At 51.1% G+C, this 58651-nt stretch overlaps 1 protein-coding gene across 1 annotated transcript; it reads left to right on the forward strand.

The window, feature by feature from the left end:
* The first annotated feature begins 23118 nt into the window (after window positions 1–23118).
* PLEKHG2 (pleckstrin homology and RhoGEF domain containing G2) lies at window positions 23119–52544 on the forward strand. The gene is given in 20 exon segments (XM_087728125.1): window positions 23119–23288; window positions 23829–24268; window positions 25145–25245; window positions 29122–29188; window positions 30709–30755; window positions 31149–31299; window positions 33781–33912; window positions 35341–35523; window positions 36525–36617; window positions 37527–37613; window positions 39922–39955; window positions 40098–40199; window positions 41337–41438; window positions 43183–43221; window positions 44562–44578; window positions 46436–46720; window positions 47521–48883; window positions 50247–51541; window positions 51543–52040; window positions 52043–52544. Coding segments are annotated over 20 exon segments (5199 nt in total). The 5' UTR covers window positions 23119–23239; the 3' UTR covers window positions 52157–52544.
* The last annotated feature ends 6107 nt before the right edge of the window (window positions 52545–58651 follow it).

Here is a 58651-nt window from a genome sequence, read left to right on the forward strand (position 1 = left end):
CCGGAAGGCTTGACCACTGGACCAGGCGGCCGGTGGAGGCGCCTGCAGAGCTTAGGAAGGGGAGACCCTGGCTCATTTTTCAAGAGGGCAGCTGGTCCTTCCCTTACGACCACCAGGGAGCCCCAAATTCCTCTTGCTCAGAGAAACGTTTATTAAGTGTCCCATTTTAGAACCTTTCCTGCCACCGTTGTTAAGTGAATCACTATACTTCAGTGTTTCTCAACCTTGGCGGCTTTAAGTCCTGTGGACTTCAACTCCCAGAATCCCCCAGCCAGCGAGAGCTGGCTGGGGGATTCTGGGAGTTGAAGTCCACAGGACTTAAAGTCGCCAAGGTTGAGAAACACTGCTATAGTTGTTAGGAACCCGGTCGTTAAGCGAATCTAGCCTCCCCATTGACTTCGCTGGTCAGAAGGTCGCAAAAGGGGGCCACGTGACATCATGTCGCGACCGCCATAAGTACGAGTCGGTTGCCAAGTGTCCAAATTTTAATTATTTTGACCACAGCATTGCTGCCACCGTCACAAGCGTGGGGAAAACGTTCGTGCCCCCTTTCTCAAGTACTGTTTTAACTTTGAACCGCCACTAAATGAATCATCGTAAGTCAGTAGGACAGGAGTTGAAAGAGAAGCAAACTCATAGGGTTTCCCTTCTCCCCCACTTCCTCCCCCCCCAAAAAAGAGGCAAAGGGATTGGGGGGTGGGCTTCAGGGGTTTTCACAGGGAGGTTGTGAAAGGGATGAAGGCTACTCCGCTCAATGTTTGTTCACCCCTCTTTTAAGTGGGGTTGGTGGGCTTCGTCTGTATGGAATGGGTGGGGAAGGGAGGGGAGGGGAAAAGGAAGGAGAGGGAGGGAGGAGGAAGGAAGGAAGGAAGGAAGGAAAGGAAGAAGTTAGGAGGAAGGGCTTGTGATTTTTTAAGAAAAGAAAAAGAAAAACATTTTCCTCTTGCAAAAATGAACCATGGGGTTGGGGGGGGAGTTAAGGTGATAAATGAAAGTCAGACTTTCCTGAACTTTGTACCCTCCAGGTAAGTTGGGTGTCAGCTCCCATCGTTCCCGACCGACACACCTGCCGGTTGCTCCCTTCCCTTTAAAACTCTCCCGGAGTTTCCACCTTCAAAAGTCCCTGCTTCCCTGGGTTTTCGTTCAAACCAAAGCCAAGAATTTAACTTCAACAATGCAGGGGGTTTTCTTGGGGTGGGGGGGTTAGATTTGCAGCCCCCTGCAGCACCTGGTGCTTTTTGTGACAGCTGTGGTGTCCCCGGGGGTCGCGTGATCCACTTTTGCGACCATCAGACGGGGCTAGTCAAAGCGGGAGACAGATTCACTGAACAAGCATATTCCTAACTTCAGTATTTCACAAAGAAAAGTTGCCAAACGGGGCAAAACGCACTTAACGGATGTCTCGCTTAACGGCAGGAATTGTGGTCGTAACTCAAGGGCTCCCTGTGTGAAAGAATAGAAAGCAATAACCCCCTCTCCCCCCTTCAAAGGGACTGCATGGGACCATGTACTCATGGGACTGTTTGGGATCATTTGCAGGGGAAGGGGGGTCGTGTCTGACCCCAGGAGACCCACATTCTCCCCCCCCCTCCCCGCAGCCTGTCTGCCCTTCCCTCCAGCGGCTGCTATTCCCCCCCTCCCCTCTTTTTTGGCTCCTGAGGATTTGGCCAACACGTGTTTTCTCTCCAAAGCGTCATTGCTTCAGGAAACCAGGCCCAGTGCATTCCTGGGGCGTGACTTCACAATGACGCACCAGGGAGAGTGCGAGAGAAGCGGCTGGCTCTGGCTTTGGAGGGTGCCGAGAGCGAACACTGGCTTTGCCTCCTGAACCCCGAAACCCGGCTGAACTTCCTTGGAAAGGGGGCTGCTCCCTCTTGGCCCCAGAATGACAGAGCCGGAAGGGACCTTGGAGGTCTTCTAGATCGGTGGTTTCCAAAGTTGGCAACTTTAAGACTGGTGGACTTCAACTCCCAGAATTCTCCAGCCAGCAGAGCTGGCTGGAGAATTCTGGGAGTTGAAGTCCACCAGTCTTAAAGTTGCCAACTTTGGAAACCACTGTTCTAGACCAGCCCCCCTGCTCAAGCAGGAGACCCCCCCCTGGGCCTTTTTCAGACGGATGGTTGGTCCAATTTCCTCTTAAAAACCTCCAGTGATGGAGCACCCTCAGCTTCTGGTGGCAAGCAGTTCCCCTGGTTAATTGTCCTCGTTGTCGGGAAATTCCTCCTTAGTTCCAGCTCGCTTCTCTCTCGGATGAGTTTCCACCCATTGTGTCTTCTGCTGCCTTCGCGGGGGCTTAGGAGAATAGGTTGAACCCCCCCCTCTTCTTGGGGGCAGCCCCTCAAATGTTGGAAGTGCATGGCTGGCTGAGTCGAAGTCCACAAGTCTTAAAGATGCCAAAGTTTGGGGAGCCCTGCCCTAGATGGACGGAAACTGGCTCCATTTCCCAGAGAGACCCCCCCTAAAAGGACAGGAGGATGGAGGGGAAATCATGCCTTTCATCCTCCTCTCCTTGCCCCCTCCCCATCACTTCTCCCCCCCCACCCCAAGAGACTTCCGTTCCCCCTTGGGTTGCTGGCTGTGGGTTCCAATCCAACCTTCCTGCCCATCCTTCTCCTCCTAGCTGTTGGAACCGCCTGCTCTAACCACTGCACCCTCGGCCAGCACCGCGCACACACCCCGCCCTCCTCCTCGGGCAAGGGACGGTGGAATTGGCCCTTTGTGCTGGGCGGGGAGAGGCTGTGCCAGCCAAGATGCCCTGGTAACGCTCGGCTGGCTGGCAAATCGCGGCTTTTCCCAGCTTGCCACAAAGAGCCTCTTCTCTGCCCAATTCGGCATCTGGGGAGGGAGGGGAGCTGCCTGCTCTCCCACCCACCCACCCCAAATCTGGCCCCCTGTTGCACTTTGCAGCTGATTGCTAGAGAGGGCACTATGGGAGGGGCTAAGCCCCCCCATCCCGCCTTTCCTTTCCCAGAATGCCCCTGGGGAGGGGAAAAAAGCCTGCCTCCCCTCCACGGCTCTGGTTTCTGCGCTTCGCTCTCAGGAATGCTCCGTTTTGCACGCGTGTCTGTCTGTGCGTTGCACAAGCGAAGGATGGGGGGGCTGCCCCTCCCCACTCCTCATCTGGATCCTATTTATTTTTCTTCCCTCTGAGCCGGCTGGGAACTCCTGAGCTGGCAAAATATGACTTTGAATGGCAAAGGGGAGGGGGGGGGGCTGTCAGCTTCCCCAGCCAGGTGCCCAGCCCCTCCCTCCGCCCCCCCCAAGACATTCAGGGGGTTGCAGGCCAAATGCCAAGAGCTCTTTCCTCCGTGCAATTTACCTGCGGGGGGGGGTCCTCGGACCCTTTGAGCGGATCCATCCATTTATGTTTCCTCAAGAGGCTTTTGTGGGGGGGGGAGAAGGGGGTTCTTCCCTGCTCCGTGGGCATCTTCACTCCTGCAACCCGAAGAGACGCCCCCCCTCCCCATTGGAGGGAGTTGGGGGCTCAGGGAAGCGTCCTGTTAACCCTGGAAGCAAACTGGAAGACCCCCTTTGGGGGGGTCATAAATACGAACCAGTTGCCAAGCGTTTGAATTTTGTGACCAAAATTGGGGGAGGCTCAAACGGTTGTAAGTGTGAAAAACGGTCGTCAGTCACTCTCTTCAGTGCTGTTGTAACGGCGAATGGTCATTAAATGAACTAAGTCGAGAACTCCCAGCCAAGGTGGTTCAGTGGTTAAATGCAGCACTGCAGGCTACTTCAGCTGACTGCAGTTCAGCGGTTCAAATCTCACAGGCTCAGGGTTGACTCAGCCTTCCATCCTTCCGAGGTGGGTTAAAATGAGGACCCGGATTGTTGTTGGGGGCGATATGCTGACTCTGTAAACCGCTTAGAGAGGCTGAAAGGCCTATGAAGCGGTATATAAGTCTAACTGCTATTGCTATTGCTATTCTGCAACTATCCCCCTCCCTCTTTACCCCTCCCCTCCCCCCAAGCCCAAATTGCAGCCCCAGCCCAGAGAGAGGGGGGAAGGGGGTCAAGAGGCAGAAAAAAGAGAGGTGGGGGGGTCGGCTGCAGACGGTTGGGGGGGGGGCTCAGGAAAGATGCCCTCTGCCCCTCTCAAATGCCCCTCCCCATTCCTGCTTCTCCCAGGCTCTCGTGGGGGGGGGGAGCCAACACACCCACCGTCACCCGGGATGAACCCATTTTTCAAACAGCGGGACTCCCAAGCGACCCAACAGGCTGAGTTGGTTCAACAGGTGAAGCTTCTCCCGAGGCCTGGGCCACTTACACGCGTGTAGAGGCAGATTCCCTGGCATGCCTCAACAATCCTGCAGAGAAGCCTGCCGTTGGCAGGAGGGGGTGTGAAGACTCTGGTCCCCATCCAAGCCAGGTGACTTGTGAGAGACCGTGTCTGTGTGTGCGTGCGCGTGTGTGTGTAAGGCTTGTAGGAAGGGACTCGATCCTTTGCTGCCCCCCCCCCTAAGCCAGAGAACCACCTGAGGTCTGGGGGGGGGGGTTGCCTTCCTACCCACCCCTCTCTTCTGGCGTTGTTTTTTAGAGACCGCCTAGAGCAGTGTTTCTCAACCTTGGCCACTTGAAGATGTCCGGACTTCAACTCCCAGAATTCCCCAGCCAGCGAATGCTTAATCATTCCCCTGGCTCAGCTGATAAGGGAGGACAGCTTGTGGCTTAGAGGTTAATACAACTGCATAATCCAGTGTTTCTCAACCTTGGCCACTTGAAGATGTCCGGACTTCAACTCCCAGAATTCCCCAGCCAGCGAATGCTTAATCATTCCCTTGGCTCAGCTGATAAGGGAGGAGAGCTTGTGGCTTAGAGGTTAATACAACTGCATAATCCAGTGTTTCTCAACCTTGGCCACTTGAAGATGTCCGGACTTCAACTCCCAGAATTCCCCAGCCAGCGAATGCTTAATCATTCCCCTGGCTCAGCTGATAAGGGAGGAGAGCTTGTGGCTTAGAGGTTAATACAACTGCATAATCCAGTGTTTCTCAACCTTGGCCACTTGAAGATGTCCGGACTTCAACTCCCAGAATTCCCCAGCCAGCGAATGCTGGCTGGGGAATTCTGGGAGTTGAAATCCGGACATCTTCAAGTGGCCAAGGTTGAGAAACACTGGCCTAGAGAGAAAAGGAGGCCCAGGGGAGACATGACAGCATCTCCCAATATTTGAGGGGCTGCCACAAAGAGGAGGGGGGTCAAATTGTTCTCCAAAGCACCGGAAGGCAAGAAAAAAGAAGCAATGGGTGGAAATTAAACTAGGACAGAAGCGACCTGGAGAAACTAAGGAGAAATTTCCAGACACTTAGAACAATGAGCCATTGGAACCGCTTGCCACCAGAAGTTGCGGTTGCCTCCATCACTGGAGGTTTTCAAAAAGAGACTGGACAGCCATTTGTCTGAAACGGGCCCGGGGCCCGGCCTCCAGCTTGAGCAGGGGGTTGGACTAGAAGACCTCCAAGGTCCCTTTTGACTGATTCTATTATCCTATAACCCTAGAACATTTTAATCAGTGGAAAGGCTTCCCTTTCAGAAGTTGTGGTGGGGGCTTCCTCCCCCCCCCTGGGTGTTTTCAAGAAGAGACTGGGCCTTGTCTGAAATGATCCAGGCTAGGGTCTCCTGCTTGAGCAGGGGGTTGGACTAGATGGCCTCCAAGGCCCCTTCCACCTCTATTCTGATGGATTGATTGAAATGATCCAGGGTCTCCTGCTTGAGCAGGGGGTTGGACTAGATGGCCTCCAAGGCCCCTTCCACCTCTATTCCGATGGATTGATTGAAAGGATCCAGGGTCTCCTGCTTGAGCAGGGGTTGGACTAGATGGTCCTCCAAGGCCCCTTCCACCTCTATTCCGATGGATTGATTGAAATGATCCAGGGTCTCCTGCTTGAGCAGGGGGTTGGACTAGATGGCCTCCAAGGCCCCTTCCACCTCTATTCCGATGGATTGATTGGAAAGGATCCAGGGTCTCCTGTTTGAGCATGGGTTGGACTAGATGGCCTCCAAGGCCCCTTCCACCTCTATTCCGATGGATTGATTGAAATGATCCAGGGTCTCCTGCTTGAGCAGGGGTTGGACTAGATGGCCTCCAAGGACCCTCCCACCTCTATTCCGATGGATTGATTGAAATGATCCAGCGTCTCCTGCTTGAGCAGGGGGTTGGACTAGATGGCCTCCAAGGCCCCTTCCACCTCTATTCCGATGGATTGATTGAAAGGATCCAGGGTCTCCTGCTTGAGCAGGGGGTTGGACTAGATGGCCTCCAAGGCCCCTTCCACCTTTATTCTGATGGATTGATTGAAAGGATGCAGGGTCTCCTGCTTGAGCAGGGGGTTGGACTAGATGGCCTCCAAGGCCCCTTCCACCTCTTATTCTGATGGATTGATTGAAATGATCCAGGCTAGGGTCTCCTGCTTGAGCAGGGGTTGGACTAGATGGCCTCCAAGGACCCTCCCACCTCTATTCGATGGATTGATTGAAAGGATCCAGGGTCTCCTGCTTGAGCAGGGGGTTGGACTAGATGGCCTCCGAGGCCCCTTCCACCTCTATTCCGATGGACTGATTGAAATGATCCAGGGTCTCCTGCTTGAGCAGGGGGTTGGACTAGATGGCCTCCAAGGTCCCGCTCTAGTCTTCTAATCGGAGAGCGTCTTAGCCGAAAGTCGCACGGGGGAGAGGGGGGGGCTGCATCCCTGCACTCCGCTGCTTGGAAGCCCATCCGCCGCCGCCGCCGCCCTCCCCGTCGCCTTTTCTACCTGCGAACAAAGGAGAGTTTCCCACCTGGTCCTCGGGCGATGCCCCTGGGGGACCCGAAGCCCCGCGCTGGGGAGGAAGGGGTTAAAGACCCCCCCCATTCACCCAACAGGAAACTGCCTGGCAGGAGGGAGTGTGAGAGAATCCTCTGCCCTCCCCCCTCGCAACGCTTCCCTTCCCACCCCTTGGCCTGCCCCTCCCTCCCTCCCCCCGCCCCCTCCCTCCCTCCCCCGCCCCCTCCCTCCCCCTGCATCTTCCAGCTGGAATCTGTTGCTCGCCTCGTCTGGGCTGCAGCCGCCGCCGAGCTCCTCTAGCCCCCCCCCCCGACCCCACCCCAAAATCTCCCCCGGTTCCCCGTTCTCCCCTCTCCCAGCCCCCCCCCCACACCGGACCTTGGGAAGAAAGGGGCCGGGAGCTCCGCAAGATGTGAGCCCGGGAGAGGCGGAGGGAGGCGGCTGGGGGGGGCTGCCTTGGCCCCTTCCCCACCCAGGCTGGGAACGGCGGCGCGGCGAGGAGGGCGGCGGCAGCATCGGAGGTCGCCGGGGCCATCGCTAGGGGAGCCCCGGCCGTGGGAGCGGGCGCCTCCGAGGATGGGTCGGAGCGAGAAGCCGGGGGGCGAATTCTTCTGAGTCCCGCCCGCCCCCCTCCCCACCCTCGCTGGCAAGGCTTGCCCCGAGGCACCGACCGAGCCCTTCCCGAGCCCGCTCCGGACGGTGAGTAATTGGCCTGCGAAGCGGGGGGGGGGGGGTTCCACCGGCTCCCCATTTCCCCCTCTCCCACCCACCCACCCACGCGTGGGCTCGGCTCCTCCGGGGGATTAGTTGACCGGACTTCTGTGGAAGGTGTGTGTGGGGGTCCCGTGTGGTTCCTGGGGGGGAGGAGAGGGGAAGCTGGGGGACGTTTCAAACCCCTCCCCACTCTCCCCCCTCCCCACAATGTCTTCCCGGCGGGGGGGGGGGTATTGGGACCTCCCCAGGGGCTGCTTCCCTCCCTCTGCCTCCTGGACTTTGGGGGGCCCCCAGCCATCCCCATCAGATGGGGGGCATTTGATTGGCAGGCTAGCTGAGGGGGTAGACTTTGTGCCCCTCCCCCAAGGAACTGCCTGGGCCCCTGGGGGAAGGGAAAGATATTTATGGGTGCTCCAAGAAGCACCCCACATTCTGCCCCCTTCCTTGGTTGTTTCTGCTCCTGGGGGGGGCAAGAGGGAGAAGGTTAGGAAGGAAATCCCTCAAAGGAGCAGGCCTGGGATGGACAACTTTCTCTGGGGGGGGGCTTTGATCTGGGGGGGGACTCCTTGCAGGGAGGGCCCCTCCCGAATTGGGATCCTCAGGAGTCTAGTCCTCTCCACCCACTTTGCCTCCTCATCTGGCGTCCTGCTAGATGAGCTTGCTAGAGCTTGCTAGTTTTTGGAATCCCACCTGAAGATTTACACCTGGTCAGGAGTTTGGGGCCGCTGGAAATGCCCTTCCTGGGGCTGAAAACACAGGCAGTCAGTCCTCGACTTAACGACCACAGTTGTTAAGTGAGACATTTGTCAGGCAAGTTTTGCTCCAGTTTTACGACCTTCCCCATCACTGTTGTTAAGTGAATCACTGCAGTGGTTGAGTTAACAAACCCCGCTGTTAAGCGAATCGCGATCCCCCGTTGACTTTGCTTGTCAGAAGGTGGCAAATGGGGATCGCGTGACCCCAGGACCGTCATAAATAAAACCCAATTTGCCCAACATCTGATTCTGTGACTACGAGGATGCTACAATGGTCGTAAGTGTGGGGAAAAAAACGGTTGTAAGGCCCTTTTTTCAGTGCCGTTACTTCTAATGGTCGCTAAGTGAGTGGTTGTAATTCGGAGACCCTGGAGGGAGCTGAGGTTCACTCCTGCTGGCTCCATTCCTCCACCCACAAACCTGGTGTGGGGGGGGGGGGTTGCAAAAAAAGGCTGCCTGCCCCCCCCCTCCTTCCTCCTGCACAGCTTCTTGGCTGTCGGCCCCATCTGGGATTTTCTGTAAACCAGCTTTTTGTAACTCACTTGGGGCTTACTTTAGGGGGAAAGTGGGGGGGCTCTCTTGCCTTGGGGAGGGGGGAGGGAGGCCTTGCCCCTCGGCGCTCCCGGCTTGGGACGGTCCCCGCTGTGGCATCCAGAGTGAGAAAGTTGGTGGCAATTTGGCAAGACTTGGGAAGCCAGGATCCTGGTTTTAAGGCTCTTCCTCCCAGCCATTGTTCCCAGAAACAGCAGGGAGAGAGAGAGAGAGGGATTCGGGATACAGAAATTGAAGGGAAAAGGAGGCACTCTTGTCGGAGGGCCCATCCTTGGGGAGCTAACGGGCGGGGGGGGGTCGTGCCCTGGTCCCACTCCTCCGGCGTAGATCAGGGAGCGTTGCCGATTCTTTGTTCCTGGGACCCCCTGAGCATCCGGAGGGGAGGTGAATGGTTCCTGCCTTCTTCGCTTTGGAATCTCAGGAATCGCATTTTTTCTCGCAAAAGTCCTGGGAAAAGTTGTTGCTTTGTGGCGTTGCTAAGTTGCGTTGTTTGGTTGATTTAAGAGGAGGAGGGGGCTGTGAGTGACACCCCCCCCACAAGACTGTGAGGAGGAGGGGGTGGGGAATCCCTCTCGGTCTCAGGTCCACAGGTTGCAAGGCTGCCTCCACTTTGTGGCCAGTGAGGGGGCTGGATGGGGAGGGGTTTTCGGTGGGGAGGGAAAGGAGGGTGCCTGGGAGAAGCCTTCTCCTTTCGGGACTTTTTGGGGTGCCATGGGGAGGGGAGGGGGACGGGGAAACAAAGGGACCCGGCCGACTTGCAGGAAGAGGCGTGGAGAGTCGCCCCGAAGTGGGCACGAAGGGGTGTGGTGAAACCTGGAATTTGGGAGGGGGTGTGTGTGGCAGCGGCTGCCAGGTGGGCTCCAGAGAAGCCGAAAGGGGGCGGGGCCAAGCTCTCCTTCCTTTCCTCCTTCTCTGCCCCCCCCTCCTTTGGCAGGTTTGATGCTGGGGGGCTGGGGGGGGCTTTCTTGCAACTCAATGGGCGTCGGACTGAAGCCTTCCTGGTCAAATTGTCTCTGAGGTCCCTGCATTCTGCAGAAGCTCAGAGGCACAGGGAGTCCTCGACTTATGACCACAACCGAGCCCCAAATCCCCGTGAGACGTTAGGCGAGCATTGCGCCATTTTTCGACCTTTCCTGCCACCGTTGTTAAGTGAATCGCCGCAGTTGACGAGTTAGTTAAGCGGATCGGGCTTCCTCCTTGACTTTGGCTTTGTCGGGAGGTCGCTAAAAGGGGATCGCGTGACCAAGGGACGTTGCAGCCGTCATAAATGTGAGCCAGTTGCCCACGTGAATCTGCGACGGTTGTTAAGTGTGAAAAGCGGCTGTAACTCTCTTCTTTCCGTGTTGCTGTAACTTTGACAAAGTTGGAACTTCTCCGTAATAAATCCAAGGAGCATCGAAAGACAGAGTTGGAGGGGACCTTGGAGGTCTTCTAATCCAACCCCCTGCTCAGGCAAGAAACCCCAGACCGGGGGTCTCCAAACTGGGCAACTTGTGGACTTCAGCTCCCAGAATTCCTCAGGCAACCAGTTGCCCTGATTGGAGACCCCTGCCCGAGATTATTCCAGACAAGTCCAGACTTTGGCAGCGGAGCAAATGGCTGTAGGTCGAGAACTGCCTGAACTGAAGCCGAAGACTTCGTGCTCTGCTGGGGATCTTCTGGGGATCTTGTGTTCGAATCCAGCAAGACAGACGAGCAGGAGAAGCCACTTTTCTTTGGATACCAACCGCAGGTGCAGGAAGAGGGAGGCAGGGAGGAAAACTCACCTCCACGCAGTCTTGGGTCTGTGTGTTTTTTTAATGCCAGGTGGAGACACGTCCTTTGATGCGTTGCGGATCTCAGGCCAGTTTCTGGGGACTAGCTCAGATTCGTGGTTTATGAGGGGACACACAAAAAAAGGGGTGGGTGGGAAATCAGTCCGGCACCAATTCAGCCACCAGTTCTGCCAGCAGTTCTTTGGACCTCCCCCCCCCCAAATGCTTGGGTCCTGATGACCCTCAGCAGGGTTAGGAGAAATCTTTGGTACTTATTGTTGGAGACATTTATTTCGATGGGGAAAACAGAATTGCAATAAGAAAAAGGAAGGAAGGAAGGAAGGAAGGAAGGAAGGAAGGAAGGAAGGAAGGAAGGAAGGAAGGAAGGAAGGAAGGAAGGAATAACAGAGTAACAGAATAAGAGAGTTGGAAGGGAGCTTGGAGGTCTTTCAGCCTGGTGCTCAAATATGAGACCCTCTGCCATTTCAGACAAGAGGCTGTTCCTTCTTAAAGGCCTTCAAAGGGAGGGAGGGAGGGAGATCACCACCAAGCTCAGAGAGCACCAAGGTGGAGGGAGGAAGGGAGGGAGGGAGGGAGGGAAGGAAGGAAGGAAGGAAGGAAGGAAGGAAGGAAGGAAGGAAGGAAGGAAGGAAGGACAGAGTATCAGAATAATAGAGTTGGAAAGGGACCTTGGAGGTCTTCTAGTCCAACCCCTTGCTCAAGCCAGAAGACCTGGCTGGGGAATTCTGGGAGTTGAAGTCCACAAGTCTTAAAAGTTCCCAAGGTTGGACACCTCTTCTTACTCCATACCATTCCAGACCAATGGTTGTCCAATCTCTTCTTGAAAACCTCCAATGATAGAACACCCACAATTTCTGGTGTCAAGCTGTTCCACTGGTTAATTGTTTTCACGGTCAGGAAACTTCTCCCTAGTTCTAGGTTGCTTCTGTCCTCGGTTAGTTTCCATCCGTTGCTTCTTATTCTGCCTTCAGGTGCTTTGGAGAATAGTTTGACTCCCTCTTCTTTGGGGCAGCCCTTCAAATACTGCAGGGGTTCCCAAAGTTGGCAACTTTAAGACTTGTGGACTTCAACTCCCAGAATTCTCCAGCCAGCAACTTTAAGACTTGTGGACTTCAACTCCCAGAATTCTCCAGCCAGCTCTGCAGAGCTGGCTGGAGAATTCTGGGAGTTGAAGTCCACAAGTCTTAAAGTTGCCAACTTTGGGAACCCCTGAAACACTGGAACAATGCTGTTTCCCAAATCAGGCTGGGGAATTGGAGATTGCTCCCAGTTAGAGACTGGATCTGCTCATAACTTTTCCTTTGTATTTCAAACGAAGGTCCATTCATCCCAGGCCTGTGGAACAGCCCGCCACTGGGAGAAGGAGGGAGCAGGGTCTTCCTAAACCTGATTTCAAAATGGTTCCGTTCCCTTGTGTTGTGCAAGCGATCCTCACAATAAAGGAGGAGATTTGTAGCTCAGGGGTTGAACTGTGGGCTCCTTGGGAGACGTCTCATGACCCAACTAGCTAATATCATCAGTGCTAGAAGAAGTGGTGTTTGCAGAGAAGAGGAGGAGGAAGAGGAGGACTGTGGGTTCCTGCGGTTTCGTGACCCAGCTAGGTAACATCATCAGTGCTAAGGAGCCGAGGTGGCGCAGTGGTTAAATGCAGCACTGCAGGCTACTTCAGCTGACTGCAGTTCTGCAGTTCGGCGGTTCAAATCTCACCGGCTCAGGGTTGACTCAGCCTTCCATCCTTCCGAGGTGGGTAAAATGAGGACCCGGATTGATATGCTGACTCTCTGTAAACCGCTTAGAGAGGGCTGAAAGCCTATGAAGCGGTATATAAGTCTAACTGCTATTGCTATCTATCTATCTATCTATCTATCTATCTATCTATCTATATCTATCTATCTATCTATCTATCTATCTATCTATTCTATCTATATCTATCTCTCCCTCCCTCCCTCTATATCTATCTCTCCCTCTCTCTATATCTATCTATCTATCTATCTATTGCTAGCAGTAGAAAGGGTGGTAGGGAAAATGTTGGAGGTGTCCCTTTTATTGTCCCACTTAGGAGAAAAAAAATTAGGAATGCAGCAGCCGCTCTTGGATCCTGAGACTTGGCAGCTCCTGGATTCCAAAGGCAGGAATCCCTGTGAGATTCCTGCCTTTCCACAAAGATGTATTGTTTTTTGTTTCTCGATTCGTCTTTCTCCTTCTTCTTCCATAGCCTCTTTCTTTCTTCCTTTGTTTCTGGCCCTCTCCCTCCCTCCCTCTTCCCTCTCAAACAGCATCAGCTGGAAAGTCCCGGGTTCAGATTTCACCGTGAATGCTCCCCGCCTGGGAATTCTGGAAGAGGAACACCTCTTGAGTAGGGGGGGGGGGAGAAAGCGGGGGAGGCGGGCACCGAATTGGGGAAAGGACTTCGGTGGAAATAAAGGCCCCTTTGAGGGACTCCTGGAGAGCCTCAACATCTGCTCCCGTGCAGGAATCCAGATGGGGAAAGTTCTGTTGGAAGGCGGTCAGCGAAAGGAGCCCTTTCGCCTCTCGAGGTCACCGCTCCATCTCCCTGTCCGGCTGCTTTTCCCTAGTAGGATGAGGAACAGAATCTGCCTTTTGTCTCCACTAATTCCGTTCTTCCCGTTCTCCGGAATTAGAGAGAAAAACAACTCTCCCCCACTGTTGTCCCGAAGGTGATTTATTTTATTTTTTTTCTCCCAAAAGGCAACTGGATTTCCTTGGTTTCTTTTTCCTTCCAAAGCATTTCACTTCTCATCCAAAAAAGCTTATTCAGTCGTGGATAGGAAGAAATAGGAATCGAAGAAGCTTCTCGGGTGGGAAGCGAAATGTTTTCCAAGAAAAATAAAACAAGGAAATCCGCTTGTCTCTTGGGGCAAAAAAAAAGGACAGATAATCCTCAGTTTATGATCCCCAAAAAAGTATGTCGCTAAGTGAGGAACGTGTTAAGTGAGTTTTGCCCCATCTTAAAATCTTTTTTTTAAATTAATAATATGTATTTATAACAATTTTTCCCTACAGTTGACAATATACTTGAAAATTGCTTTCTTAACATCCCATAGATCCATCTTGTCTTACAACGGTCCTACTTCTTCCCTCCCTCCCTCTTTCCTTCCCTCGTTTCTTCTCTCCTACTCCCCTTCCTGCCTTCCTTCCTTCCCTCCTTTCTTTTCTCCTTCTCTTTCTCTCCTTCCTTCCCCCCTTCCTTCTCTCCTACATTCCCTCCTTCCTTCCCCCCTTCCTTCTCTCCTACATTCCCTCCTTCCTTCCCTCCTTTCTTCTCTCCTTCTCTCCTTCCTTCCCTCCTTCCTTCCCTCCTTTCTTCTCTCATTCTCTCCTTCCTTCCCTCCTTCCTTCCCTCCTTTCTTCTCTCCTTCCCTCCTTCCTTCCTTCCTTCCCTCCTTCCTTCCTTCCTTCCCTCCTTTCTTTTCTCCTTCTCTCCTTCCTTTCCCCCTTCCTTTCCTCCTTCCTTCCCCCCTTCTTCCTTGCCACGGTCGTTAAGTGAACCCAGCTTCCCATTGACTTGGCTTGCCAGAAGGTCGCAAAAAGGGGATCGCGTGACCCCCGGGACGCTGCGAACCGTCATAAATGCGAAGTAGTTGTCAAAAATCCGAATGTGAATCAGGTGGGCGTAGAGGATGCTGCAACGGTCGTTAAGTGTGGAAAAAATGTAACAAGTTGCTTTTTCAGTTCAGTTGTGGCTTCCGTCACTAAGTGGACTGTTGTAAGTCAAGGACTGCCTCTCCCTTTGCGACAAGCATGATTTGGAGGATTGAGGCATTCCATAGACCAGTGTTTCTCAACCTTGGCGACTTTAAGTCCTGTGGATTTCAACTCCCAGAATCCCCCAGCCAGCTCTCGCTGGCTGGGGGATTCTGGGAGTTGAAGTCCACAGGACTTAAAGTCGCCAAGGTTGAGAAACACTGCCGTAGACATTTCTTCACCCTTCTGGGTAACTTTTGCAGAGATTTGAAGGGGCTCTTCAGATTAACAGAGTTGGAAGGGACCTTGGAGATCATCTAGTCCAACCCCCCCCCGCCCAAACAGGGGACCCTGCACCATTTCTGACAGATGGCAGCCCAGTCTCTTCTTGAAAGCCTCCAGGGATGAAGCTCCCACAACTTCCAAAGGCAACTTCTCTTCCATGGGTTGATGGTTCTCCCTGTCAGGAAATTCCTCCTTATTTCCAGGTTGAATCTCTCCTTGTCCAGTTTCCATCCATTTTTCCTTGTCTGGCCTTTGGAGAATCGCTTGATACCCCCCCCCCCAACTCCTCTCTGTGGCAGCCCCTCAAGTATTGGAAGATGCTCTCCTGTCTCCCCTGGTCCTTCTCTTCCCTAGACTAGCCAGGCCCAGTTCCTGCAACCGTTCTTCATTTTCTGTTTTATTCAGGGGTGGAATCCAGCAGGTTCTGACAGATTCTGGAGAACCGGTCGCGGAAATTTTGAGTAGTTCGGAGAACCGGCAAATGCCACCTCTGGCCAACTCCAGAGTGGGGAGGGAATGGAGATTTTGCAGCATCCTTCCCGTGGAGTGGGGAGGGAATGGAGATTTTGCAGCATCCTTCCCCTGGAGTGGGGAGGGAATGGGGATTTTGCAGTATCCTTCCCATGGAGTGGGGAGGGAATGGGGATTTTGCAGCATCCTTCCCGTGGAGTGGGGAGGGAATGGGGATTTTGCAGCATCCTTCCCCTGGAGTGGGGAGAGAATGGAGATTTTGCAGCATCCTTCCCGTGGAGTGGGGAGGGAATGGGGATTTTGCAGCATCCTTCCCCTGCCACGCCCACAGAACCGGTAGTAAAAAGAAAAATTGAATTTCACCCCTGGTTTTCTTCTTCTTGGGTCTGTCCTCCTCCGAGCTCCAGTTGCTTCTTTCCATCGCCTTTCTTCTTCCCCCCATTCCTAATTCTCCCCACTGTCCTCTCCTGACCCCCCCTCCCAGTTCCTGGGATTCCTCCTTAAAGCGTGGCACCCCAAACCGGACTTCAGATGGGGTCTGGCCCACGCAGAGGAAAAAGGATTAAAGAATTCCCAGGGCTCAAATTCTACTTCTGTCGATGCAGCTGAAAGAAAAAAGAGCTGCCTTCGCCGTTTTCCAGCCCCTTCGTGCCAGGCCCCTGACTCACGGTCTGTTTGCAGGCTCCCCTTCTCCCCCCCCCCCCCGCACGATTCCCTTAGCTGGGAGGACTGGGAAGAGGGAGGATGGCATCTTCCCAGCTCCCTAATTCCCGGGATAAATGCCCCATTCCAAGGTGCCACACCTGGAATTGAAGGAGAAGTCTGTTCCTCCTGCAGAGGGATTTTTTTTTTTAATTTTAGATTTTTAAAAGGAGGGAAGGAAGGAGAGAAGAAAGGAGGGAAGGAAGGAGAGAAGAAAGGAGGGAAGGAAGGAGAGAAGGAAGGGGGGAAGGAAGGAGGAAAGGAAGGAGAGAAAGAGAAGGAGAAAAGAAAGGAGGGAAGGAAGGAAGGAAGGAGGGAAGGGGAAGGAAGGAGGGAAGGAAGGGGAGTAGGAGAGAAGAAACGAGGGAAGGAAAGAGGGAGGGAGGGAAGAAGAAGTAGGACCGTTGTAAGATAAGATGGATCTATGGGATGTTAAGAAAGCAATCTCCAAGTATATTGTCAACTGTAGGGAAAATTGGTTATAAATACATATTATTAATAACAGTTATGAGATCATATAATTGTGAATGTATATATGAAATTGATAAAATAAAATAAAATAATTTAGATTTTTATCCCGCCTTTATTACTAACGCAAATAATAAAGTAATTCAAAGTGGCGAACATGCCTACTATTCCTCCCCCCTGCTATTTTCCCCCATAACAACAACCTTATGAGGTGGGTTGGGGCTCAGAGAGCGTGACTGGCCCAAAGCTGTTTTTCATGGCTTGATCTGGGACTAGAACTCCCAGTCTCCTGGCGGTTGGCCCAAAGTCACCCGTCTGGCTTCCATACCTAAGGCAGAACTAGAACTCAGCGTCTCCTGGTTTCTAATCCAGACCGAGGCGGGTCCAATCTGCAGCCTGTGGTTGCAAACATTCCTGGACATCTTGTAACGCAGCCCCGCGAGATATAGTAAAAAAAAAATAAACCTAAAAATAATAAACTAACATTGTTGTTTATTTACATTAACTACCGTGTATATTTTATAGAAGGCCCAAGCATTGCACGGGACTCAGGCAGGGCAAAAGTTTGGGACATCCGTGCATGGCGTGAACCTGGATGTTTTGCACAGACATGACCTCATCCTAGCTGACAGAGGCCCACCTCTCCGCTTTCTGCTGCTGTATGGAGAAGCCACAGGAGGCATCTGTCACGCAGAAGACCCCTGGAGCAGTGTTTCTCAACCTTGGCAACTTGAAGATGTCTGGACTTCAACTCCCAGAATTCCCCAGTTAGCAAAACTGGGAATTGAAGTCCAGAGGTCTTAAAAGTTGGGGAATTCTGGGAATTGAAGTCCACAAGTCTTAAATGTGGCCAAGGTTGGGACACTTTAGAACAGTGTTTCTCAACCTTGGCCACTTGAAGATGTCCGGACTTCAACTCCCAGAATTCCCCAGTTAGCAAAACTGGGAATTGAAGTCCAGAGGTCTTAAAAGTTGGGGAATTCTGGGAATTGAAGTCCACAAGTCTTAAATGTGGCCAAGGTTGGGACACTTTAGAACAGTGTTTCTCAACCTTGGCCACTTGAAGATGTCCGGACTTCAACTCCCAGAATTCCCCAGCCAGCGAATGCTGGCTGGGGGATTCTGGGAGTTGAAGTCCGGACATCTTCAAGTGGCCAAGGTTGAGAAACACTGTCCTAACCACTGCTGGGGAATTCTGGGAGTTGAAGTCCGGACATCTTCAAGTTGCCAAGGTTGAGAAACACTGCCCTGGAGGGTTCTCCTGCTTGGAGGCTTCAGGAGTCCCAACAGATGTGGGACAGGCGCATCATCTGGAAGGAATGTGGATGAAGCTTTACCGAAGGAAGCTGCTTTCCACCTTCAGCTGGAGAATTCTGGGAGTTGAAGTCCACTCTTCTTCAAGCCACCAAGGCTGAAGATCACTGCTCTTGGCCAAGGTTCTTCAAACTTGGCAACTTTTAAGACTTCCGGACTTCCACTCCTAGAATTCCCGAAACAAGAATGCATCCCTTTGGATGTGAATCCCACCCACCCACCCACCCACCCACCCCAATTTGGGATTCCTGCTTATTCTCTTGCAGTCCCTTCCTCTACGACCTTCTCTTTCCTTCTTCTCGTTCCTTCCTCTCTTTCCTTCATTTTCTTCTTTCCTTCTTCTCTTTCCTTTCCTTCTTTCCTTCTTCTCTTTCCTTCTTCTCTTTCCTTCATTTTCTTCTTTCCTTCTTCTCTTTCCTTTCTTTCTTCTCTTTCCTTTCCTTCTTTCCTTCTTCTCTTTCCTTCTTCTCATTCCTTCTTCTCTTCCTTCATTTTTTTCTTTCCTTCTTCTCTTTCTTCTCTTTCCTTCATTTTCCTCCTCTTTCACCTCCTGTTTTCTCTCTCTTGATTTGATGAGACAGGAGGGAAGAAAAAGGAATGGCTGGCTGGAGAATTCTGGGAATTGAGGTCCACAAGTTGCCCGGTTTTGGAGGCCCCTTCTCTAGAGCAAGGACCAGACACACACACACACACACCCCTCCCTGCTCTGGAGAGAGCAACCCTTGTACAGGATTCCCTCCCTGGCTGAGACCACCAAGGCTGGGAAAGCCAAGAAGACATTATCCAGGAAGAAAAGAATCCTCTTTCTTTCCCAGCAGAACTTCTGCCTTCCGGAGCATCCAAAGGGCTTTGAGTTAGGAGAGGACATTGCCCAGACCAGTCACCAAGAAGACACAGGACAGTCCAGGTGGGAGGGGTGGGGGGCCGGCCCCTTCCTCTGCAAAGGCTCTGCCTTTCATCTTCATTTCCACTCCACCCTGAACCGGCCCTCCTCCTTCTCTCCGTCTTCCCAAGGGAGCCCTTTCGTCTCTCCCTCCTTTCTTTTTCCCCGGAGTTCGCCAAGGCTCCCCCTACCAGCTGCTGGCCGGAGGAATGTCGGAATGTCGCCTTTGTCCATCTCAACTGCCAAACTGGATTTGGAAAAAGCAAACTAACAGCTTTTTTCACAAGCACTTCACACGTCGTTCTTCCTCCTCCTCCTCCTCTCCTCCTCCTCTTTCAGGAGTTCTTTCCTGCCCTCAGTTCTTCTCACCCCGGGTAGCCTCTTGCAAGCAAGGCCCAGGTTGAAGGGGGCTCCCCTGCCCCCCTCCTCAAATGGTGATGTTTGCCTGGAGGAGCCTGGAGCCAGACTGCAAAACTCGGACGGGTTTTTTAAAAATAATTTCCTTTGAACCTCTCTTTTTTCTTTCTTGGGGTCCCGCCACAGACCCCCTACTCCTTTTAAAGCATCCAGCACTTCCTTCCTTTATTTCTTTATTTCTTTCTCTTTCCCCACTGAGCATTTTGGTAAACCCACCCTCCCTCCCTGACATGGATGATGTTCCCTAGGTGGGTCAAGAAATGTCTGCTATGTATTTATGTATTTATGTATTTATGTATGTATGTATGTATGTATATATATATATATATATATATATATATATATATATATATAATATATATATATATATAATATATATATATATATATATATATATATATATATGTATATATATATATATATATATATATATATATATATATATTATATATATGTATATATATATATATGTATGTATGTATGTATGTATGTATGTATGTATGTATGTATGTATATATATATATATATATATATATATATATATATATATATATATATATATATATATATATATATATATATATATATATATATATATATATTTTCCGACTGTTTGATAAAAAGCTATACTGTGTACGGGCTCTGGGAAGTCCGGGGGGGGGGGAAGGGAGGTGGGAAATATAGTATGTGCTGGATTTTAAACTGATTAATATGATTGCACCTTGTATACTGTTGCGTTGTTAATTCTAGTGTAAAAATAGGAAGCTGAATATATTGATAGATAGTAGAAAGAGGGGTAGAGAGGGTGGGAGAGAGGATCGGAGGGAGAGTGAGATGGAAGGGAGGGAGTGTATTGGGAGAGAGGAGTGATAGAGGGGGAGGGGAAGTAGGGTAGAGGGGAAGGTTGGAGGGAAGAAAGGAAAGTTGGAGGGGGGTGAAAGAAAGGGTGTATGGAGGGTTGAAGTGGTATATTGGGTTTGTATCTTGGGGAGTATTTTTGACAAGGATGGCTGTGTTTATTGCTCAATGTTATATGGCCCCAGTTATGCACAGTATATATGTGACCGTATGAAATGAAAATGAAATAAAACATATTTACACAAGAAATGTCTGCAAGAAAACCCACCAAGGACCCCAAAACCCAACTCTGGGCCACAAAGACTCACTTCTACTGGAGCCCCAGCACGGGGGAAAGTCGACTCATGGCAAGCGAAGGGCCAGGGAGGTTCAACTTGCCTGGAAAGGAAAGTTTCAGGGGTTGAGATGTGAGATGTCCTGTCCCAGGTCTGGAAGACGGGGAGGCAGAGGGAGGAGAAGGGTTGATGATATCCAGCCCCACTGGACTGGTTGCATGGTGCGTCAATTTTTAACATTGTGTTTCTTATCTATAATTTTTTTCTTTTGCATAATATTTTTATTTCCGTTTCATTCTATACAATCACATGTTTACTGTGCATAACCGAGGCATATAACATTGAGTAATAAACACAACCCTCACTTATATAGAAAATGCCCCCTACAATACAAACCCAATATACCTCCTTGGCCCACCATACACCCTCTTTCAACCCCCTCCAACTTTCATTCTTCCTTCTCTCATACCCCTCTACACCTACTTCCCCTCCCCCTCTATCTAACCCTAACCCTATCACTCCCTCTCTTAATCCATTCCCTCCCTTCCTTCTCCTCCTCCTCTCTCTCACCCTCTCCACCCTCCTTCTTCTTTCACTCAGCTCCTCCCTTCGGTATACTTCTATTACCTTCCAATATATTCGGTTTGTTCTGTTTTAACACTAACATTAAAAAGCCACAGTATACAAGTGCAATCATGTACCTTAAAGTTTAATTTATCTATAATTTTTAAATAAGCTTTTTTATCTTGCTTGTGAGCCGCCCAGAGGAGTCCCAATGGGAGTGGGCGGCATACAAATTTTTATTAAACTCGAAACTATTAAACTCGAAGAGCTCAGGATGAGTCTCTGCATAGCAAGGAAACCAGAGTCTTTTTGTGTTTATTTTTTAATGTTGAGAAATGAGGGGAAAAAAAAAACCTCTTGTGCGGGGGGGGGGGTTGTTTCAATTTAATTTATGTAAATCAGCAGCAACTGCTCCTTTTCCCACACTCAGGCCAGCCGAGAGAGCCAGAGGAGACCGCGTGAAAAAGCAAACAGGACTCAGACATCCGTTGAAGCCGAACAGGGCCAGGCCCAGGAGGGTATTCTTGGCCCCGGCTGAGGAATCAGGAAGTGGGTGTCTGGGGCAGCCCCCTTTGGAGAGAGTCACCGAGTGGGACCCCCCCTCACGCCAGAGCTTTTGAGGAAAGGAAAGGAATGGGAACCGTGGAGAAGGGCAGAGGGCAGGAAGGAAGAAGGGAATTGAGCCCCCGGGTTTCTGTTGCTAACTGAGTTTGGCTCCGTTGTTCAGGGAATCAACATCGTCGTTAAGCTAGCGACATGGTTGTTAAGCGAACCTGGCTGCTGCCCCGTTGATTTTGCTCGTCGGGAGGTTGCCACGGGGGGATCGCGTGACTCCGGGACACCGCAAGCGTCATAAACACGAGTCAGTGGCCAGGCATCCGAATTCTGATCGCGTGACCATGGGGAGGTTGCAACTGTTAAGTGTGAAAAAGGGTCGTAAGTCACTACTTTCCGTGCCGGTGTAACTTCGGACGGACACTTAACGGGGGTTCTGGCAGTCTCGACTGACGGTTGAGTTGTAGGCGCACCGCACGGACGTGCGCTGCGCAATAAGAATTGTTCTGTGCAGAATAGCAATAGCAGTTAGACTTATATACCGCTTCATAGGGCTTTCAGCCCTCTCTAAGCGGTTTACAGAGTCAGCATATCGCCCCCAACAATTAGATAGATAGATAGATAGATAGATAGATAGATAGATAGATAGATAGATAGATAGATAGATAGATAGATAGATAGATAGATAGATAGATGATAGATATAGATAGGTAGATAGGTAGGTAGATAGATAGATAGATAGATAGATAGATAGATAGATAGATAGATAGATAGATAATAGATGGGTAGATAGGTAGATAGGTAGGTAGATAGATAGATAGATAGATAGATAGATAGATAGATAGATAGATAGATAGATAGATAGCAATAGCAATAGCAATAGCAATAGCAATAGCAATAGCAGTTAGACTTATATACCGCTTCATAGGGCTTTCAGCCCTCTCTAAGCGGTTTACAGAGAGTCAGCATATCGCCCCCAACAATCCGGGTCCTCATTTTACCCACCTCGGAAGGATGGAAGGCTGAGTCAACCTTGAGCCGGTGAGATTAGAACAGCCGAACTGCAGATAGCAGTCAGCTGAAGTGGCCTGCAGTGCTGCACTCCTAACCACTGCGCCACCTCGGCAAAAAACAATATGGCGCCACCCAGAGAACCGGTTTGGGGGCGTGGCAGGCCTGGGTCACTGGCGGTTCCAGCCACCGTGGACACCAAACCACTACCAGCCCGTCTGACCCGGTCCGAACTGCTAGGAACCCACCACTGCCCTCAACGAATGGGTGTCCGTTGGGTTTCCCTCCCCACAGCCCTCCCGGGGCCATAGGAGTGTTGCAGCCCCAGCACCTCCGGAGACGGGCTTATCCCCCAGTCCTGACAAGGACTCAGAAGCTGTGGCCGTGCGTCTTCTCACCCAAGTGGCCCACTGCACAGCTGGCACCAAGATGGTTTGGCTGCACAGCTGGCAGCAGTGGGTCCTGGCTGAAAAGATGCACAGGGTTGTGACCCAGATGTTAAAGTGCTGATAGCCCCCCCCCGGTCGCTGTCCTTTCTGTGGCCCTTTGGCCCATCTGGGGAGGGCAGGGGGGGGGGTCTTCTCAACCTCTGGAGTTGGCAGAAGGCTGCCCCCGACTCCTCGTGTGGCGGCTCTCCTGCCCCTTTGGGCCTGAACTGGGCCTGGGTTGCTCAGCCAGGGGTGCCAGGAGACCCAGCCCAGGAGATCCGATGCCCGCCGGTCCTTTCCTCCTGCAGGAATCCTGCGCTGGCTCCTTTCAGATCCTGCCTTCAATGGATTCTTTTGTTGTCTGCTCCTAGAGAACTCTGCTTGCAACGGGAATGCCTCGGTGTGTGTGTGTGTGTGTGTGTGTACACAATTGAAGCGACACAACATCCACTCATTTGTCATACGGCACTTTCACATCCTATTTCAGTAAAAAGAAGGAGCACAGGGTGTGTGTGTGTGTGTGAAATGCCAAGCCGAGAATATAAAGTCTGAAATCTTAACAGGAAGAGGACAAAAACACACGTCGAAATTGCAAATGTAACTTGGTTTGTCCCAGGTGGGGAATCTGTTTTGACACGCCGGACGCTTTGCGCTTTGCAACACAGCAACCTGTTTGTGTGTGTGTGTGTCTCTCTCTCTCCCTCCCAGGAAAAGGGCCCGGGGACACCACGAGCCTTACCATGCCCGAAGGCGCCCGCCGGGGCAGCACCAAGGAAAGAGGCAGCCCAGGTCAGTCCGTGCGCCCACGCGGCATCCACCCACACGCCTGGGAAGGGGGGGAGGTTCCATGGGGGGTGGAGGGGGGGGAACAGGACCCCCTTCCCCAGATCTTTGCTCCAATTCTGGTTTTTGCATTCCAGGATTTTGTGCATGGCTGTTGTGGCCCTTGCAAACCTTGCTTTCTTTCCCCCCTTTGGAGAGATTTGAGGGGAGGGAGGTGGAGAGCAGAGAAGGGGCCGAGTGCGGGTGGGTGGGGGGTTCCCTTTCTTTGCACGCTGCCCCTCCCAGCATGCCTTGCGAGGGAAACCACAGCTTTGAAAGGTGAGAAAAAAAACCCACAAAGGATGTGAAGAGGCAGGAAGCCGCTTTCTTCTTCTTCTTCTAAGGGTGAAAAGAGCCGGAGGGCGTGGGGGGAGAACCAGCTGCCCTCCCTACCTCCAAGTGGGCTCCTTACCTGTGTCTCCCCCCCACACACACAACATTCGTGGCTGGGAGGCCGGGGGGGTCTTTTGGGGAAGTGACTGCAGAGCCTGTTGCTCCCTCCCCCAGCAGCCCCCAGGCCCTCCTCGACCTCCTCGCTGGCTGGAATCGGGACCAAGATGGCGTCGGGCCCCATCCTGGGCAGCTGCACCTCGGTGAACACCGTCTGCTCGGACAGCGACCGCCCCGTCAGCCTCAGCTCCTCGGCCTCCTCCGCCTCTCTGCAGGACGGCTCCAGCGCCTTCGGCAGCAGCATCGGGCTGGGGGGCTGCCCTCCCGCTTACTCCCAGCAGAACGGCAGCGACATCAGCCTGGATCTGACCCCCGTGACGCTGCTGGACCGGCTGGCGGACACCCCGGGAGGAGATGGGCAGCAGTGCTGCGGCTGGGCACCGGGTCCCGGCCGAGCCAAAGAACGGCGGGTCAAGCCGTCCCATCTGGACCGGGTGGTGCTGGAGATTGTGGAAACGGAGCAGGCTTACGTCCGGGACCTCAGGAGCATCGTGGAGGTAGGAGGGCAGGAGTGGGGTGGGGGGTAGGAGGGAGGGCAGGAGGAGAACTTTGGGGCTCACAAAGGAGCTTTGGGGCATACAAGCATGCGAGTCCTGACTTCGACTCGTTAAAGCAGCCACATCCTCTCTCCCGGATCGCCGGCAATAGCTCAGTTCCTGGAAATTGAGATCCTGGGAGTTGACGCTCGCCCGCTTTAAAGATGCCAGGGTTGAGAGCCGAGGTGGTGCAGTGGTTAGGAGTGCAGCACTGCAGGCCACTTCAGCTGACTGTTATCTGCAGTTCAGCGGTTCTAATCTCACCGGCTCAGGGTTGACTCAGCCTTCCATCCTTCCGAGGTGGGTGAAATGAGGACCCAGACTGTGGGGACAATATGCTGACTCTGTAAACCGCTTAGAGGGGGCTGAAAGCCCTATAAAGCGGTGTATAAGTCTAACTGCTATTGCTAGTTCAACAGTTCAAATCTCACTGGCTCAGGGTTGACTCATCCTTCCATCCTTCCGAGGTGGGTGAAATGAGGACCCAGACTGTGGGGGGCAATGTGCTGACTCTGTAAACCGCTTAGAGAGGGCTGAAAGCCCTATGAAGCGGTATATAAGTCTAACTGCTATTGCTATTGGGCAGCACTGGACTCAAATGGCATAATTCTTTGCCTGGCTTTGCAACAGCCTTGCAAGGTGGGCCAAGCTGGGGGGGGGGGGAAAGAACAGCTTACAAAAGCTGTGCTGTTCCAGCGGCTCCCACTCCCCCATTCAGCAACCCAGCCTCTGTGCGTGTCTGTCTGTCTGTCTGTGCACCTGCCTTCTGTCCCAGACCAGCTAAGGGTCTTGGCATAGGTTGTCTGATGCCCCCCCCTCTCTTTTCTTCCTGCACAGGATTACCTGGGCTGCATTATTGACTGCGGACAGGTGTCTCTGAAACCGGAACAAGTCGGTGCTTTGTTTTGCAACATCGAGGACATCTACGAGTTCAACAGGTGAGACAGGTTTCAACAGGTGCAGTGGGGCCTCGCTTGGCTCAGGCTGGGGAGGGGTCAGCCGGTCTTGGAGTTCAGGGCGGGGCCAAACGCATGGATGTTTGTTTATTTATTGTTTATTTATTTATTCATTGGACACCCGTCTCACTGCAGGATAACTCTGGGCAGCTTACAGTACAGGTAGTCCTCAACTTATGACCACAATTGTACCCCAAACGCCTGTTGCCAAGTGAGACAATTGTTAAATGAATCTGGTCCCATTTGACAATCTTCCTTGCCACCGTTGTTAAGTGAACCACTTGCATTGGCACTTTGCACTTAATTTAGTAACACGGTCATTAAGTGAACCTTGCTTCCCATTGGTTTTGCTTGTCAGAAGGGTTGGGGTTAGGAAGGTCACAAAAGAAGACGCCATGCTCCCCCTGGGACATAAATAAATATTGTTCTGCGAAGCGGTTGTGGGGGACAGGGCAGGCCAAGGTACCACGTACTCGGCTGAACTGATCCGAACTGGTAGGAACCCACTTCTGGTCCACGTTTTGATCCCTTGACCACAGGGGGATTCTGCAATAGTTGTAAGTGTGAAAAAGTGGTCATTAATATTTTTTTCCCAGGGCTGTTGTGTCTTCGAACCGAACTGTTGAAAGTCGAGACTTTCCTGTGTTAAAAAATAAAACTACGTGAAATGTTTATGATGGTTTTCCTGGGCTGAAGGAGGAAGGCCCTGGCCCCAATCTTATTTTCCTTTGCCCGCCAGACAATCCCCCTCCTCCTCACCCCTCCTCTTAAGTTTTTTAATATCCCACCAGGATCTCATCCGAGTTCCTGGCAGCCTCCTTGTTTTCCTTTTCGGTTTATTTTTTTCCTGGTGGCCCTGAACTCAGCAAACTTTTCTTCTGCTTTTGATTTTGGGTGAAACGGCCTGGAAATCCAGCAAGGAAGGGGCTGCGCGTAAATATTTCAAGACAATGTCTCATAAAACGGGATCTTGAATAAGTCAACCTAATAACTTCTGGGGGATTTATGGCCATGGGAATCGGCTTAGGACCAGCGCCAAGACTTTTCTGGGATGGATGGAGGGGGGGGGTAAAGACGGACGTCTGGCTCCCAGGGAGAGTCATTGTGAAATTCTTTTCTTAGAAGGCTTTGTGGTCCTGAGTCACCTGGAGTAGAAAAAGGCGATCGACGGGGTTTTTGTAGCCAAGAGGAGAAATAAATTCTGTGGCCTAGAAGAAAAATAATTCCTTCCAACAAGAGAAATAATTTCTCCCTGCCAGAAGGTTTCCAAAGGAAGCCTTGAAGTTACGAGAAGCGTGGCGGCTTGGCATGCCAGGCGCCTGTGATGCCAGCCTCGTCCGAAACCTGGGAACCCAAGTCCCCACCATGGCGGCTGTTTTTCCCCAAAAGACAGAACCGGTTGAATGGCCTTGGAAGACATTGAAAAACCCTTTCCAGTTATCCCCAGCTCCTTCCCTCCCACCGTGGGGGTCTCTGAGCCAGGGAACCCATCCGGAGTTAATTCTCCAACACTTTTTCTTTCCCAGTTGTATTCTTGCAAGAACAGTTGTGCTGGCTGGGGGATTCTGGGAGTTGAAGTCCACAGGACTTCAAGTCCCCAAGGTTGAGAAACACTGTTCTTGCAAGAAGAATAAATGGGAGAGGAATACTGAATCCAGAGTCCCCCTCGTACCCCCCTACCCCCCTCCCTGCCTGAGGATGGTGTGTTTAATTCCCCTCCCTCCCTCCTCCTGCCTCTGCGGAAGATCTCTAGTTTCCTTGCTTCAGCATCTTGCTTTTCCCCTTCATGGAAATGCACTCCCTGACTTGAAGGCAGGGCTGGTGCCCGACTCTGAAACAGCACCTTCCTCTCCAAGGAAGGGGAGGGAGGAGAAAGGAAAGAAAGAAAGAAAAGAAGGGAAGAAAGAAGGGAAGAAAGAAGGGAAGAAAGAAAGAAAGAAAGAAAGAAAGAAAGAAAGAAAAGGGAGATAGGGAGGAAGGAGGGAAGGAAAGAAAGACAGAAAGAAAAAGAAAGAAGAAAAGGGAGGTAGGGAGGAAAGAAAGAAAGAAAGAAAGAAAGAAAGAAAGAAAGAAAGAAAGAAAGAAAGAAAGAAAAGGGAGGTAGGAAGGAAAGAAAGAAAGAAATAAAGAAAGAAAAGGGAGGGAGGGAGGAAGGAAATAAAGAAAGAAGAAGGGAGGAAGAAAGAGAAAGAAAGAAAAGAAGGAAGGGAGGAAGAAAAAGGAAAGAAAGAAAGAAAGAAAGAAAAAGAAAGAAGAAAAGGGAGGTAGGGAGGAAGGAAGGAAAGAAAAAGAAAGAAAAGGGAGGTAGGAAGGAAGGAAAGAAAGAAAGAAAGAAAGAAAAGGGAGGGAGGGAGGAAGGAAATAAAGAAAGAAGAAGGGAGGAAGAAAGAGAAAGAAAGAAAAAAAGAAGGAAGGGAGGAAGAAAAAGGAAAGAAAGAAAGAAAGAAAAAGAAAGAAGAAAAGGGAGGTAGGGAGGAAGGAAGGAAAGAAAGAAAAAGAAAAGGGAGGTAGGAAGGAAGGAAAGAAAGAAAGAAAGAAAGAAAGAAAAGGGAGGGAGGGAGGAAGGAAATAAAGAAAGAAGAAGGGAGGAAGAAACAGAAAGAAAGAAAAGAAGGAAGGGAGGAAGAAAAAGGAAAGAAAGAAAGAAAGAAAGAAAAAGAAAGAAAGAAGAAAAGGGAGGTAGGGAGGAAGGAAGGAAAGAAAGAAAGAAAGAAAAGGGAGGAAGGAAGGAAATAAAGAAAGAAGAAGGGAGGAAGAAAGAGAAAGAAAGAAAAGGAAGGGAGGAAGAAAAAGGAAAGAAAGAAAGAAAGAAAAAGAAAGAAGAAAAGGGAGGTAGGAAGGAAGGAAGGAAGGAAAGAAAGAAAGAAAGAAAAGGGAGGGAGGGAGGAAGGAAATAAAGAAAGAAGAAGGGAGGAAGAAAGAGAAAGAAAGAAAAGAAGGAAGGGAGGAAGAAAAAGGAAAGAAAGAAAATCTACAGATCAATCTGGAGCCAGGAGTTGTAGCCCACCCATAATTGGGGTGTTTTGCCTTGAGTTCATTTTCTCAGCCGGCTGATCTGATCCGTCACCTGCTTTTGCAGTGGTGAAGCAGGAGAGCACGACCTGGGGGGGGGGGAGATTTTGTCAACTTGGCATTCGCTGAGCCTGTAATTTGAGCAGGACGGGGGGGGGTGGGGGTATTGAGGGGCTGGAAAAGGGGAGCAGGAGGTGGGGAAGATGGTGGGGGGAGGAGATGGAGGCTGGGAAGGATGCAGAAGGAAGCTGGGGGGGGGTGTTAGAGCAGCAGGAAAGGGGCTCAGACTGAAGGGGTGGGGTGGGGTGGGGGCAGACTCTCTATTTAAAATGGGGAGAGGGGGGTCAGGTAAGGGAGCATTGCAGACAGAAGGTTCCCCAATGAGACTTTCTGGCTCCTTGCCAGCTCCTTGGTTTATTTTTAGCCCCCCCCCCCCCCCCCCCGCAGCCCCTCTCTCCTTTTTTCTGCCTCCTGCTGATTTTCCGCCTTTTAAAACCTGGCCGGTGGCCAAGAGCTCCATCGATGCTCCGGACTTCCCACCTGGGAGGGTTTTGGTGGGGAGGCACCAACCGATGGGACCCGCAGGGGAAGGGGAGGGACGGAGCTGGTTGGGGGGTCCCTTCCCCTCCACCGAAGCCCCTCCCCGTTAATCCTTCAGCCCAGAGACACCTCCCCCCTCCTTGTGTTTGCAGGGGATTCAGAAACGCTCGGCTGGTCCCCTCGGCTGAATCAGCAGGGCCGGTTGCAGGCAAGGCCGAAGGGGCCTTCAGGAAGGGTGGGGGGGCTCAACCTGTGGCAAATCTCCTCCTTTATGCCCCCTTTCCCTTCTTTTCTCTCCTGGGACAGTGAGCTCCTGGAGGATCTGGAGAGGACCCCCAGTGCTCACGCTATCGCACACTGCTTTGTCCAAAGGGTAAGTGCCTGACCACCACCACCACCACCACTACTACTACTACTACTACTACTACTACTACTACTACTACTACTACTACTACTACTACTCCCCTAGGGGAGGCATGATAGCAGCCTTCCGATGTCTCAGGGGCTGCCCCAAAGAAGAGGGAGTCAAACTATTCTCCAAGGCACCCGAGGGCAGAACAAGAAGCAATGGGTGGAAACTAATCAAGGAGTGATCCTTCATTCTCTCCTCCCTTCCTTCTCTCCTCCCTTCCTTCTCTCCTCCCTTCCCTCCTCTCCTCCCTTCCTTCTCTCCTTGCTTCATCCCTCCCTCCATTTCTTCTCTGCTTCCTTCCTTCCTTCTTTCCTTCCTTCCCAACTTCCTTCCTTCCCACCTTCCTTCCTTCCTTCCAGTATCTCAGGGGTTGCCACAAAGAAGAGGGAGTCAAGCTATTCTCCAAAGCACCTGAAGGTAGAACAAGAAGTAATGGGTGGAAACTAATCAAGGAGAGAAGCAACTTAGAACTAAGGAGAAATTTCTCCTGACAGTTAGAACAATTAGTCAGTGGAACAAGTTGCCTCCAGAAATCAAAGGCACTCCATCACTGAAGGTTTTTAAGAAGAGACTAGACAGTCACTTATCTGAAATGGTATAAGTTCTCCTGCTTGAGCAGGGGGCTGGACTAGAAGACCTCCAAGGTCCTTTCCAGTTCTGTTGTAGTCTAATTTAGTATAGTCTAACGAAGAGAAGGACCAGGGGAGACAGGATAGCAGTCTTCCAATATCTCAGGGGCTGCCACAAAGAAGAGGGAGTCAAACTACTCTCCAGAGCACCTGAGGGCAGGAGAAGAAGCAATGGGTGGAAACTAATCAAGGAGAGAAGCAACTTAGAACTGAGGAGAAAATTTCCTGACAATTAGAACAATCAATCAGTGGAACAGCAAAGGAAGGAAGGAAGGAAGGAAGGAAGGAAGGAAGGAAGGAAGGAAGGAAGGAAGGAAGGAAGGAAGGAAGGAAGGAAGGAAGGAAGGAAGGGCAATGGGTGGAAACTAATCAAGGAGAGAAGCAACTTAGAACTGAGGAGGAATTTCCTGACAATTAGAACAATCAATCAGTGGAACAGCAAAGGAAGGAAGGAAGGAAGGAAGGAAGGAAGGAAGGAAGGAAGGAAGGAAGGAAGGAAGGAAGGAAGGAAGGAAGGAAGGAAGGAAGGAAGGAAGGGCAATGGGTGGAAACTAATCAAGGAGAGAAGCAACTTAGAACTGAGGAGGAATTTCCTGACAGTTACAACAATTAACCAGTGGAACAGAAGTTGCCTCCAGAAGTTGTGAATGCTCCAACACTGGAAGTCTTTAAGAAGATGTTGGATAACCATTTGTCTGAAACCGTATAGGGTTTCCTGCCTAGGCAGGGGGTTGGACTAGAAGACCTCCAAGGTCCCTTCCAATTCTACTCTTCTATTCTCTAGCAAGCAGAGAAATCGCCTTCTCATTGTGCGCTGCAGTACATTTGATGCTGTTCCATTCCATTTTGCAGAGCGAAGAATTCGATATCTACACTTTGTACTGCATGAACTACCCCAAGTAAGTCCACAGTCCCCCGCAAATCAGTAAAGCCTGAATCTCCTGCTTCCCTGTGGGGTTTTCAGCACAATCTGGGTCGGTTCCCCCCCCCCCCAGTCCAGAGAGTCTCCAAACTCTGCCACTTTAAGTCGTGAGGACTTCAACTCCCAGAATTCCTCATTCAGTCCCGCTGGCTGGGGGATTTTGGGAGTTGAAGTCCTCAGGTCTTAAAAGTTGCCCAGTTTGGAGGCCTCTGTAAGTCTCGTCCCTCCAGCAGTGTTTCTCAACCTTCCTCGTTTTATAATGCCTGGACTACAACTCCCAGAATGCCCCAGCCAGCTAGGCAAAGTTATAAATCCCCGCTTCTTCTCCCCTTCCTTCCTTCCTTCCTTTCTCTCCTCTCCCCATGGCAAGCTCCGTCTCGGTGCTCCGGCAGTGCATGGAGGATGAATCCCTGGCCAAGTTCTTCCGGGAGAGGCAGGCCACTCTCTCGCACTCGCTGCCCCTGGAGACGTACCTTCTCAAGCCGGTCCAGCGGATTCTGAAGTACCATCTCCTGCTGCAGGTTAGTGGCGCCACTTCAGGGGTCCTTGGCGGTCTCTGAGCTCGGCTGTTTTCTTGCAGACGTTTCACTACCCAACTAGGTAACCTCACCAGTGCTCGAGAGGGAGTGGGATGTGTGAAGAAGAGGAGGAGGAGGAGGACTGTGGGGTCCTTGGGGCATTCTGAGCTTGGTAGTTTTCTTGCAGACCTTACATTACCAAAGTAGGTAACGTCATCAGTGCTAGAACGGAGAGGAGGAGGAGGAGGAGAGGAGGAGGAGGAGGAGGAGGAGGGGGGGGAGGAGGAGGAGGAGGAGGGGGAGGAGGAGGAGGGGGGGAGGAGGGGGGAGGAGGAGGAGGAGGAGGAGGAGGAGAACTGTGGGGTCCTTGGGGCATTCTGAGCTTGGTGGTTTTCTTGCAGACCTTTCATTACCAAACTAGGTAACGTCATCAGTGCTAGAAGAGAGTGGGGTTTGTACAGTGGAGGAGAATGGGGGGAGGAGGAGGAGGAGGAGGAAGAAGAGGAGGAGTGGAATCTCTAGGGCTCTCCGAGCTTGCTTGGTTTTCTTGAAGACATTTCATGACCCAACTAGGTAATATCATCAGTTTTTCCGAGGAAGGGGTTTGCTTTCTGTATCTATGCAGTATCTTGCCTTGCAGTCTAGGCAGCCTTTGCCCAGGTAAGCAGGGATTAACACCAGACAAACAATCCATCAGAAAACAACATCCTAAGCAAGAATCATGGAGAAAACCTACACCGATCCTTGGAGGGCGAAGCTGCTGTATGAAAACACAGGAGGGCAAACCCTGATCAGATTCTTGTTCATTTTGAATTCTCTTCTATTTACATAATCTATGTATTTATTTATTTCTTACATTTATGTGCTTCTCCTCTTACCAAGAGGGGAACTATGATTTATGAATCTATTGCACTGCAAGTCATCCAGAGAAGGGTGCGGTTCCTACGTGACACGGGTTGCCGGGTTGCGCGCGCACATGTTTTGTGTTCGTTGCACAGTTTGCTGTTAATGGTTGTGCGCATGGGTGAAGACCATTGAAAGCAATAGCAATAGGAGTTAGACTTATATACCGCTTCATAGGGCTTTCAGCTCTCTAAGCGGTTTACAGAGTCAGCATATTGCCCCCAACAATCCGATAGATAGATAGATAGATAGATAGATAGATAGATAGATAGATAGATAGATAGATAGATAGATAGATAGATAGATAGATAGATAGATAGATAGATAGATAGATAGATGGATGGATGATAGGTAGAGAGACAGAGAAAGACAGATGTCTGATAGATAGGATAAGAAGATTAGATAGATAGATGATAGATAGATAGATAGATAGATAGATAGATAGATAGATAGATAGATAGATAAATGGATGATAGGTAGAGAGACAGAGAAAGACAGATGGCTGATAGATAGGATAAGATTAGATAGGTAGATAGGTAGATAGATAGATAGATAGATAGATAGATAGATAGATAGATAGATAGATAGATAGATAGATAGATGGATGATAGGTAGAGAGACAGAGAAAGACAGATGTCTGATAGATAGGATAAGAAGATTAGATAGATGATAGATAGATAGATAGATAGATAGATGATAGATAGATAGATAGATAGATAGATAAATGGATGATAGGTAGAGAGACAGAGAAAGACAGATGGCTGATAGATAAGATTAGATAGATAGATAGATAGATAGATAGATAGATAGATAGATAGATAGATAGATAGATAGATAGATGATAGATGATAGATAGATAGATAGATAGATGATTGATAGATAGATAGATAGATAGATAGATAAACAGACAGACAGACAGAGATATAGAGATAGATAGATAGATAGATAGATAGATAGATAGATAGATAGATAGATGATAGATAGTTAGATAGATAGATAGATAAATAGATAGATAGATAGATAGATGAGAGAGAGAGAGAGAGAGAGAGAGAGAGAGAGAGAGAGGGAGAGAGATAAGTAGCAATAGCAGTTAGACTTATATACCGCTTCCTAGGGCTTTCAGCCCTCTCTAAGCGGTTTAGAGAGTCAGCATATTGCCCCCAACAACAATCCGGGTCCTCATTTTACCCACCTCGGAAGGATGGAAGGCTGAGTCAACCTTGAGCCTGGTGAGATTTGAACAGCTGAACTGCTGAACTGCAGTCAGCTGAAGTGGCCTGCAGTGCTGCATTTAACCACTGCGCCACCTCGGCTCTTAAAAGCTAATCAACAAGATGCAATGGCAATGGAGACCGGAGGGGAAGTGGTTTGGGGGCATGGCCAGCCTGGGTTGCTGCCGGTTCTGCGACCCAGGCCAGATGACCACCACCGGATCAGCTGGACGGAGCCGAACTGGGAACAACCCATCTTTGACCCAGAGGTGCTTCTGAGCCAGAAAGGAGGCCCTGTGCAGAAAGCCGGTTGGACGCCGGATTGAACTCTCTTAACCGGAAACCATCCTTGGGTGTTTTCCCCCTGCAGGAACTGGCCAAGCATTACGACAAGAGCTGTCCCGGCTACGACTCGGTGGAAGAGGCCAGCATCACCATGACGGCTGTGGCTTGGTACATCAACGACATGAAGCGGAAGCAGGAGCACGCCAGCCGGCTGCAGGTCTGGAGGGAAGGGGGTCCGTCCTTTGGGGTCTGGGAAGGGGCAGCTCCCCTGGGCAGCTTCATTATTATTATTATTTATTTATTTATTAAATTTATAGGCCGCCCAATCCCGCAGGACTCTGGGCGGCTCAGAAAGCGAAAGAAAAAGGGAAAAAAGGAAAATGAAAAATAAAAATTTAAAATTCTTTTTTTAATTTTAATTTTATCAATTTCATATATACATTCACAATTATATGATCTCATAACTGTTATTAATAATATGTATTTATAACAATTTTTCCCTACAGTTGACAATATACTTGAAGATTGCTTTTTTAACATCCCATAGATCCATCTTATCTTACAACGGTCCTACTTCTTCTTCCCTCCCTCCCTCTTTCCTTCCCTCGTTTCTTCTCTCCTACTTCCCTTCCTTCCCTCCCTCCTTCCCCTTCCCTCCTTCTCTCCTTCCCTCCTTCCTTCCCTCCTTCCTTCCTTCCCCCCTTCCTTCTCTCCTACATTCCCTCCTTCCTTCCCTCCTTTCTTCTCTCCTACTTCCCTTCCTTCCCTCCCTCCTTCCACTTCCCTCCTTCTCTCCTTCCCTCCTTCCTTCCCTCCTTCTCTCCTTCCTTCCCTCCTTTCTTCTCTCCTTCCTTCCCTCCTTCCTTCCCTCCTTCCTTCCCTCCTTCCTTCCCTCCTTTCTTCTCTCCTTCCTTCCCTCCTTCCTTCCCTCCTTTCTTCTCTCCTTCTCTCCTTCCTTCCCTCCTTCCTTCCCTCCTTTCTTCTCTCCTTCTCTCCTTCCTTCCTTCCTTCCCTCCTTCTCTCATTCCTTTCCTCCTTCCATCCCCCCTTCCTTCTCTCCTACGTTCCCTCCTTCCTTCCCTCCTTGCTTCCCTCCCTCCTTCCCTCCCTCCTTCCTACCCCCCTCCTAGGCTGCTTTATTATTATTATTATTTATTATTTATTAAATGTATAAGCCGCCCAATCCCGCAGGACTCTGGGCGGCTTACAAAGCAAAAGGAAAAGGGAAAAATAAAAATATAAAATAATTTAAGATTCACAACACACATTCGTTCTAGTCGGGGCTGGACTTTTCAATAAGGTCAACAGCCCCAGGCCTGCCGGAAGAGCCGGGTTTTAACGGCCTTCCTGAAGGCACCTGCCCACCTGCTGGGAGGGAGGAGACTCCGGGAGTCAGAGGTCAGAACACCTGGGGGGTCAGTTCCTCCTTTGTGGGGTCCTGGGGTCTCTCTGAGCTTGGTGGTTTTCTGGCAGACGTTTCATGGCCCAGCTAGGTGACCTCATCAGTGCTAGAAGGAAGGGTATTTTCCCTGTGCAAGGAAGCCACTTGCCGATCATGAGGGACCCATCCATGAGGTCTCCAGTGGCCCAAGGGGCTCCCCCTCCCCTCTTCGTACGCTGACCTCTCTCCCCCTCCCCCTCCTAGGAGATCCAGGGTCTGCTGGCCGGATGGACTGGTCCGGAGCTGGGCGCCTTTGGGGAGCTGATCCTGGAGGGTCAGTTCCGGGTGCCACGAGCCCGCAAGGAGAGGGTCTTCTTCCTGCTCAGCAAAGTCCTCCTCATCGCCAAGCGGCGCGGGGAGACCCTTCTCTACAAGAGCCACATCTTTGTAAGGGGGAGTCTGGAGGGAGGGGAGGATTGGGACCAGTTAGATCTGGGCTTCTCGACCTGGGCAGGCCGCCTGGGGAATTCGGAGAGTTGTAGATTACCCATGTTAAATTTGCATGCCGCCTGGGGAATTCTGGGAGTTGTAGTGCACCCAGATTAAAGTTGCATGCCGCCTGGGGAGTTTCTGGGAGTTATAGTCCACCCAGATTAAAGTTGCATGCCACCTGGGGAGTTCTGGGAGTTCTAGTCCACCCAGATTAAATTTGCATGCCGCCTGGGGAGTTCTGGGAGTTCTAGTCCACCCAGATTAAAGTTGCATGCCGCCTGGGGAGTTTCTGGGAGTTATAGTCCACCCAGATTAAAGTTGCATGCCGCCTGGGGAGTTTCTGGGAGTTATAGTCCACCCAGATTAAAGTTGCATGCCGCCTGGGGAGTTTCTGGGAGTTATAGTCCACCCAGATTAAAGTTGCATGCCGCCTGGGGAGTTTCTGGGAGTTATAGTCCACCCAGATTAAAGTTGCATGCCGCCTGGGGAGTTTCTGGGAGTTATAGTCCACCCAGATTAAAGTTGCATGCCGCCTGGGGAGTTTCTGGGAGTTATAGTCCACCCAGATTAAAGTTGCATGCCGCCTGGGGAGTTTCTGGGAGTTATAGTCCACCCAGATTAAAGTTGCATGCCGCCTGGGGAGTTTCTGGGAGTTATAGTCCACCCAGATTAAAGTTGCATGCCGCCTGGGGAGTTTCTGGGAGTTATAGTCCACCCAGATTAAAGTTGCATGCCGCCTGGGGAGTTTCTGGGAGTTATAGTCCACCCAGATTAAAGTTGCATGCCGCCTGGGGAGTTTCTGGGAGTTATAGTCCACCCAGATTAAAGTTGCATGCCGCCTGGGGAGTTCTGGGAGTTGTAGTCCTCCCAGTTCAAAGTCCCTGAGGCTGAGTTGCACTTTGGAGAGGGGTGGGGAGGGGGCTCGTTTCCAGTGATGTTCCCCTCTGGCTTTGCAGTGCTGCAACCTGGCGCTGCAGGAGAACACCAAGGACCCCCTGAGCTTCAAAATCTCGGACCTCTCCATTCCTAAACAGCAGCACACGATCCAGGTGAGACGCCCGGCGCCCACAGCAGCCGATCCAGGACTTCTGAGAGGCCTCTAGGACAGTGTTTCTCAACCTTGGCAACTTGAAGATGTCTGGACTTCAACTCCCAGAATTCCCCAGCCAGCATTCGCTGGCTGGGGAATTCTGGGAGTTGAAGTCCGGACATCTTCAAGTTGCCAAGGTTGGGAAACACTGCTCTAGGAGACGGTGGCCCCCTGGAAAGCGATTTGGGGAGGGGTCTGCGCTCAGATCTCAGTGAAATGGGGGGTGGGGGGTAGAAGGCCTTTCTTCCTGAGAAATCAGAGAGAGGGGACGATTCGGATGTTCCCTCGTTGGCTGCTGCAGGTCCCGTAATTGAGGGGGGGGGAGACCTCGAGGGATGGGGGTGTCTGATTAGGAATGGACGGATAAGGGGGGACTCGGCCCTCGGCTGCATAACGGTGGAGGAAAAAAGGAAATATTTGCATGGCAGCTTCCCAGGACAGATAAGGTCTGTGGGCCTAAATACTCCTTGGAAAGACTGCGTGCCAGGCCTTGGCTGAATGGGAATGAGAGGGATTCGCATTCGTTTAATAAAAGGGGTTTCGTCGGGACCAGGAATCTGCCTCTTCGGTCAGAACACTGGATCCCCCTTGATTTCGCGCCTCAGAAGGTCCCAAGTCCCCCTGAGCCTGCAACTGTCATAAGTACATGCCAGTTGCCGAGCTTCCAAACTGCGATCACGCCCCTGTGGGAGATGCTGCGACGGCCAGGTGTGTCAAAAATGGCCCTAGGTCCCTTTCTTGGGTGCTGTTGTGGCTTCGAATGGCCCTTAAACGCATCGTTGTAAGGCGAGGAATTGCCTGTAAATGGATTTCTGGATTCCCGGGCTGTAGAAACGGCCTCCACACCTTCCTTGCTCCGCTGTCGCAGGTGAAGAAGCAGGAAGAGAAGCGACTTTGGATTCATTACCTGAAACGTTTGATTGTGGAAAATCACCCGGCATCCATTCCCCAGAAGGTAAAGGGGGAGGGGGCTTTGTGGGGGGAGGGAGGAGGGGGCAGCCGGCTGGGGTTTTCCTGAACTTGGGCTCTTAATGGAAGCGGGAAGCCTAGAGGGATAGTCCTCGAATTACGACCACTATTTGGATTTGGAAATCTGGTTGTAAGCCGTGGCGTTTATAACAAGGGGTCTCCAACCTTGGCAACTCCCAGAATTCCCCAGCCAGCTTTGCTTTCTGGGAGTTGAAGTTTTCCAGGCTTAAAGATGCCACGGTTGGAGACCCCTAGGGAATAGAATAGAATAGAATATAGAATAGAATAGAATATAAAGAGCATAGAATATGGAGCATAGCATAGAGAAAATATAGAGTAGAATAGAGAATAGAATAAAAAATGGAATGGAATAGAATATAGAATATAGAATATAGAATATAGAATATAGAATATAGAATATAGAATATAGAATATAGAATATAGAATATAGAATATAGAATATAGAATATAGAATATAGAATATAGAATATAGAATATAGAATATAGAATATAAAGAGCATAGAATATGGAACATAGCATAGAGAAAATATAGAGTAGAATAGAGAATAGAATAAAAAATGGAATGTAATAGAATATAGAATATAGAATATAGAATATAGAATATAGAATATAGAATATAGAATATAGAATATAGAATATAGAATATAGAATATAGAATATAGAATATAGAATATAGAATATAGAATATAAAGAGCATAGAATATGGAGCATAGCATAGAGAAAATATAGAGTAGAATAGAGAATAGAATAAAAAATGGAATGGAATGGAATAGAATATAGAATAGAATAGAATAGGATTCTTTCTATTAAGAAGTCTATTAAGATCTGGCTTTTCCGGCAGGCCTGGGGCTGTTGACCTCTTGAACGAGGTCCAGCCCCACTGAGGTTGAGTGCATGTTGTGTCTTTTTTAACTTGCCTTGTCTTCTACTTTTTAAACTTTCTGTGTTTTTTTTTAATTGTTTTTATGTAAGCCGCCCGGAGTCCTTCGGGATTTGGCGGCATATAAATGTATTAAACATTTAAACATTTCTTGGCCAAATGTGACTGGATACACAAGGGATTTGTCTTTGGTGCAAAAGCTCTGTGTGCATAAAGAAAACACATCCATCAGGAATCATAAGACGCAGCACTTAGTGGTAGTCATAGATGCTAAATAAGCCATCAAATCATACTTGGAAACTAAATAAAGCCATATCAATTGTAAAGATAGGAGCAACAAGGTTGGAGTCCTAAGTGGGAGGAGATAGTTAGTAGGAAGGATGAGGAGGAGAATAGTAACACAGTCTTAGTAAATAGTTTGACAGTGTTGAAGGAATTAGTCAGAGCTGAGATAGCGCAGTGGTTAAATGCAGCACTGCAGGCTACTTCAGCTGACTGCTATCTGCAGTTCGGCGGTTCTAATCTCACCGGCTCAAGGTTGACTCAGCCTTCCACCCTTCCAAGGTGGGTAAAATGAGGACCCGGATTGTTGTTGGGGGCAATATGCTGACTCTGTAAACCGCTTAGAGAGGGCTGTAAAGCAGTATATAAGTCTAAGTGCTATTGCTAGTGTTCCTTCCTTCCTTCCTTCCTTCCTTCCTTCCTTCCTTCCTTCCTTCCTTCCTTCCTTCCTTCCTTCTTTCCTTCCTTCCTTCCTTCCTTCCTAGTGGCTAGAATGCAGCATTGCAGGCTGACTCTGCCCACAGTCTGGAGTTTGATCCTGACTGGCTCAGGGTTGACTCAGCCTTCCATCCTTCCAAGGTGGGTGAAATGAGGACCCAGACTGTGGGGGCGATATGCTGACTCTGTAAACCGCTTAGAGAGGGCTGAAAGCCCTATGAAGCACTATATAAGTCTAACTGCTATTGCTATTAGTTGTGTAGCAGAGCGATGGCATTCAGGAAAAAAACTGTCCTTGTGTCTAGTTGTCTTGTTGCGCAGTGCCCGAGAACGTCGTTTTGAGGGTAGGAGTTGAAACAATTTACGTCCAGGATGCGAGGGGTCGGTAGATATATTTTTTCCCAACAGTTTCCATGGCAGACAAGGTACAGCAATGTCATTAAGTGGAACTTAAAATGGGTTAACACCTGGTGGGGGTGCAGGAGATTTTACGGTGGCCGGAAGGGCCTCCCAGGCCGTAAAGCACTCACTTTGGGGCTGCCGTAATTCAGCATTGTCGTAAAACAGACGGTCGTAAGTGCAGAACTACAAGTGTTTTCTAACTTGGCCACTTTTAGACAGCTTCAACTCCCAGAATTCTTGCCCCTGATGGTCTCTTTCTTTCTCTTTCCAGGCCAAGCAAGTCCTGCTGGAGAACAGCTTCCAGGGTAAGAGTCTGGGGGTCCACCAGCCCCCGGCCCCATTTCCAGCATGTTGCTACAGCCGTCTGTTCTTGCGTGGGGAGGGGGGGGGACACACAGGTCTCTGGCTATTTGCTTTCCGAGTGACGGGTTCTCTCCCGATTGTCAGGATCCCCAGACGTGGTCTTCAGCCCCGAGACCCCCAAGAGGCCCCTGCCTTCTCCTCCGCTGGACGAGCCCAGGGCCAGCCTGCGTGGCCGCCGGCAGTCAGGTGAGGCCGGATCAGCAGTTGGACTGGCATCTCCGTAGGGTCTTCCTTCCGGGATGGTCAAGAGTTCCTTGACCCACCTGGTGGACGGAGGGTTCCTGAGAGCCCCCCACCCCACCCCGGAGACAGATACAGGCAGTCCTCAGCTTACAACAGTTGATTTAGTGACCGTCCAAAGTTACAACAGCACTGAAAAATGTGGCTTATGACCGTTTTTCAAAGTTACGGCCATTTGCAGCATCCCCGTGGTCAGAATTCAACTGGCAACTGGCTCCTATTTATGATGGTCGCAGCATCCCGGGGTCACGTGGTCCCCTTTTGCGACCTTCTGACAAGCAAAGTGAAGGATTCAATTAACAGCCGTGGGACTAATTTATCAACTGCAGTGATTCACTTAACAACCGTGGGAAGAAAGTTTGCAAAATGGGGCAAAATTTACTTAACGAATGCTTTGCAGAACAGAATTTTTTTTCCGGCTCAATCGTGGGAATGCTGCGACGGCTGCGAGTGTGAAAAATAGTGTTAAATCACCTTTTTCAGTGTAACTTGAAACGGTTGTAAGTTGAGGACCGCCAATAGGAGACTCGGCCTAACAGCGGAGCCTGTAGGAACTTCGATATTTTTCTCATTTTTAAGACGAGGAGCCAAAAAAAATGAGGCCTCCAATCAGCCTTCGGAGTTCAGAAAGACCCCGGACTACAATTCCCAGAATTCTCTTGAGCCTTGTGGGCTAAGAATGATGGGGGATGTAGTCTTGATACTTCCTCTGGCTGATCTAGAAGAGAGTTCCTCAGTTTTAGCAACGCTGCAAGCCGCAATGAATCCTTGGTTCGCATAACAACCGTGGCGTTTGCTTTACGACCGTTACAAGAAAGGTCAAGAAAATCGGTCAGCCGTGGGGGGGGGGGACCTGATTCATGACCGTCCCGATTTGCAACTGTGATGCGCAGGCTCTATGACGGTTGTAAATCAAGGAATCCCTGTAAACGGGTGAGCTATTTGCATTCCAAAACTCGAAACCCAGAATTCCTGAAGGGTCGTATTTAGTCGCTGGGCTTAAAGTGGGGCTGGGGGGGGGGGTCCTAGGACCATCCCTGCTGAGGTGGGGCGGGGATTCGAACTCAGAACCTCCTCTTTCAGAGCCTCCGGAGTCCATGTACAGCCCCGAGAGAATCCGGCGGAGCTGCCCCATTTTACAGCTGGAGAAAAGCGGCTCTTATCGCCGAGGCCGCAGGCAGTCAGGTGAGATACCTGGAGAAAGGGGCGGGGCCGCACAAGGTGGGCGGGGCTCCAGCCTATCCTCAGGCAGGAGGAGCCCTTCCCAAAGCAGGGTGTGTGTCCTGCAGTGGGACACCAGGGGGCGCCAGCAGACCACGAGACCTGCTCACCCTCCCTGTTCGGATGTCCTTATCTTGTGACCGAAACGGTCACTTTGAAGGAAGCCAGGGGCAGAAAGCGTCCGAGGGAGCCTCCCAGAGGAAGCCGTTCCAGATAGCGTCTGCCTGATCCAGATAGCGTCCCCGGAGAAGCCTCAGCATGGCGTTCTGTCTTCTTGTTTCTCAACCTTGTCTGCTTGAAGAGAGCTGGATTTCAACTCCCAGAATTCCCCAGGCAAAATCATAGCAGTTCTATAGCTTTAATTCAATTTAAATTTAATTTAATTTATTTATAACCAACTTTTTTGCTTTTATTTTGTACAATGACAGTAAAGGCTGTATTATTTAATAGCCTCTATCTTGGAGAGAGTTGGGGAGTCTGCGGATCTTCACGTTGGCTGGGGAATTCTGGGAATTGAAGTTCACCCAACTTCAAGCTTCCCAGCTGGAGAAATACTGCTTGAGACACTATACAGGTCGTCCTCAACTTACAATCATATCTCTAGCAACCATTCCAAGTTTAGAGTCACTCAAAAAAAGTCACTGACGACCGGTCCTCACCCTTACGTCCATTGCAGCTTCCCAGAGCCACGTGATCACCATTTGGTACCTTCTCCGCCCGCTTCCCACAAGCAAAGTCAGTGGGGAAGGCAGGTTTGCTTAACGACCACAACTCACTTAAGAACTTCGGCGAAAAAGATCGTAAACCCCGGTGCAACTCACTTTACAACCTCCTAACTTAGCAATGGTGATTATGGTCCCAGTGATGGTCATAATAGGGCAGAGATCTTCAAACTTGGCAAACTTTAAGACTTGTGGACTCCAACTCCCAGAATTCAGCAAAGCTGGCTGGGGAATTCTGGGAGTTGAAGTCCACAAGTCTTTTTTTCTTCAAAATATTGCTTTTTATTTTCCATTTTCATAACATATAATCACATGTATGCTATTACATAGCCAATATCCTATTGTATTAAGTAGTAATTACATCAGTTCCTCTTGTCATCAACGCCCAGAAAGATAAAAACCCATTATTGGCTCTTCTGCTCTCCATACACCTCTTTCTTCTACCTCTCTCCTACCTCCTTTCTTCCCTCCATCCTCCTTTTCTACTCTACTTCCCCTTCTTTTCTCCTTCTCCTCTCTCTTCCTTCCACTCCTCCTTCTCCTCCTCATCTTCCCCCCTTACCTTCTCTCCTATCCCTCTCTTCCTATCTTTCTTCTCTCCTCTGTTCCCCACTCTTCCTCTTATTGGTGTATTTCAGCTTCTGAGCAAACTCCATTCTATGTTGATGGTATTTATACTTCCATATCAATATACTTAACATACCTTAGTTTTAAAGAAAAAATAAGAGAAGACAGTATACATGTGCAATCATATGACTTTAAAATCTAACACCCCACAAGTCTTAAAGTTGCCAAGTTTGGGGACCCCTTAATAGGTTGAGGACTCATTTTTCCCTGCCCAGACAATGCTGCCTTAACAATTCCAAAAAGTTTCATTCTTTTATCCAATCTTAATCTTAACCTCTCCTCCTCCGCTCTTCATGCAGATTTAGAGGTGAGTTAATTTAACCATCATGCTAACTCTAACCCTGTTGCCTTCCTTGTAGAACCAGCCAAGAAATCTCAGCTTATATTTCATCCAGCAAGTAAGGCCCTTTTTTCTCTCCTGAATTTGGGGTGTTTATTTGGGGTGAAGGTTGCTGCCACGGGTTCACAATCCAGATGCTTTTGCAACTGGATTCATACTTAGGACTGTGGCTGCTTCCCAAGGCCACATTGGGACCTTCTGACGAAGTCTGATTCAGTTAACAACCGGTTATTAACTTAAACAACTGCAGTGATTTGCTTAACAACCGTGTCAAGATAGGCCGTAAAATAGGACAAAACTAACAAATGTCTCGCTTAACGATAGAAGTTTTGGGCTCGATTGTGGCCGTAAGTCGAGAACCACCTGCCTTACAGAGAGTCCTCGACTTAGGACAGAAAGTGGAATTTCTGCCGCTCGACAGTTGTTAAGTGAGTCCCATCCTTTTCTCGCTGCGATCCTTAAGTAAATCACGCAGCCATTAAGCCGAGGTGGCGCAGTGGGTAGGGTGCAGCACTGCAGGCTACTTCAGCTGACTGCTATCTGCAGTTCAGCGGTTCAAATCTCACCGGCTCAAGGTCGACTCAGCCTTCCATCCTTCCGAGGTGGGTAAAATGAGGACCCGGATTGTTGTTGCGGGCGATATGCCGACTCTGTAAACCGCTTAGAGAGGGCTGGAAGCCCTATGAAGCGGTAGATAAGTCTTAAATAAAGAAAGAAAGAAAGAAAGAAAGAGAAAGAAAGAAAGAGAAAGAAAGAAAGAAAGAAAGAAAGAAAGAAAGAAAGAAAGAAAGAAAGCCCGTCCAACTTCCCCCGTCGACTTCGCTTACCAGAATCCACAGAAGGTCACAAATGAAGACCCCGGGACTTTGCAGCCCTCATAAATTCTGGACATGTTACCACAGGGTTGCTACGACGGTCGTAAGTGCGAGGACCAGCCATAAATCGTTTTTCTTCCTCCACACTTTGCCAGGCATGGTCGTATGTCGAGGACTCCCTATCTCTCCAAAGCCTTGATTAGAAGGGGCAGAGACAAACATCCCCGAAGCTTCGCCAGGAAGTGCTTCTCCCTCCCACATGAAATGTTGAGGATCTTCCCAGGTCCTCCTTTAATGACTCATTCATTCTTTAAAGAACGGCTTTTGATGCTGAGAAGGGAGGATTATAAATCCTTGGCAGTCTTAAGTGAGATACTTGTAGGAATTGGGCCGCCACCCATAGGAAGCATCTGCCAACGCGGCATGGCTCCAGAGGATTGAGGCAACCGTTTCTCCCGTCCAATCTTGAATTTCCCCCGAAAAACGAAATGCCTCTGATGAGAGTTTGTTTTTTTCCTCCTTCTTCTTGTTGTCTTCTCTTCCCTCTCCTGATGTCGTCTTTTACACGCTGGGACCTTTTCAGATGGGGACAGGTTAAAGGTGAGTTCTCCAGGTGTGACCTGTGGTTGTTCTGGGGGTGGTGGAGAATAGGGGGTGCATTTCTTAGGGCTCCTAAGGGGTTCCAAAAACACCCCCCAACGAAATAAAACCCTGAGCCTTGAGTTCCCTCAAAGTTCCACTTTTATTAGAGGTGTCATGTTTGGCACATCTGGGAAAACCCGAATCTGAAAGCTTCCAGTTGAAAGTTCAAGACCCTTCCCCAAACGCCCACAAGTCCATCCCATGGTCCAATCTCCCACTGCCACGAAGACAGAGACCACCACCCATCCAGTTCCGGCCAGGTGCAGAGACAAAGATGGCCTTGACTTTCTAAGAAGAATGTTGTTATGGCTACATAGCATCTAAACTCCATATAATTCCCCCCCTCTTCCTATTTCCCCCACAGTAGAAAGAGTGGCATGCCTGAAGCATGACAGGACAATTTCTTTCCCTTGATATTTTATTTTATTATCTTGTTTCGTTTTATATTCAATCGTTCATTTCTGTTTTTCCTTTGTTTTGAAACAAGAAAGGGATCACTCCCAAAATTGGTTTACGTCAGGGAAAAATAGAAAGCAAAATAGAGACCTTTTTTTAAAAAATATATATATTTTTATTACATAGACCAGTGTTTCTCAACCTTGGCAACTTGAAGATGTCCGGAATTCAACTCCCAGAATTCCCCAGCCAGCATTCGCTGGCTGGGGAATTTTGGGAGTTGAAGTCCGGACATCTTCAAGTTGCCAAGGTTGAGAAATACTGACATAGACAACACATACACACAACAATAAAAACAAAACAAAAAGAAAAAAGCATCATCACCTACAGCCTGTCGTTTGGTTACAGGTGTTTTAACAACCGTATTCTCGAATAACATTTAGCCATCTCAGATTTTTCATCTAGTATAACTAAATATCTCACTTTCATTGTACAGTATATGTTGAAATACAATTAGTATTATTAGATACTAATTATAGAGCCGAGGTGGCGCAGTGGTTAAATGCAGCACTGCAGGCTACTGCAGTTCTGCAGTTCGGCTGTTCAAATCTCACCGGCTCAGGGTTGACTCAGCCTTCCATCCTTCCGAGGTGGGTAAAATGAGGACCCGGATTGTTGTTGGGGGCAATATGCTGACTCTGTAAACCGCTTAGAGAGGGCTGAAAGGCCTATGAAGCGGTATATAAGTCTAACTGCTATTGCTATTGCTATTTTTTCCCCAGTAAATCATGATTCCCTTACATTCTTGATTGTCTATTTAATAACAGTATACCTTTATATAATCCCAACGTGAAAGAAATTTTTTTTACCAACCATTTATATTTGTATATCGCTATTTTCAATTATGCATAATTCCACCAATCAACTATCGGGTATGCTTATGTTCATTATTATCCTTGTACATCACACATTCAAACAGAAATCTTATTCCTTCATTTTTCAACAAAATATTCTAAATAGCCGCTGCATATATATATATACCAATTATTCAATTATTCCCTTAAAGAACTTTTTCTTTAAGTGGATGATTATAATTGAATAAAACATTGCCATTCCAAAGAGGAGTGATTGAATCTCTAGCAAACAGTAGAGGCCACCACTGTTAGTATCCTGATTTAATCCTTGAGTTCATTGGCTTAGAACTGGGAAAGAGACAAAAGAAAAAAAACACCAAGGATAGACTATTGTAAAATTCACGGAGTGAGGCGAGGGAATTGCGCCATAAAACATTATTCTCCATGCATGTGATTGTTTTGTGTATCTCTTCGTTGGTGGCTACGTGGGGATTCTAGGCTGGTGCCTCTTTTCACTCCGCCCCCGTCTCTGCCCTTCCTTCTCCTGCCCACTTCATCTTTGCAGCACGCGGACAGCGAGGGGGACCTCTTCCCCGCCAGCGAGCCCCTCCTCTCCTCCAGCAGCTCGTGCGCGCTGGCCTCGGCCAAACCAGAGGAGGAGGCCGAACCCTCGGATCTGGAAGCGGAGGACGACGACTTCCTCCTGGCACAAGACCCACTTACCACGAACCTCTCCATCACCAAGGAGATCCTGGAGCTGCTTAGCCAGAGGGGCCTGGACAAGGAAGCCGGAAGGGAAGGGAGGTTTTGGAGAGAAAACAGCTCGGAAGCTCCTAGCTCGGTTCTGCAGGTAATCGCTCGGAGCGGGGGATCGAATCTTACCAGGCTCACTCAGCCGTCCACCCTTCCGAGGTCCGTAAAACGAGGACCCAGATTGTTGGGGGCAAGAGGATGACTCTATAAACCTCTTAGAAAGGGGGATAAAAGCACTGTGAAGCGGTATATAAGTCTAAGTGCTATTAATAGTTATTGTTATTATTTATTAAATTATTATTTATTAGCGTGAAGCCACGGAAGAGAGGGTGACCCTCATAGGAAAGTGTTTTAAGTATTTCTCAACCCTGGCAACTTGAAGCTGTGTGGACTTCAAATCCCAGCATCCCCCAGCCAGCTCTGCTTGCTCTCCTCCCACCGCTCGCTCTGCTGGCTGGGGAATTCTGGGAACTGAAGTCCACCCACCTTCAAGTTGCCAAGAAAGCCTACCATAGAGTGTGACTTCCAGGTTCCCACCCCGCAGAGTGACAAGGAGGCCACTCGCAGGGACTATGGGGAGAACATTCGGTGTATGCTCAGAAACCCTGTTACGTTCCCTTCAAGAAGGCAACGGTGACCATGGGCCACTGCCTTCCCTCCAAGAGTCCCGCTTGATGAAAGGGCTTCCTGGAGGATAAGCAGCTGGCCCAAAGAGAGGTTCTCCTGACGGGGTCTCCAAGAGGGGTTTCTCCAGCTGCGTGTCCTGGGGGAGTCGAAGCCCCTGGGGGGGAGGATCACTCAGGGGAGGGGAAGCTTGTTTGAAGCCGCCCCAGAGAGAGGGAAGGGAGGCCTTGGGGTTGTGCTAATGTCTGTCTTCCTCTTCTGCCCCACATTCAGGATCCTCTCTCACCCAAGGATGGCGTGGAAGAATTGGAGGGCAAAACGGAAGAGGAGGAGGAGGAGAACGGAGTCTTCCAGGAGGAGGCCCCCCCTCTCCCTCCCCAAGGGAGCCCCCTCCAAGAACAGCTGCTCCCCACGCTCCCCCACCCCTTCGGCAGCGACTCTTCCGAAGAAGAGGACCTCCACCGAGCACGGGAATCCTCCGCTCCTTCCCCTCTGCACGTCCTGGAAGGCCTCCCCCTGGAGGAGACCAGCAGCTCAGCCTCCGTGGGGCAGGAGACCGGCCGGGAGGAAAGCCGGAGCCCCATAACCTCTTCCACCAGGCCTCACTCCTGCCCCATAACCTCCACGGGCGGCTTCAGCAGCGAGGAGCCGAACACGGAGGTGGAATCCGACCCCACCAGGGACAGCTGGGCGCTGCTGGAGAAGATCCAGAGCTACCGCCAAAGCGTGGAAGGGGCCACAAAGGGCCGGCCGGAGGGAGCCAAGGAAGAGGGGCTCCCTCCTGTTCCCGCCGGGGTGGTGCGAGAATCCATCCTGCGGTTCAACAGCATCTCCAAGTGGCAGGAGCCTCCGGGAGAAGAAGAGGGAGGAGCCCAGCGTAGAAGGCTCCGCACTCAATCCGGCCAGCTAAGCCGGAGCCGGAGTCAATCCTGCGGCAGCCAACATCCGTCTGTCCCCCAAACCCCCCCCGGACGGAGTCGGGCGCTCACAACAACCGAGCGGAACCATTCGGACCCTGCGCAGCCTGAGAGTCCCGAGGGGCCGGGGGCGGAGAAGGGGTTCCCCTCTGATGCTCCCCCAGAAGCTCCGGGGAGAGAAAGAAAGCAGCGGGAGCCGAGCCATGGAGCGGAGGAGGGTCCCGCCGAGCCCGGGTTCCGATCCTGTGCGGAGATCCGGCGGGTTTGGCAGGAGAAGGAGCGGAGCGCTAAGGACGCCCCCAAGAAGGGGGCCCAGGGGCTTCGACGGAGAGTCTTCTGCTCCCCCGACAGGCCCACCTACGCAGAGCCCCTCTGCATCGTGGAGGACTCAGACTTGGAGGAGGCTCTCCGGGGTCCCAGAAAGGGACAGCCGAGGGACGGGTGGGCGAAGGAGGGGCTCCCTGCCCCTGCGGACTTCCTGCCGGCCCTGGGCCTCTATGCCAGCGACGGGGAGCCCTGCCTTCTGGAGAACTCCCAGCGGATCATCAGCAAGGTCCAGGCCTTGGCCAGCATGTACAGTGAGAAGATCAGCCGGCTGAAGTCCCAGAAGTGGACCTCGGAGAGGCCTGGTGGGCGGCCCCGGGGCCCCCAGCCGAAGGCCCTGGGCAGGGGCCAAGGAGCCCTGCAGGAGAGCCGGCCAGGAGGGAGCCTCCCCCAGTGTGAGTCGACCCTCCCTCCCTGCCAACCCTTGGGGGGGGGCGTCCTGCCTTCCCCTCCCTCCCCTCCCTTCCCCTCCCCTGCTGCAGAGTGTCTCTCGGCCCAGTTCATAACATGGACTGCACACCTGGGCATTAGATTGCCTCTTTGTTTTCTTTTCTTTCTTTCTTTCTTTCTTTCTTTCTTTCTTTCTTTCTTTCTTTCTTTCTTTCTTTCTTTCTTTCTTTCTTTCTTTCTTTCTTTCTTTCTTTCTTTCTTTCTTTCTTCCTTCCTTCCTTCCTTCCTTCCTTCCTTCCTTCCTTTCTCTCTCGTTTAGTCTTTCTCTATTCTCCCTCTCTCTCTCTTTCTTTCTTTCTTTCTTTCTTCCTTCCTTCCTTCCTTTCTCTCTCATTTAGTCTTTCTCTATTCTCCCTCTCTCTCTTTCTTTTTCTTTCTTCCTTCCTTCCTTCCTTCCTTTCTATCTCGTTTAGTCTTTCTCTATTCTCTCTCTCTTTCTTTCTTTCTTCCCTTCCTTCTTTCCTTCCTTCCTCTCTTGTTTAGTCTTTCTCTATTCTCCCTCCCTCCCTCTCTCTCTCTCTTTCTTCCTTCCTTCCTTTCTCTCTCGTTTAGTCTTTCTCTATTCTCTCTCTCTTTCTTTCTTTCTTTCTTCCCTTCCTTCCTTTCTTCCTTCCTTCCTTCCTTTCTTCCTTCCTTCCTTCCTCTCTCGTTTAGTCTTTCTCTATTCTCCCTCTCTCTCTCTTTCTTTCTTTCTTTCTTTCTTCCTTCCTTCCTTCCTTCCTTCTTTTCTCTCTTTCTCTCTTGTTTAGTCTTTCTCTATTCTCCCTCTTTCTTCCTTTCTTTCTTTCTTTCTTTCTTTCTCTTTCTTTCTTTCTTTCTTTCTATCTATTTTCCTATTTTACTTTTGTTTAGTCTTTCTTTATTCTCTCACACACACTTTCTTTCTTTCCTCCTGTCTTTCTGTCTTTCTTTCATTCTTTCTCTTTTAGTCTTTCCATTCTCTCCCTCCCTCCCTCTCTCTCTCTCTCAATCTTTCCTCTTCTTTTTTTCCTTCTTTCATACCTCTCCCTCCCTCCCACTCACCCTCCCTCCTTCCGTTATTTTCCATATTTATAAGCCGCCCATCCCCCTCAAAAGATACCCGTAGGGATACATTGCTTTGCTTAACAACTTCAACTTTTGTTTAATGGCCATTGTAAAAAAAAATAATGGTCAGGTGGGTGCCTCAACCGAACAGAAATCCTGGGCTTCATTCTGGTCGTAAGTCGAGGACCCCGTGATTAGATGAGATTCAGCACCTGCTCTTGTCGGTCTCCCCTCCAGGAAGCCCCTCTTCATTCTTGCCTCCTGCCTCTCTCTCCCCTCCAGGTGAGCCCCAGATCTACGGCCACGTGCTGATTCACGAGGCCCTCCCGCACGTGATCGGCGTCCAGGAAACCTCGCCTCTGGTGGCCGCCACGCGGGACACGGCCCTGGTGCTGCACAGCGACCGACCCTGCCGGCTGCTTCCTCCAGAGATCCTGGCCCCCCTGCACCACCACGTGCCGGAACCACAGCCTGGCCCTTCGGGGGCCCCCGTGGGAGGAGAGGAGACCCTCGCGGCCCCCTCAGTGGGGGGAGGAGAAGGGGGAGGAGCAGGGGACCCTAGGGGTCTCTCGTGGGCAGAGGGCCCTTCCTCCCCCCGGGCCCCCAGCCCACAGAAGGCCCTTCCCGCACCTTCCAGAGCGTCACACCGGACGGAGCCGGGGGAGAAGAGCCACCAAGGAAGCCCCCGTCCCTGTGAGCCGGGCTGGAATACGGAGGGGGGCAGTCGGCCTTCGGAGCCCAGGCTGCACCCCGAGATTTCTGTGGGTGCAGAGCAGGCCAGCCCTGCACTCCAACCGCAGCAGCGTCCCAGTGACCCCAATTCTGACCGTCTTCCTGTCCCTTGGGAGCCCCCCAAGGCTAGGACTCCCAACTGCCCCACTGTCTGCCTGCTGGAGGGGCCCTTGGCCCCAGCGCTGGGAAAGGGCCACTCCCCACTGAACGCTGGGATGAGAAGCCATTCGCCCCCTTTTTCGGACAGTGAGGGACCCGTCCAGGGGGCAAAAGGGCTCAACCAGGAAGCCTCTGGGATGCCGCTTGGGGGGGTCCGCCAGCGCCCCCCAACTCCTGCCGCTGCTTCTGAACCCAGCCAAGCCCCCGAGCCCCGTGGCTCCTCCGCTGAGGGGGCGCCCTCCCCACCCCAGGAGCCCCTTCCTGCTGCCCCTTCAGAACTGCCGGCCGGGCTGGAGTCGGCTGTGTGCATCGGGGGGCAATGCCCCAGGGTGCCACTCCCCAAATTCCTCCCCTCGTCCCCCGTCCGCCGATGCCTCTCATCCAGCGCAGCTGCCATCTCCAGGTACATCGCGGCCTCCTGCATCTCTCAGAGTTTGGCCAAGAGGAACGGGGCCCCTCCCCCCGAGGAGCCCCAGGGGCCCTGGCTGCCAGCCGATCCCCTGGCTTCCCTCCCCAGGGCAGCCCCCAGGAGGCACCGGAACCTGGGAAGGCCAGAGATGGTGGTCGTCTCCTCCTCCTCGTCCTCCCCTCAGTGCATCGGCCCCGGGGCCCCCTCCCCATGCAGGCCCCCCTCGTCAGGACCCCCAGCTCTTGAACACTGCCCCCGCTTCTCCTCTGCCTCGGCCCCCCAACTCTCGTGTGCAGTCCCCCGTGAGGCCCAGGATGTGTTCACCCCCTCCAGGAGGGCCCCAGCCCTGCACTTTCCGGCCTCTGGGGCCCCACCCGCAGAGGCAGCCCCCTGTCCCCATGGCCCACCCAGAGCCCTGGACGCCTGGCCTCTCTTGCCCCACGGCCTGCTTGAGAAGCCAAAGGACCCTCTTGCCATCCGAAGACCCGGCCTCCAACGGGGGGCACCAGGAATCCCCGGGCGCCGAGGCCTCATCCGGAAGTGCCCCCCACGAACTGGGCAGCATCCGGTGGCCGAATGTGCCCAACCTGTGTTTGAAATACGTCAACCAAGAGGGCTGGGCGGGCGGCTCCCCGAGAATGCAGCTTGAGATGGGGGAGCACTGCCCCAAGCGGGGAGCCCCCTCGGGCCCGGAGACGGCTCGGTTGCCCGAGAAGGGTCCTCCGAAGGCCAGTTACTCCACCACCGTCAACATCCAGATTGGGGGCAGCGGTCGGGAATCTCCTCCTTCAGTAACGCCCAGGTCAGCCTGACGCATCCTCTCTCGGCCATGCTGGAGCAGCGGAGGGTCGGCGGCGGTGCGGCCGAGACGTCCCCAAAACCGGGCACCTGAAGCCATGAGGCTGGACGTGCCAGCGGAGCCCAACGTCCTGACGGTGCTGGCGGGAAACGGCCCTGACCACGCGGTCCAACGAGAGGGCGGTGGTCAGGCGGTTGGTGACCCCCGGCTGAGAGATGGTCTTCTGGGCACTGAGAAGACTCCGGAAGATCCCGAGAAGGGATCTCGCCTGCTTCCTCCTCGCCAGATCTCGGCGCCTTGAGAGGGAGAACCAGAAGGCCAGGAAGGGACCAAAACTGGTTAACTGGTGGAGGCCGGGCGAGGGTGAAGCGAACCAAACCCTCTTCAGAAGGGGCAGGTTTGCCAATTGGGAATTCTTGGTTGTGTCGCTTCCCTTTTTACTGTTCCGAGTCTTTTGGAAAAGAGACGACTGTCACACAAACGCCTCTGGGTCCATTTGTGGGTACAGGGTGGGGAGGGGGGAGGCGTCTGCGGCTTTGGAGGCCCTCCACCCACTCTGGAGCACTTGCAGAGGTATGTGGGGGCTGGGGGGAGAACCGCAGGCCCTGGCACTTCAGCCATTTGGGGGTTCGGCACCTTGGCAATCTCCAGATCCAAAAAGGGGCTGTTTGGAAGTACAGGTGATCCTCAACTTACGACCAGAATGGAGCTCCAGATTTCCTTTACTAAATGAGACGGTTGTTAAGTGAGCTTTGTCCCATTTTGCGACTGTATATGGCGCAGTTGTTAAGTGAATTGTGCAAGAATGAGAGGAGTGACTTCTGAGTAGCTGCTTGCCTACAGACGGAATCTTGCCGGACTAAAGCATTCAGCTGCAATAACTTAGTAGATATATATGTATATTTAGTGAACTGTTTGAAGGTACAACGGCACTGGGGAAAAGGGACTGATGACCGTTTTTTCGCTTTAACGACCAACTGACTCATACGTACAACAGTTGCAGTGTCCCAGGGTTACGCGATCCCCTTCTGCGACCTTCTAACGAGCAAACTCAACGAGGGAAGCCGGATCCACTTAACAACGTAACAACTGCAGCAATTCACTGCAGGAAGGAAAGGTCATAAAAACGGGGTCAAACGGGCACTCTGTGTCTCACTTAACAACACAAATTCTGGCTCAGCCATGGTCGTAAGTCGAGGACTGCCTGTATTCCCCAGCCAGGTAGCCAGGTTGGGTCTGGGGAAGTGGATATTTGCTCGGGAGCTCCCAAACCGATCACTTCCCGGAGTGCGTCAATGAAAGGCTGGGTAAAAAACAAATAAGAATTAAATTAATTGAAGGGAACTCCTCGGCCGTCAGCCAGAAAATTCTCTCCTACAAAGCATTTCAGTCGCAGCTGCTTCGCTCTGTAGACCGGCCAGGTTTCCCGCTGCGCCACTGTAGCCGTTTCCCGGAATAGGGTTGAAATCTACGGCTTCTGGATCGCCGGTTTAGCTCGGCGCCTGTCCCAGAGGATCTCGGCTCTGAATCCGGAATCGTTTTCGGTCCGGCTGAGACGCTCGTCCGGAGGGGGTGCGGTTGTGCTGCGGACGGCCGTTGCCTCTGCCAAGAAAGCATTCCGGCATCTTCCATCCAAAAGGGGAATGCAGTTTTAAAAATACTCTGGAATCGCCCGGGAAGGTGGGGGGGTCATTTTTGAAAGGGAATCTCAGAGCTAGAATTGCTCTAGAACCCCTTTTACAGGGATCTAGGCCAGGGAGGGGGTTCTGTGCTGGCGTTACTGCCTTTAAATAGATCAGTGTTCTCAACCTTGGCAACTTGAAGATGTCCGGACTTCAACTCCCAGAATTCCCCAGCCAGCGAATGCTGGCTGGGGGATTCTGGGAGTTGAAGTCCGGACATCTTCAAGTTGCCAAGGTTGAGAAACACTGTCCTAACCACTGCTGGGGAATTCTGGGAGTTGAAGTCCGGACATCTTCAAGTTGCCAAGGTTGAGAAACACTGTCCTAACCACTGCTGGGGAATTCTGGGAGTTGAAGTCCGGACATCTTCAAGTTGCCAAGGTTGAGAAACACTGAAATAGAACATTAAAAATGTTTCCCCCCCAAAAAAAAGTGCCATGGCAAACGGGGAACTGGTTAGGGGGCTGGCCCTATCGGTGACCCCATCACCATTTCCAGTACTGCTTCGCCCGAACCGTTAGCAACCTCACCTCTGATCTCGGCCGACTTCAGCAGCCGTAAATAACTAGATTATTTACGGGGGGAAAGAGGCAGCCCAAAATACGTTTCCCCTGTGGGGGAGAATTGGATGTTGTAGGGAATGGGCAGTTTAAAACATAATCTTACCCGTCCTTTTTTGAGGGGTCCTTGGGGGCCCTCCGCTTGGTGGTTTTCTTGCAGACGTCTCATTACCAAACTAGGTAACAGCATCAGTGAGAAGAGAATGGGTTTGCACTGATGACGTTCCCTAGTTTGGTAATGAAAGGTCTGCAAGAAAACCAAGCTCCGAGAATACCAAGGATCTCAAGAGTCTTCCTCCTCTTCTTTGCAAACCCCTCTCCCTCCTAGGATGATGGATGATGTTCCCTAGTTGGGTCATGAAACATCTGCAAGGAAACCCACCAAGCTCGGAGCACCCAGGAGCCCACAGTCTCCTTCACCTCCTCCTCTCCACAGACCCCACTCCCCCTTAGCACTGATCATGTTACCCAGTGGGCTCATGAAACGTCTGCAAGAAAACCACCAAGCTCAGAGACCACCAAGGACCCCACAGTCTTCCTCCTCCTCTACCCAAACCCTCCCTCCTTCTAGAGCTGATGATGTGACCTAGATGGGCCATGAAAGGTTGGGGCTTCAAGAAAACCAACCAGCCCAGAGAGCCCAAGGACCCCTCCTTCCTACCCTCAGCCACAAAATGTCCCATTTTGCGACTGTATATGGCGCAGTTGTTAAGTGAATTGTGCAAGAATGAGAGGAGTGACTTCTGAGTAGCTGCTTGCCTACAGACGGAATCTTGCCGGACTAAAGCATTCAGCTCCAATAACTTAGTAGATATGTGTGATCCTTGACTAACATTTAGTGACTGTTTGAAGGTACAACGGCACTGGAAAAAAGGACTGATGACCGTTTTTTGCTTTAACGACCAACTGACTCATACGTACAACAGTTGCAGTGTCCCAGGGTTACGCGATCCCCTTTTGCGGCCTTCTAACGAGCAAACTCAACGGGGGAAGCAGTCCATCTTTTTTCCCCCAAGCACGATTTATATCAGGGCGATGCCAGGATTTTCCCCAGGTCCAAAATTGGAACCATACGCCCCGCTGGGAATAAAAGGGCCAACAAGGGCTCATATTTATGGAAAAAAATCCCATGCCAAGGTAATTTTCTTGGGGGTGGTGGGTGCTTTTAATTTTGCAAAGCCTCTTTGGAACCCCAGAAGGATTGTGCAAAAGTACAAGAAGCTTTTCGTTGCCTTCATCCAATATTTGATGTTTAATGTTTGATGTTTGATGAATTTATAGGCCGCCCAATCCCGAAGGACTCCGGGCGGCTTACAACAATACATTTAAAAAATAAGAAAAGTTAAAAAACACAAAAACATAAGATTTGGAAGTTTTCTCAAAGGAAACAAAACAATTGGGTGGAACGTGACTCCTTGGGCCGAGAGCGACGGGTGTTAGTCATCGTAACAACCAGCAGAATTTTCTCTTCTGGGAAAGAAGGATTAGCAAGAGGCTGGTGGATGTGATCTGCAGGCGGGAATCCCCCTCCAAGGACTCAGGGGAGCTCAAAAGGGGGGAAATTATGTTTTGGAGGAAGAGGGAATTTCATTTATCTGCAGCAAACGGTCTTGGGTTTGCAGAGCAAATAGCCTTCTCTACATTCGCCGTTTTAACTCCAGCCAAAGTTCCTGGACTTCGACTCCCAGAATTGGGTCTGCTCTCCCCCTGATCTGTAGCAGGGAGTGAAGGGTGTTAAAAAACCAGGTCTCCCCTTCCCCAGCCCTGCCCATCGATCTGGCTCCGGCCCTCCCTGACTGCCGAAAGGGTGGCCCTTTTCTGTCCAAGGGAGCCCATGGGGGTCCGAAAACAGGGGTGACCAGATTTTTTGCATCATGTAAAGCAGTGGTCTCCAACGTTGGCAACTTTAAGACCCGTGGACTTTAACTCCCAGAGTTCCTCAGCCAGCAAAGCTGGCTGAGGAACTCTGGGAGTTAAAGTCCACGGGTCTTAAAGTTGCTGGCTGAGGAATTCTGGAGTTGAAGTCCACAGGTCTTAAAGTTGCTGGCTGAGGAATTCTGGAGTTGAAGTCCACAGGTCTTAAAGCTGCCAAGGTTGGAGACCACTGATGTAGCAATAGCAATAGCAGTTAGACTTATATGCCGCTTCATAGGGCTTTCAGCCCTCTCTAAGCGGTTTACAGAGTCAGCATATTGCCCCCAACAACAATCCGGGTCCTCATTTTACCCACCTCGGAAGGATGGAAGCTGAGTCAACCCTGAGCCGGTGAGATTTGAACAGCCGAACTGCAGAACTGCAGTCAGCTGAAGTAGCTGCAGTGCTGCATTTAACCACTGTGCCACCTCGGCTCATGTAAAGCACTGATGATGTTCCCTAGTTGGATCATTAGACGTCTGCAAGAAAAGAGAGCACCAAGGGTCCCCACAGCTCTCCTCCTCCTCCTCTCCCTTCTAGCATGGATAACGTTCCCTAGTTGGGTCATCAAACGCCTGCAAGCACTAATGACCGCCCCCCCCCAGCTCCGTCCAAAACCCTAACCCCCGCTCTCTTCCTAGCACTGATGATGCTCCCTCACTGGTCATGAAACGCCTTGTAAATAGGCAACCAAGTTCCAAGAGCACCAAAGACCCCCACAATTCTCCTCCTCTTCCTCGCTGTAAACCCTTCTAGCACGGATGGCGTTGCTAGGTTTGGTAATGAAACGTCTGCAAGAAAAATATCTCGGTTCCCCTCCAGCTACCTAGGAGCCGAGCTGTTTTTTTGCAATGCGCTCTGCCGGTTCTGCTTTTCCTGCTGAGTCGTCTCCCCTGTGAGGATGGGTCATGGGTGAGCAAGCCCCCCACGCCCCACCCACCCACCCACCCATGGAATCAGAGGGCAGCCCTTCAGCCTGTCTAATTCTCACGGAGGGGTGGAAGGCGGCAGGAGCAGCCTGGAGGTTTTCCCCCACCCGGGCTGGGGGGCTTCTGGTGGCTTCTTCCCCAAAGGCCGAAGAGGAGGAGCAGCCAACAGGGGGCCTGGGAATGCCGGCAGCCCTGGAACTGGGTGCGAAGGAGGCTACGTGCGTCAGGGACACTAGGCAGTATGAGGGTGGCCGCAGCTTTCAAAAGTCACATTAAAGTGATGGGAGCCAATTGAGAGAAGAGTAAGGCTCTTTCTTTTCCTTCCTTCCTTCTTTCTTTTTCTCTTTCTCCTTCCCTCCCTTCCTCTGCTTTTCTTCTTTCCTCTGCCTCCCCTCTCTCCTTTTCTTTCTTTCTTCCTTCCATCTCCCTTCCTTTCTTCCTCCTTCCCTTCCTCTGCTTTTCTTCTTTCCTCTGCCTCCCCTCTCTCCTTTTCTTTCTTTCTTTCCTTCCATCTCCCTTCCTTTCTCCCTCCTTCCCTTCCTCTGCCTCCCTCCCTCCCTTTTTCATTTTCTTTTCCTTTCACTTCTTCCTCCATTCCTTCAGAGGAAGAGAGAGAGAGAGAAAGGAAAGAAAGAAAGAGGCCAAAGTCACCCAGAGCTCTACGTCTCCCAGCTCCTAGTCCAGCCTTACCAAACCAGCACCCCCAATCCCCCCAGTCAGCTGGCAAAACTAGAATTCTCCCGGTGCACTTCTGCTGGCTTCGGCACAAGCCCCCTTTCACTGCCCTCCCGCCCCCCACTCCCCCAGCCCTTTGGGGGTGAGCAGGCGTCGGCCTCCCCGAGGCTGGAGAGTTAGCGGGAGAGGCAGCTCTCTTGCTCCTTGGCCCATCTGAGCTGGGCGACGTCCCAGATTTGAGGCCCGGGAAGGAGGTGACTTTGTGGGAGGGGGAGAAAGACCTCAACCAGGCAGGCTTTAGGATCCCGAGGATGCCTGCCTGTGCTCCGGGCGGTCTGCGATGCACCTGGCTGGGAATTGCAGCAGAGCCAAGAGTGTGAAAGGGAGAGAGGGACTCACACCAGCCGGGTGCGAAAGCTTCGCTCTCTCGTCTCTCTGCAAAAGGCATCTCCTCGCACTCGGCTCTCCTAACGCCCCGCTTCCATTGGTAAGTAGTAGGTGCTTGTCAAATCTTCCTTCTTTGGGGCAGAGGGGCTCCCCCAGTGGGGTGGGGGGTGGCTATACAGGACTCTTTTGGGACCCCTCGCAAACGAAAGGAGGTGAGAGGGAGAGTGCAAAGATGGAAGGGACCTTGGAGGTCTTCTAGGCCAACCCCCTGCTCAAGCAGGAGACCCTAGACCAGTGTTTCTCAACCTTGGCAACTTGAAGATGTCCGGACTTCAACTCCCAGAATTCCCCAGCAGTGGTTAGGACAGTGTTTCTCAACCTTGGCCACTTGAAGATGTCCGGACTTCAACTCCCAGAATTCCCCAGCCAGCATTCGCTGGC

Source organism: Thamnophis sirtalis, unplaced genomic scaffold (assembly GCF_051295495.1).
Source record: "Thamnophis sirtalis isolate CommonGarterSnake01/CBP01778 unplaced genomic scaffold, rThaSir2_p1.2 scaffold_13, whole genome shotgun sequence".
Classification (NCBI taxonomy): Eukaryota; Metazoa; Chordata; class Lepidosauria; order Squamata; family Natricidae; genus Thamnophis; species Thamnophis sirtalis.